This window comes from Heterodontus francisci, chromosome 17 (assembly GCF_036365525.1).
Source record: "Heterodontus francisci isolate sHetFra1 chromosome 17, sHetFra1.hap1, whole genome shotgun sequence".
Classification (NCBI taxonomy): domain Eukaryota; kingdom Metazoa; phylum Chordata; class Chondrichthyes; order Heterodontiformes; family Heterodontidae; genus Heterodontus; species Heterodontus francisci.
Window position 1 is genome coordinate 32,260,989 of NC_090387.1, and position 72,089 is coordinate 32,333,077.

Sequence of the window (72,089 nt, forward strand, 5' to 3'; positions counted from 1 at the left end):
GTACTACTCCTTTAGAAAATGCTGGACTTGAAGTGCTTCTTGCAACTAATGTATCAAAGGACGATTGCCCTCTTTTGGGCAGAGTGACATGCTCCTCACTACCCAGGAATCTATACTGCATGGAAGAAGATGACTGAAAGGGCTAATGCAGTGCTCATGCCAGGTGTACTTGTGAACAAATGAGGAAGACATTTTTAAGCCTCTGCAAGATTATCAAGGTAAATAAAACCAGTATTTGTGTATCTAAAGATTATGGACATATTACTCTTGCCATAGTTTCCTTTGAACATCAGGCTGTTTGATTGAGACTACATGCAAAACACCCAGACAACTTTACACCTCTTTCACTCATAAACATTGACTCCAGATTTCTATGGGGACAATTTTCTACTGGCACTGAAATATGGAAATATCATTGCACATAAATCTAGAAAGTTGTGTCCACTAAGCACAGCAAAATGTAAATGTATGTTGATGGACCAGAGTGGAAGTAAGTCATCCTTGCTGCCGAGGAACTGCCGAAGAAGAAGACACAAGTTGGCAAGTAGGATGGGCAGTTGAGTGTAAATGCCTGTGTTCCTCAAAGTTCCAATGTTTCAACACTTCGTATCTGTTTTCAGAAGAAGGCTATGCACAGCAAGAAAGAACTCAAGTATAGTAGAGGAGGCCCTTCAATTGCAGGCAATGAAACAGATTTGAGGAGCTCACTCTTGCAATCCTGGATCCAGATGTCAGAGATTATGAAGGTTTCACCCAAGCTCAGAGTTGGTTCCATTCTTTGCTTATTATTCTTTCTCCCATTACTCACTCAATAAGTAACATGCAGGCCTATACTGCACCACAGCAGCGTGGCACACTGTTTAGTGGTAGGTCAGATCTATTAAAAGGGAGTTCTAGCTGCCATTGTTCTAATATATATTCTTCTTCAGCTTTTATACAGTATTTAAAGCACAAAAATACACCATTGGACCCAACAAGTTTATGCAGGTATTACATCCTCCCACCTTAATTCTTAGCACCCTATCAACATATCTTTCTATTCCTTTCTCCCTCATGTACCTATCTAGTTTCCCCTTAAACTCATCAATACTATTCACCTCAACTACTTTACATATGCCACAGTCTGAGTAAAGAAGTTTCCCCTGAATTCCTTATTGGATTTACCAATCTTTTTATTTAGGACCTCTAGGTTTTGACACGCTACAAGTAGAAAGATTTTTAAAATGTTTTTTATTCATTCATGGCATGTGGGCATCACTGGCTAGGCCAGCATTTATTTCCCATCCCTAATTGCCCATGAGAAGGTGGTGGTGAACTGCCTTCTTGAACTGCGGCAGTCCATGTGGTGTAGGTACACCAACAGTGCTGTTAGGAAGGGAGTTCCAGGATTTTGACCCAGCGACAGTGAAGGAATGGCGATGCAGTTTCAAGTCAGGATGGTATGTGACTTGGAGGGGAACTTGCAGGTGGGGATGTTCCCATACATCTGCTGCCCTTGTCTTTCTAGGTGGTAAAGGTCGCGGGTTTGGAAGGTGCTGTTGAAGGAGCCTTGGTGCGTTGCTGCAGTGCATTTTGTAGATGGTACACACTGCTGCCACTGTGTATCGGTGGTGGAGGAAGTGTATGTTTGTGGATGAGGTGCAAATCAAGTGGGCTGCTTTGTCCTGGATGGTGTCGAGTTTCTTGAGTGTTCTTGGAGCTGCACCCATCCAGGCAAGTGGAGAGTATCCCATCACACTCCTGACTTGTGCCTTGTAGATGGTGGACAAGCTTTGGGGAGTCAGAAGGAAAGTTACTCGCTGCAGAATCCCCAGTCTCTGACCTGCTCTTGTAGCCACGGTATTTATATGGCTACTCCAGTTCAGTTTCGGGTCAATGGTTACCCCCAGGATGATAGTAAGGGATTCAGCGATCATAATGCCTTTGAATATCAAGGGGAGATAGTTAGATTCTCTCTTATTGAAGATGGTCATTGCCTGGCACTTGTGTGACACAAATGTTACTTGTCACTTATCAGTTCAAGCCTAGATATTGTCTGGGCCTTGTTGCATTTCAACACGGACTACTTCAGTATCTGAGGAGTCGTGAATGCTGCTGAACTTTGTGCAATTATCAGCGAACATCCCCACTTCTGACCTTATGATTGAAGGAAGGTCATTGATGAAGCACTGAAGATGGTTGGGCCTAGGACACTACCCTGAGGAACTTCTGCAGTGATGTCCTGGAGCTAAGATGATTGACCCCCAACAACCACAACCATCTTCCTTTGTGCTAGGTATGACTCCAACCAGTGGAGAGTTTTCCCTCTGATTCCCATTGATTCCAGTTTTGCTCGAGCACCTTGATGCCAGACTCAGTCGAGTGCTGCATTGATGTCAGGGGCAGTCACACTCATCTCACTGCTTGAGTTCAGCTCTTTTGTCCATGTTTAAACCAAGGCTGTAATGAGGTCAGGAACTGAGTGGCCCTGGCAGAAACCAAACTGAGCATCATTGAGCAGGTTATTGCTAAGCAAGTGCCGCTTGATAGCACTGTCGACGACACCTTCCATTACTTTACTGATGATTAAGAGTAGACTGATTGGGCAGTAATTGGTTGTGGTTGTTGGAGGTCAATCATCAGCTCCAGGACATCACTGCAGGTTGGACTTGTCCTGCTTTTTGTGTACATTTTTCCATATTGCTGGGTAGGTGCCAGTGTTGTAGCTGTACTGGAACAACATGGCTAGGGGTGCGGCAAGTTCTGGAGCACATGTCTTCAGTAGTATTGCCGGAATGTTGTCAGGGCCCATAGCCTTTGCAATCTCTTGTGCCTTCAGTCGTTTCTTGATATCATGGAGTGAATTGAATTGGCTGAAAACTGACATCTGTGATGTCAAGAGGAGGCTGAGATGGATCATCAACTCAGCACTTCTGCCTGAAGATTGTTGCAAATATCATTTGCATTGATGTGCTGGGTTCCCCCATCATTGAGGATGGGGATATTTGTGGAGCCACCTCCTCCAGTTATTTGTTTAATTGTCCACCGCCATTCATGACTGGATGTGGCAGGACTACAGAGCTTAGATCTGATCCATTGGTTATAGGATTGCTTAGCTCTGTCGATCACATGCTGCATGCACTGTTTGGCATGTAAGTAGTCCTGTGTTGTAGCTTCACTAGGTTGACATCTCATTTTGAGGTATGCCTGGTGCTGCTCCTGGCATGCCCTCCTGCACTCTTCATTGAATCAGGGTTGGTCCCCCAGCTTGATGGTAATGGTAGAATGGGGGATTTGCAGGGCCATGAGGTTACAGATTGTGGTTGAGTAAAATTCTGCTGCTGCTGAGGGCCCACAGTGCCTGATGGATGCCCGGTTTTGCATTGCTAGATCTGTTCGAAATCTATCCCATTTAGCATGGCGGTAGTGCCATACAACATGATGGATGGTATCCTCAGTGTGAAGATGAGACTTGGTCTCCACAAAGACTGTGCGGTGGCCACTCCTACCAATACTGTTAAGGACAGATGCACCTGTGGCAGACAGATTGACGAGATGAGGTCAAGTATATTTTCCCTCTTGCTGGTTCCCTTAGCACCTGTCGCAGATCCAGTCTAGCAGCTATGTCCTTTAGGACCCGGCCAGCTCGGTCAGTAGTGGTGCTACCGAGCCACTCTTGATGATGAACATTGAAGTCCTCCACCCAGAGTACATTCTGTGCCCTTGCCACCTTCAGTTTTTCCTCCAAGTGGCGTTCAACATGAAGAAGTACTGATTCATCAGCTGAAGGGGGAAATTTTCCTTGCCCATGTTTGACCAGATGCCATGAGACTTCATTGGTCTGGAGTCGATGTTGAGGACTCCCAGGCAACTCCCTCCTGACTGTATACCACTGTGCTGCCACCTCTGCTGGGTCTCTCCTCACGGTGAGACAGAACATACTCGGAGATGGTGATGGCGGGGTCTGGGACATTGTCTGTAAGGTATGATTCCATGAGTATGACTCCATCAGGCAGTTGCTTGATTAGTCTGTGGGACAACTCTCCCAACTTTTGCACAAGCCCCCAGATGTTAGCAAGGAGGACTTTGCTGGAGGAATTTCTCTACATCAACCCTATCAAATCCCTTCAGCTCACTTCTCAGCCATTTCTGTTCTGGAGAATAGCCTCATTCTGTTCCAGTCTTTCCTGATTGTTATAACCTCTCAGTTCTGGTATCATCCTTTAAATCTTTTTGCACCTTTTCCAGTGCCTGCAAAAACGAGTCACAGCTGCTAATGGCAGAAAAGAAGCTAACATCTTGCAATATCCAGTATCATTTACTCACTCTGCCGAGCAGAGGCATCAACACAGATATATTCAGCGTGGAGGATTTAGTTGGTCAGTGGTGGCAGTAGAAGAACTGAGCTTGATGATTGGAGGCCCAGTTCAAAAAACTCAGCTGCCAGATGCAGGGATTGATACCTCTCGGGGCATACATGTAGAGGAAAGCTGCTCTCAAAGGACCAAATGTTTATGCAGTCATTTGAGATTCTGTGAAGCACCCTAGATGTCTGGTAGTGATTGTAGAATTAATTTCCTACATATGTTGGTGAGCTGCAGGCACAAGGCAACACATGGGACTATGATATAGTAGCAATAACAGAGACCTAGCTCAAAGAAAGGAGAACTGGGTACTTAATATTCCTACAAGGAAAGATGTGGAAGGAAAAAAAAGGAAGGGATGGGTGGTGGAAGTGAAGATCAAAGAAAATATTATAGTACTGGAGAGGAATGATGTAATTGAGAGGTCAAAGACAGAGTTTATATGGTTAGAATTAAGGAACAATAAAGCAGCTACTACATTGCTGGGCCTGTACCATAGGTCACTAAATAGTGGAAAGGAGACAGAGGAGCAAATTTTCAGGCAAATTACGGAAAAATAATAGGGGACTTCAATTATCCTACCACACATTGAAAGAAAGACTGGCATTTAAATAGCACCTTTCACAACCATTGGACATCCCAAAGTGCTTTATTGCCAATTAAGTACTTTTTTGAAGTGTAATCCCTGTTGTAATGTAGGAAACATGGCAGCCAATTTTGCCCACTGCAAACTGTAACAAACAGCAATGCGATAATCTGTATTTTTTTGTGATGTTGATTGAGGGATAAATATTGGCCAGGGACCAGGGATAACTGTTATTCTTCAAAATAGTGCCATGGGATATTTACACCCCCCGAGAGAGCAGACAGGGCCTTGGCTTAACATCTCATCCAAAAGGCAACATGTCTGACAATGCAGCACTCTCTCAGTACTACACTGAAGTGTTAGCCTGGATTGTTCTACTCAAGTCCTGTAGAGAGCCTTGTGACTCAGAGGTGAGAGTACTATCTACTGAGCCATAGCAGGTAATAACGAGGTAAAAGATAAAGAGGGAGAGGAATTCCTGAAATACGTGCTCGAGAACTTTCTTGATCTGTATGTTTCCAACCCAATGAGGAAGGAAGCAGCACTGGATCTGGTTGTGGGGAATGAAGTTGGGCAACTGGAGCATGTTGTAGTGGGAGAGCATTTGGGGAACACTGATCATAATATCATGTTTAGAATAATTATGGAAAAGGACAAGAGAAGGGCTAACTTAAACGAGTTGAAAAGGGATTTGGCCCAAGTGGATTGGAATCAAAAATTGGTAGGTAAACAGTAATTGGACAATGGGAGGGCGGAAAAGAGGAAATGGTTTGGCTACAGAGTGGTATCAGGGGAAAGGAAGAGCATCCAAAGCTAGAGCTCACTGGATGACTAAAGATGTACAGGTTAAAATGAGACAGTAAAAGGATTATGACAAGTATAAGGTTTGTAATACAGTTGGGAATCAAGCTGAATATAGAAAGTACAGAGGAGATCTGAATAAGAGGAGCAAAGAGGGAACAAAAATAGATTAGCGGCTAACATAAAAGGGAACCCAAAGTTGTTTATAAACATGTAAATAGTAAAAGGGTCATCAAAGGAAGGATGGGGCTGATTAGGGACCAAAAAGAAGATATTCTTGTGGAGTCAGAGGGCATTGCTGAGGTACTACACGAGTACTTTGCATCTGTCTTCAATAGAAAAGTGGATGCTGTGAATGTAGCAGTAAAGGAGGAGACAGTAGCGATTTTGGATAGGATAAAAATAAAGATGAGGTACTTAAGTGGTTGGGAGTCCTCAAAGTAAGAAAGTCACTTGATCTGATAGGATGCATCCTAGGTTAATGAGTGATCTTCCTTGAATATGGGGGTGGAGGATTGCACATGTTACAACCCTGTTTAAAAAGGGAGAGGTATAAACCAGGCAACAACAGGCCAGTCAGCCTAACGTCACTGGTGAGGAAACATTTAGAGACGATAATCCAAGTCAAAATTAATTTGCATTAGACAAAGTATAATCTAATAAATGAAAGTCAGCGTGGATTTGTTCAAGAAAATCGTGTTTGACTAACATGATTGAGTCCTTTGATGCGTCAATGGAGAGGGTTGATGAGACAAGTACGGTTAATGTGTGTGAACTTTCAAAAGGCATTTGACAAAGTACCACATAATGTTAGCAATTTTAAAGCTGCCGAGATTAAAGGGACAGTGGCAGCCTGGATACATAATTGAGTAAGGACCAGAAAGCAGAGAGTAGTGGTGGATGGTTGTTTTTTAGCCAGGAGGTAGGTTTACAGTGGTGTCCCACAAGAGCTGGTGTTAGGACCATGGCTGTCTTTGATATATATTAATGCCCTGGACCTGGGTATACAGGGCATCATTTCAAAGTTTGCTGATGATACAAACTCTGAAATGTAATGAACATTAAGGATGATAGTAACAGATTTCAGGAGGACATAGACAGACTGGCGAAATGGGCAGATGCATGGCAGGTGAACTCTAAGGCAGAGAAGTGTGAAGTGATAATTTTGGTAGGAAAATGAGGAGAGGTAATATGAACTAAATGGTACAAATTTTACAGGGGTTGCAGGGACAGAGAGGTGGGAGGGTGGGGGGAGGAGTGGTATGGGGTTATGTGTACACAAATTTTTGAAGGTACAAGTAGAGATGACTGTTAACAAAATCAAGTATCCAACATGCTTTTTTAACAGAGGAATAGAATACAAAAGTGAGGAATTTATGTTAAAGCTTTATTTAACGTAGTTTAGGCCTCAGCTGGAGTTAAGAGGGGATTTGATAGAGGCATTCAAAATTACAGTGAATAAAGAGAAACTGTTTCCAGTGGCAGAAGGGTCAGTAACCAGAAAACACAGATTTAATGTGATCAGCAAAAGAACCTGAGGCAACATGACAGAACATTGTTTTACACAGTGAGTTGCTGTGATCCGGAATGCACTGCCTGAAAGGTGGGCATAGATTTAGTAGTAACATTAAGGAAAGAATTGGATAAATTCTTAAAGGGGAAAAAATACAGGGCTATGGGGAAAGAGCAGGGGAGTGGGATTAATTGGATAGCTCTACCAAAGGGTAGGCATAGGCACAGTGGGCTGAATGGCCTCCTACTGTGCTGTATCATTCTATGATTCTAGTTGCATGCTCAATTAAGGAACTTCAGTTCACTATGGAGGACATGGGTAACTCCACCCTATCTGCAGCAGAATGACATTTATACAACTATTTTAAAGCACACTTAAACATACCGCAACCCCAATATATTTCCTGTTTAAAAAAAAAGATCCTGAAATGTGACAAACTATTGTGTTTATTGTTCTGAAAAGTCACTGCATTTATCTACTAGTTTACCATAAACCCATCTGTACTTGCATAAGCCCTGAAATGGGTCAGAAGATCTAGCCATAATAAAAACAAGAAATGCTGGAAATATTCGGCAGGTCTGACAGCATCTGTGGAGAGAGAGGCAGAGTTAATGTTTCAGGTCAGTGACCGTTCATCAGAACTCCGATGATCAGAGTTGCTGAGTATTTCCAGCATGTCTTGTTTTTATTTCAGATTTCCAGCATCTGCAGTCTTTTGCTTTTATTTCAGAATGTCTAGCCATACTGTCTCGCAGCGGGTGAGTTAGTGTTAGAGCTCACTAAGAGTCTGTGAAGTTTTGGCAGAAATGGGGCAATGGGGGAGAGGGACAAAAATAGGGAAATGGGTATAGAGTCATAGAGTGATACAGCACAGAAACAGGCCCTTCGGCCCGTTGTGTCTGTGCCGGCCATCAAGCACCTAACTATTAGATTAGATATACAGCACTGAAACAGGCCCTTCGGCCCACCGAGTCTGTGCCAAACATCAACCACCCAATTATACTAATCCTACACTAATTCCCATATTCCTACCAAACATCCCCACCTGTCCCTATATTTCCCTACCACCTACCTATACTAGTGACAATTTATAATGGCCAATTTACCTATCAACCTGCAAGTCTTTTGGCTTGTGGGAGGAAACCGGAGCACCCGGAGAAAACCCACACAGACACAGGGAGAACTTGCAAACTCCACACAGGCAGTACCCGGAATCGAACCCGGGTCCCTGGAGCTGTGAGGCTGCAGTGCTAACCACTGCGCCACTGTGCCGCCCATTCTAATCCCATTTTCCAGCACTTGGCCCATAGCTTTGTATGCTGTGGCATTTCAAGTGCTCATCTAAATATTTCTTAAAAAGAGTTTGGGCTGTATGCACCAGAGAATGTTTTTGGTATGTTATGCAAATGTACACTGTAAATATAACCTGAAATGGCAAGGGTAGTGAGGCACCTCATGTCAGCAGACGTGGTCTCTTCAGACTACTAGAAAAGATCGGATGTCCACCAAAGCTACTAAGTATCATCACCTCATTCCATGACAACATGAAAGGCACAATTCAACATGGTGGCTCCTCATCAGAGCCCTTTCCTATCCTGAGTGGTGTGAAACAGGGCTGTGTTCTCGCACCCACACTTTTTGGGATTTTCTTCTCCCTGCTGCTTTCACATGCGTTCAAATCCTCTGAAGAAGGAATTTTCCTCCACACAAGATCAGGGGGCAGGTTGTTCAACCTTGCCCGTCTAAGAGCGAAGTCCAAAGTACGGAAAGTCCTCATCAGAGAACTCCTCTTTGCTGACGATGCTGCTTTAACATCTCACACTGAAGAATGCCTGCAGAGTCTCATCGACAGGTTTGCGTCTGCCTGCAATGAATTTGGCCTAACCATCAGCCTCAAGAAAACGAACATCATGGGGCAGGATGTCAGAAATGCTCCATCCATCAATATTGGCGACCACGCTCTGGAAGTGGTTCAAGAGTTCACCTACCTAGGCTCAACTATCACCAGTAACCTGTCTCTAGATGCAGAAATCAACAAGCGCATGGGTAAGGCTTCCACTGCTATGTTCAGACTGGCCAAGAGAGTGTGGGAAAATGGCGCACTGACACGGAACACAAAAGTCCGAGTGTATCAGGCCTGTGTCCTCAGTACCTTGCTCTACGGCAGCGAGGCCTGGACAACGTATGCCAGCCAAGAGCGACGTCTCAATTCATTCCATCTTCGCTGCCTTCGGAGAATACTTGGCATCAGGTGGCAGGACTATATCTCCAACACAGAAGTCCTTGAAGCGGCCAACATCCCCAGCTTATACACACTACTGAGTCAGCGGCGCTTGAGATGGCTTGGCCATGTGAGCCGCATGGAAGATGGCAGGATCCCCAAAGACACATTGTACAGCGAGCTCGCCACTGGTATCAGACCCACCGGCCGTCCATGTCTCCGTTATAAAGACGTCTGCAAACGCGACATGAAATCGTGTGACATTGATCACAAGTCGTGGGAGTCAGTTGCCAGCATTCGCCAGAGCTGGCGGGCAGCCATAAAGACAGGGCTAAATTGTGGCGAGTCGAAGAGACTTAGTAGTTGGCAGGAAAAAAGACAGAGGCGCAAGGGGAGAGCCAACTGTGCAACAGCCCCAACAAACAAATTTCTCTGCAGCACCTGTGGAAGAGCCTGTCACTCCAGAATTGGCCTTTATAGCCACTCCAGGCGCTGCTTCACAAACCACTGACCACCTCCAGGCGCGTATCCATTGTCTCTCGAGATAAGGAGGCCCAAAAGAGTGAGGCACCTCATGTAATGCATTGAAAAAAACTGATCTTTAATGCAGTTTGTGGACTGTCCCATTTGAATTGTTTTGTAACGTATTTTTACAATTTTTTATGAATAAAATATATTTTTGGAATAAAAAGGAAATGGGTAAAGAGTCTGAAAAGCATTTGAGTGGGAATCAACCCTGGGAGAGTTGGGTGCCAGATCATTAATGCTATGAATAATTTGCTATTAAATGTTTTCATCGCTCCACTTCAGGCAGATCAATGAGTTTACAACCATGGGAAAATGTACACGTTTATACGCACTATACCACTGGCTCCTTACAACGAAAAATCAGCAACCCTCCGTCCAGTTAACTACTTGCTTTAGTTAATGGTTAATTCTGACCCATTCTTTTTAACTTCCTATTTCTCTCCTCCATATATATTTTTCTACGAGTGTACAGTTAAAATACAAAACAAAACCCTCGCGAAAGAAAGTATTTTGTTCTGTAAAATAATGTTTCTGAAGCTATACACACACAAGATGACGCGCACTATCTCTCGCTCTTCAAGGTTGACGTAACCTCCCCCTTTTCAGCTTTAAGACTATAAAACTCCAGGAGGAGTGTAGTGAAGGTGTTGCATGTGTTAAAGAGTGATTACTCCCTCGGACAGTTAGTAGCGAGTGGGACTGAAGACCGAGCAGGAGAGTTCTGCAGGCTGGGCTGCCAGCTCAGAAAGTCCACAGCCAGCGACTTGGAAAAAGAACCCTTATTATTCAAAGAAATTACAACTTAGCCAGACTTCGTTAAGTTCATAATCACAAAGGACACATTTCCATTTGAAACAGGCGAGTACTGTGAAAAAGCGACAACTCCTTTTTAAAATTCAAGTCTCATTCAGTAATTCCGTTTGTCTTTTTAAAAAAATAAATTTATGATTTGCTCGATGTCGTTTAAGATCAGTGCAGCGGAATCTGATCCTATTGAATAGCTGGAAGGGAAGCAGACAGAACTGGGTTAGACTCAACGGTTATCAGGATGGTCAATGCCTGCCCAGCACTGCAAGGCTCGCATCGACTTTCCAAACAGCCAGCGATTAACTGTAGATCAGAATGTGGCAAGATTTCGTTCAAAGACTGTTTTAAGACACAGACACACTCGTTGACACAATTCCAACACTGGTTTTATTCTACCAAAAATGGGAATGGAATGAAATACTTCTGATGTTGGAAATATTGTAAGTGAACCCAGCTGAGCTTTCAAAACTTTAGGCGTTTCCTGTCATTTGAAACCGAAATGCGCCGGGGAGGGGGAGAAATTTAAAATGACGAAATGGATACTTCAGTGAATACGTTTAATCTCTATATTTGAATACACTTGGCGTTATTAAGTATTGCAAACTTTAGTTAAGCTGGTGGTATATCATTACTACATTGCAGTATTGGGTGAACATTTTAGACCTGGTCCAATTGAGACTTGTTCCCGGCACGGTAGTTTATATGTTTGGAGAAAATGCTACCATTTCTGCTCGCCATCAGTCTCAGCTAACTTAGAAGTAGGAGCTGTGCTGATAGTCACTGACAGTCAGCAGGGGGAAAATGGTGTTCCACATGCACAAATACGTAATAACTTCTTGAAATTATGAAGGGACACACTGTTCCTAAACCTTGAAAAACAACAGTCTGCTTTGATATCTTTTTTAAAAAGTAAAATTATTAGAAATGATTAGCACTAATTTTAACAATCATATTTTGATGATTTCATTTTTATTTGCAAAGGAAACGCTGATGACACTGGGGAAATTGAGCCACAGAATCTGGCAGTATGAGAGAGTGAAAGTATCTGGACAGCTGAGAATGGAGTTTCCTGGCTTAATAGCCGGATGGAATGGTGTTATAATTTAGCTTCACACAGCTGGGCTCTGTAAAAGTGTATTTATTATTCCAAAAAGCTGCTCGATTTATCTGCTAGTTTGTTGAATCAAATGCCCTTTCAGAATATAGTTTTCACCTAATAATTCAAGGTCAAATTTTGCACTACAAAATTTGAATTATCCTATAATTTGAACTAATAAATAATACAGCAGAGTAGGAATTCAGAAGTAAAGAAAATAATTATCACATCACTTGAATTAAGGAACTTTGAATTAAGAGGGGTGGCCTGGTAAATAGATTGAACTCAGGCACGGTTCCACACTTATGACTTATGTGAAACCCAACTCAATTGCTCGTTGTGAAATGCAAAGTAATTTGGAGTAGAAGTTCACTGCTTACTTTACAGACATGTGACTTACACTCCCAAATGTTCCTGCTAAAAAAACAAGACTGGCACATTCTCTCCTTTTCCCTCACGCCCATGTCTGGTTTGCCAGTTTTCTTTCCATTTGACAGCAGTGCAGGATCAGGCAAAGTGATGTGAGAATGAATAATGAACTTGTTGCTGTTTTCAAATGGAACACAATCATTTGATGCTACAGCATCCCTAGTGGTTCAACTTATATATAACTGAGGCATATCAGCTGGAAAGTCCTGGGAGTAATTCCAAGCCGCCTTTAAGATAGCTTAACATAATTGGAGTTGTGATATGGTTATTACAGTTAACTGTTCCACTTTGAACGAGGGAGTGGAAAATCAGCCTGAGTCCTTGGTACTGATCACCATTTAGAGTAAACAGTAACAACAACTACTTGTATTTATATATCACCTTTAATGTAGTAAAACATCCCAAGACGCTTCACAGGAGGATGATCAAATACAATTTGACTCCGAAACTTATAAGGAGATATTAGGACAGATGGCCAAAAACTTGGCCAAAGAAGTAGAATAAAAGACTTGTGTTTATATAGTGCCTTTCATGACCACCAGATGTCTCAAAGCACTTTACAGCCAATGAAGTACTTTTGAAGTGTAGTCACTGTTGTAATGTAGGAAACGTGGCAGTCAATTTGCATACAGCAAACCTACACAAACAGCAATGTGATAATGACCAGATAATCTGTTTTTGTGATGTCAATTGAGGGATAAATGTTGGTCAGGACACTGGGGAAAACTCCCCCACTCTTCTTCAAAATAGTGCCGTGGGATCTTTTACATCCAGGCAGATGGGGCCTCAGTTTAATGTCGCATCTGAAAGACGGTTTTAAGGAGTGCCTTAAAGGAGGAGAGAGGGGTTGGAAGACAGAGAGGTTTAAAGAGGGAATTCCCAGAATTTAGGGCCTTGGGAGCTAAAGGCACAGTCACCAATGGTGGAGCGATTAAAATCGGTTTCCAGAATTCCAGAATTGGAGTACTAAGATCGCAGAGGGTTGTACGGCTGGAGGAAGTTACAGAGATAGGGAGGGGCAAGACCATAGAGGGATTTGAAAACAAGAATGTGAATTTTAAAATCAAGGTTTTGTCAGACCGGGAGCCAATGTAAGCGAGCGAACACAAGAGTGATATGTGAACGGGACTTGGTGCAAGCTGGATATGGGCGGCAGAGTTTTGGATGAGCTCAAGTTTATTTAAGGTGGATGATGAGCAGCAGGCCAGGAGAGCATTGGAATAGTCAAGTCTAGGGGTAACAAAGGCAACGGTGAGGGTTTCAGCAGCAAATGGGATGAGGTAGGAGAAAGCTGGGCAATGTCACGGAGGTGGAAGCTGGTGGTTTTGGTGATGGCGCAGATATGTGGTCGGAAGCTCATTTGTGTTCAAATACAACACCCAAGGTTGTGAACAATCTGGTTCAGCCTCAGACAGTTACCAGGGAGCGGGATGGTGTTTGTGGTGGTGGCCAAAGACAATGGTTTTCGTCTTCACAAATATTTAGTTGGAGAAAATGTTTGTTCATCTGGACAAGCAGGGAGACAAATCAGAGACAGTGGAGGAGTTAAGGGAGGTGATGGTGGTGAGATAGAGCTGGATGTCGTCAGCATACATGTGGAACCTGACTTGTGTTTTCAAAGTTGTAAAGTCTCACATTGTAGATTTGCTATTGTAAATCTCTGGAAGAAACACATGGCACCATCTTCTGGATTGCTGCTGTAAACTGAACCTTTAATATTGACTCCCTCTAGTGGCACACTGCACATGCTACACCAAGCTTGTACAATGGCCTGAAATGAACAATACACTACATATCAAATGAACAATAAAAGAACAATATATGACAAAAGTGCACGTATAAATAAAAGCAAAATACTGCGGATGCTGGAAATCTGAAATAAAAACAAGAAATGCTGGAAATACTCAGCATTTCTGGCAGCATCTGTGGAGAGAGAAGCAGAGTTAACGTATTGTTCTAGTAAACCTTCTCTCTACTGCCTCCAACACCAATGATGAAGATATCAGGAAAGGTGACACAAAGGTTGGTCAAAAAGGTAGGTTTTAAGGAAGGTGTAAAAGAATAGAAGTAACTGGAGAGGCAGAGGGGTTCAGGGATGGAATTTCAGAGCTTAGAGCCTAGAGCATATGGCTTAAGTAACAGTTGTCAGTGGTGGAACAAAGGGAATTTTGAATGCATAAGAAGCCACAATTGGAGAACTGCAAAGTGTTTGGAGGGTTGGAAGTAAGGTTGGATGAGGCCATGGAGGGATTTAAACAATAAGATGAGAACTTTAAATTTGGGGCATTTTGGTACCAAGGACCAATGTAGGTCAGGGCTGATGGTTGAATGGAATAGGTCACGGGCAGCAGTTTTCTGGTTTGAACTGAAGCTTACTGAAGGTAAAGGATTGGAGGCTGGCCTGGAGAGCACTGGAATAGTTGAATCTGGAGGTGATAAAGGAATGGATGAGGGTTTCTGCAACAGGTGGTGGATGTGAGCGATATTACAGGGGTGGAAGTAAGCAGTCTTTGTGGTGGAGAGACTATGGGGTCAGAAGCTTAGTCATGGATCAGATAGGACTTCCAAGTTGCAAATAGTTTGGTTCAACCTAGGACAGTGGTCAGGGAGGGGGATGGAATCAATGGAAAGGAAACAGAGTTTGTAACTGGGGCCAAAGACAATGTCTCCAGCCTTCCCAATGTTAGAAACTATTTCTCGAGATGCTGTGATTACAGTTGGATAGGTACGAATGGAACTAAGTGAGGGCAGTTCTACTGACGTCAGAGAAGAGGCACTGGAAGACTGTAGTGTTGTGCTTCCAACTGGAAGGAAAGAAAGCTATAAGTGGATCGTATTTACCTTTCAGCTATCAGGACTCACCAAAATAGGATATCAAACCCCCGCCACGATCACGTCTCTTGATATATATTGCGAATCTCACACAGGCTATCCTTATTAATCAAAGAGTATCTGCAACAAATTTTTGCTGTTCCTAGTGCCACCAAGTGTCTGACTGAGAAGCAAATCTTTTACAGTATATTTTACAGTCCTGTATTTTGTGTAAAAGCTCTTACTATAGTACTTGCACCCCTAAGCACCTTTATGAGCTCTACAGTTGTAAAAGTTCAACATATCAATCTTCAGCAAGCTTTCCCTTTTCCAGTTATACCCATTCTCTCATTTTCTATGATGTTGGACTCTAATGTGGTGTTGAGCAATGTTCCCGCAATTTCCTTTCACTATGCGTGGCCTGCTTGTTGCTGTGCACAGTCCCTTTAAGATTGTGCATGCATACATCTTAAAGGGACCATTGCTTGTGGGCGGCCTGTCTTCTGTGCAGTAGATTCCCGATTGCCACACACCCGCACAGCTTAGACTAATCATTGGTGTTAAGCATGCAGTGGAAACTTAGTATGATGAAATTATAATCAAACAAAGGGTTTGGTGCTACACAACCATTGTTACTTTGCAATTAGCCAGAAGCAGGCATAAAAGTGATCAGGAATTTGACTTATTCAAGCACCATAAATCCATGGTTCTGCTAACATATTGTACATCATTTGAGTTAAAACAGCATTTCCTCTGATTCACAATGATGTACACCAGACTTCCTAGTTTGTGTAATATATGTATATAGTGTACTACTTGATTGCTCATGGCATTGCATATGTGAAGTCAAGATTAAGTGTAGCAGTCGGGTGAAGTGGAGATAGAAGGTGGAAGCTAATGGCCCAGGATGTGAAGACATAATTCAGTCCCCATTTTAACGTAATACATTTTATCCTTATTTTGATATAATGCTTGGATTTTATATTATTTATAATTAAATAGTAAAACATACTGTAATTTGGGAAGCTGAACAGTAGAGTTTGTCAGAGCTTGGGAGTTTGTCAGTAATATAGACTGAGGAGCTGGAACGCACAACACTGAGGTGCTGGTGAGAGTGTGTAATTGCAGTATAGTAAGCTTACATAGCCAGTTTCTATTATAAATATGGGCATAGGTGCTTAGAATGGAAAAATTGACACAAAAATGTGTTGAACAATTAAGGTTTCCCAGATGGGAAGTGCATGCAGATGTAAGATTTTTAATATGCTAAAGATTCACAACTTCCTGTGATAATAAAGCACAATATTATACCACCACCACCTCATCTCCCATCATCAACATCTTGCAGTGGGTCAGAGAGGGGAGATTCACCACTGACCAAAGGCTTATTGGATTAGCCATATCAACGCCCTGACTACAAGAGCAGGACAAAAATTAATGATTCTGTGTCAAGTGTCTCATCTTCAGACTCAAAGCCTCTCCACCATCTACAAGGCAAAAGGCAAGAGTACTGGTGAGTCATATGACGTACACTGCACTAGCTTGGATGGGTGCAGCTGCAAAAACATTCGAGAAGCTTGACATCATCCAAGATAGAGATGTTTACTTGAGTGGTGTCCTGCCACTGGACTCAATATCCCATCCCTTTTAGGCTGGCACACTGCGGCTGCAATGTGCATGATCTCCTGGGCGTGTTGCAGCAACTCATCAAAGTTACTTTGAAAGGCCCTTCCTCCCCTGTGACTCTTGCCACGTAGAAGGACAAGAGTAGCAAAATTGTGAGAACAGTATCACCTGCAAGTTTGCCTTCAAGTCCTACCCCATCTTGAATTGGACTTATATCTCTGTTCTTTCATTGTTGCTGAGACAATATCCTGGAATTCCCTACCTAACACCATTGTGAGAACACCATCACCACAAGGATTGCAGTGCTTCAAGGAGCAGGCACACCACCACTGTCTCAAAGCAACTAGGGACAGGGAATAAATTAGTTCTTGTTAGTGTCATAATATCCCAAGAACAAATTAAAAAAACTAAGTATATTAAAATGTTTACATTTTACATGCTCCATTGAAAAGCAATATATAAGCATTTCCTATGAAGATTTAAGTGATACAGTACCTGTACTTAACTATAATATTTCCATGTGGTGGCCTTATAGCAGGAGTTCCAATTTTAACCTTAAGACTTACCCGTCACATGTAATTTTAATCTTTCCAAATTGTTGATATTTTAATTTCAGCACAATTTGCTTTGTAATCAATTATCCAAACAATCAGGATCGACTGCAACCAATATAGTTGATATGTTGAGTTTAATCAGAGTTTAAGATAGAATATAACACAGTAGTTATACAGAGAAAACATACGACCATGACAGGTAGAGAATACCGATTCAGTTCGGATAGGACGGTTGGCCTGCACAAACAGCTCTTTTTTTCTTCTTCTTTCACTTCTTGACTTCTTGCAACACCCATGAGCGTTAGACTGGTCTTCCTCGAGAGTTATTTTCCACTGCCTAATTGCACAGAGACCTCCCAAAGTCTCTTTATACCCTTTTTCAGGGGTGTACCTGGAAGGATTATTGATAGGGCTTGATTGCCCTATAAACATTTCCTTTGTTATAAAATGCCCAATAATATATTGCGTTCTTTGTCTAAACCATGGGTTAAAAGTGGGCCCTAATGTTATCCACCTTCCATTAGTTTCTTGAGCCTTTGCACGTACCCTCTGTCCTTGATGAATCAGGCCTTTACATCATCTTTCTGTATCTCATTTCATGTGGTTCCCCTGATCAGTTCCATCCTCCCAAGAAACATTCCACTTCTAGCCTCCAAACTAACTTTTAGGAGTGCCATAGTTCCAGTTATCAGTTGTTTATGCCCAAAGCTGTTCAGAAGGCCAGTTAAAGAGCTGTTCATAATGGCTATTCAGCCCAGCCATTCTGTATTTCTTATCAGACTATTAAACCATAGTGATGCACTAAAGTAACTCCTATTTCTACATACCAATTAACCTTTACATTCCAGCAAGCATCCTAATTAAGCAAGGTTAAATGAAAATCCTAACACAGCTTTGAAAAATGGTTATTTGTTTTAAGTATCTATCCAGTCGCTCTCCCACTATTGCAGTGGGCTCATCTGACCATGGCCCCTTTCTGGGCTAGGTACAGCTTTCATCACCTAAGAATAATCATTCCACTAGCTTTGTTTCTGGAGAAATGAGTCCTTAAGCAGTTTCCAGTAAAACAAAACTTGCAGCACTAAACTATTTCTTTATCTATTTCAGGCTGACTACTAAATATATGTTTATTCTAAGAACATTTCTAATGTCTAACAGACTCCCCACCTTGAGAGAGAGAAACTTAATTTAATCTTCAACTTTTAACCTTCCATTAACTGTACTGGTTCCAGGTTACTGGTTCAACAGTTCAGTCGGCGCATCAGACACCTCAAATAACATGTCATTGCGTTGTGGGCTATCAGGACCAGGCACTGAGCAATTACCAGTACCACTGAGGCCATTCTTGCCCAGGGATGTTGGCTGGAGTCGTCAGCTACTTCCCACCACTGGTGATCTCCTAATTTGTTTATTGCTTTTTCAATTCGAGCGTTATCTTGTTGCATCTTAACTAGGAGTTTCCAGGAAGTACCACTTCTTTCATCATTGGGTTCTAAACTAAGAGATAGGGGTGGAATTGGGTGTGCAAATTCTTTGACTGCTTCAAGGGCGTCTTGTTGTAGGGAAATATTCACTTGTACTTGGGTTACATTATGAGTTCTTACGGGAATTATATGGGCATTTCCTGCTTGAGTCATTTTATAGGGACAGGTGTATAGATTCTCATAGATGTAGTTACACCAGCCTTTTGCCATTTGAATTGCTGACAGAATAAATGTCTAACATTATTATACAAACTCCCATGGGTATGTTAGTACTAAACTATTCTTGGGACCTTCAGTTATCTCAGGGCAAGATCATCTTCCCTCCTCCCTTATCTCATTGTTGTTCTTTACCACTCTTTCTTTCTCTAGCCCCTGAGTGTGGTGATCTGCACAGAACTTGTTTAACACAGTTTTCAAAGTCCACTTTCCTCTTTCCACAACACCAGATAACTGTGGGTGGTGAGAAATATGGAATTCAAGTCAAATACCCATTATCTGTGTGGTCTTCTCTATATTGGGGATACCAAACGCAGACTGGGTGACCGTGTTGCAGAACACCTCCGCTCAGTCCGAAAGCATGACCCCGAGCTTCTGGTTGCTGGCCATTTCAACACCCCCCCTGCTCTCATCTCTGTCCTGGGATTGCTGCAGTGTTCCAGTGAACATCAACGTAAGCTTGAGGAACAGCATCTCATTTACCGATTAGGCACGTTACAGCCTGCCGGACTGAACATTGAGTTCAATAATTTCAGAGCATGACGGGCCCTCCTTTTTATTTTTAGTTCTTTTTTCTTTTTAATGTGTTTTTTTAATTTTAGTTTGTTTAGTTTGTTTCTACTGTGCCTACCCACTGTTTTTTTTCATGTTTGTGCTTGGGGCCAGGCTGCTCAGTTTTCTGTCCAATAACACCCTCTCTGTACTAATGCTTTGTCTTTCAGATCACCATTAACATACTGTTTGCCTTTGCTCCACGACCTTCTGGTCAGCTATTCTGTGACCTTGTCCTATCAACACCTCTTTTGTTATCTCTTGCCCCACCCCTGCTTTACTTGCTTAAAACCTTTTACATTTCTAATATCTGCCAGTTCTGATGAAGGGTCACTGACCTGAAACGTTAACTCTGCTTCTCTCTCCACAGATGCTGCCAGACCTGCTGAGTATTTCCAGCATTTTTTGTTTGTGTTTCAGATTTCAAGCATCTGCAGCATTTTGCTTTTATTATACGCATTATCCATTGTAGTTCGGTGAAAGTTTAACCAGTAGTATGTGATCCTATGCCATTCAATCCTTTCCATACCACCCCTCTGATACCATTATCAACTTGGATTGGCACTCCCCACCTGCAGATCACCTCACTCAATAATGTTCTAAACCAATTGAGATCCGTAAAACATTTGCAGTCAAATTAGTATCTTTATTGCAACAGTACTTCCTTAAATACAGGTTTTCTAGTTATTCTTTCACCAAAGACGTTAACAGAATCAAAACTTTTCACTCTGGATAAAGCTACATAAAGCTGTCCATGCATAAAAACAGACCCAGGAATATAAATGCAAATTTTATCAAGAGTCAGATTTTGTGGCTTGTTTATAGTCAAAGAATATGAAAGTCTAAGTGGGAACTGTTTTCTCCCAAGTTCAAAAGGCAGGTTTACATCTGATGGGCTCAATATTATTCGAAGAATAAACACTGTCTATTCCCTTGAAATCTGCCTGTTATAATTTCAGCTTCTATCATCGAAGAAAACAGCTTCCTAACTATGATTCTTGTTTCATGACAAAGTTCTTGTTTCTAATTCAAGTTTGTAACAACGTTATAACTGTTCCTTTCTTCTATGTTTGTGTGGGGGTATGATCATTGGAGTTAGACTGTGTAGAAATTCTGGAGGGTGTAGACTGTTAATCATCATCTTTGTTTATGGAATCAATGCTTACGTATTCTTTTAATTCACCTGACAGCTTTTCTCAAAGCTTTTTATTCAAATCTAGTGTTACGATCAGGTGAAGAGGGATCGTAGCGCTCTCCTCTTTTCCCTCTCCTTGTTTGACCATAACAGGTTTATTTCTTTTTGAAGTAGATATACTTGCCAATTCGGTGAGTGTTTAACTGTTTACGTGCCGTGATCATAGAAAGAGTCAATCTGACAGATTGAGTTTGACAAAGAAAGAGGTTAGCTTTATTGTACTTAAACTGATCTATGTAAAATAAAATATGCTCTGACTTTCACACACACATACACTTGAAGTTTTCACGCGCACACACACACACAAATGGGGAAGGATAGATTGGTCAAATTAGAGTCCAGAGAAATAAAAGGGGTATACAGACTGTGGAGATTGGTGACTCAGCTGACTTTCCTTTGGTGGTCCTGAGGCTTCTGATTTGAAGATACGGACAGCTGATTCAGTTGTTCTCCTGGATTTTATAAGATCGTCGCTGATCTCGGCAGCGAGCTTCGAAAATGGCAGTGGGCCTGTGCGGACCACTTGTCATGGAGCAGTCGCGTTATTCAGCTCGGCGGCTCATTTAAATGGCCGGGGAAGACTGCCCTCCCCCGATGATGTTGAGGGGGTGGGCGGTCAATCCCCGGCAAAAGCGTCAGGCGGCACTGCACAGCCGCTGACGTCATTTTTAAAGGGCTTCGAGCCCTACATTACAATTTAAATTTTTAAAGATATAGGCATTTTTAATTTATTTTAAAAAATTAAATAAATGTTTCTAGCCCCATCTCCCAGACCCCAATGTAAAATAAAATAGGCTCCGACTTACACACACACACACACACACACACACACACACACACACACACACACACACACACACACACACACACATGGGGAAGGATAGATTGGTCAAATTAGAGTCCAGAGAAAATTAGAGTCCCCCCCAAAATACTTACCTTGTGTACCTGACCTTCCCCCCCCCACCCCCCAACCAAAGTTCATAAACTTTTAACTGCAACCCCTTCCCACCATCCCCTAGACCAATCATATTAGTTTGACCCTGCTCCACCCAGCCCCCCACCCACCGCACTGAAAACTTACCTGCTCCCCCCTCCTCACCAGTGTCCCAGATCAGATCTCCAAACAAGTATCTGAAGGCATGTGAGTGCCAGCCACCGGCAGCAATTTCGCTGCGGAGCGGACAGCGGGAGTGGGTACGACATTAATTCATTTATTTAAATAAATCTGTGGATGTAAATTTTGGTCCCGTCGCCGAGCGGCGTGGGGGCTGCCGCCGGCAATATTAGGCGAGGCCTTTCCGGTTTGAGGTCCATGGCAGGCCTCTCGCGGAGGCATTTTCCAACACACCCCCCCACCCATCGGCCCCGCCACGACCCCCGACGTGGGGTTGCGGGGGGTGGGCGGGATGGCGGTGTAAAATCCAGCCCATGGCTGATTTTCCTTCAAGGAGTCTCTGTCTGCAGCAGAGGTGTCCCTGGGTGGTCACAGCCGGCAGGCAGGGTTCAAAGCTTATATGGTGGTTTGGAGAGAGAGAAAGGAAGGAGGGACCCGACTCGGGTCTTCTCTCTTCAGCATCTAGCTGTTTGGCTCCCTGCTGCAGAGAAAACACCTGCTTAAGCACACGGAGGGTGGGCCTGTGACATGACAGTCACCCAGTGATTCAAACATGGTGGTTACTCGTATGTATTCCCTCTTGCAACTTAATCAGTCCATGTCTAAGAATTCCCTTCTCATAGCTAGGCTCCCATTGTTCAAGTGATTAGGATGATTGATTAGTCTCTACCAGTTGAATATTCAAGTAATAGCCTTGACGCCTCGCTAATGGTAACAGGATAGGCGGTTCACCCAGATTCCCCAGGTTATTGTCCTTGATGGGTGGGTGTAGACATGCCTTCTCCATCTCAATGCATTGGAATGTGGAAAGTACAGTGATGCAAATTGGGGTGGCCATTTTTAGCTGCTTTTAACTGTTTTATAAAAATTACATTCATCATTCAACATAGCACGTTTTCATGACACGAGTGAGTTTCATTTTTAGCATAGAGAATAGCTTTTGAATAATAAGTTGCATCAAATAATTGTCCCCACCATTCTGCCACATTTAACCAATTCCATCATCTCATCCACCCCTCCCATGTCAACCCCATCCCATGCCACTTCATCATTCCCATGCCACCCTTCCAATGCCATCCCATCCCTCCCATGCCACCCCATTGGATGCATTCCATCCTTCCCATGCTACCCTTCCCATTCCATCCCCACCTCCCATTCCACCCTTCGCATGCCATCCCTTTCCTGCCATCCTCATCCCATTCCTTCCTTCACTCCCATGCCATCCCCATCCTGCTGTTGCCATTCTTGAATAGAAACTGTTGTATTCATTTAATTCTCCTGCCATCCCTATCTCATGCCATTCCATGCTTTCCATGCCACCCCTCCCATGTCATCCCCTCCCTCCCATGCCATCCACATCTCATACCATCCCCATCCCATTCAGTCATTCCCATCCCATTCAGTCATTCCCATCCCATGCCAATCCTCCTTCCCATGCTATCCCTCTCATTCCATCCCCATCCTATCCCTTCTATCCCTCCCTTGCCATCCCCATCCTGCTCTTGCCATCCCCAATCCTCCCATAAATCCCATTCTATCTTTCATGGAATCATTCTCTCCAGTCAGGATAACTTTGTTGTTTGACTCCGCTTACCTTCTGCTGTTTGTTCTCCACCAACACCCCCTCCCACCACCAACCGTTGGCAGCCGCATGTGCGTCACAGGTTCCAGTCCACCACGTACCCCAAGGTTTGCTAGTACTATTGGAGAGGGTTTAAACTAACTTGGCAGGGGTGTAGGAACCAGGAGGAAATATCAGAGAGGAATACCAAGGTGCACAGAATACTGGGAGAGATAGATAGCACTAGAGTAGAGAATAGTAAGTTATTAGGTGTGCTCAGAATAAGGGAGAAAGAAATAAAGTCTAAATCAGGATTAATGTGCATTTCTATGAATGCATGGAGTGTGGTTAATAAGATTGGCAAATTACCGGTGCAGATTGGCATGTGGAAGTATGATGTTGTGGCTAAAACAGAGCCCTGGCTCAAAGAAGGGCAGGATTGAGTATTAAATATTCCTGGATACAGGTGTTCAGGAAAGATAGGAAAGGAATAAAAGGATGAGGAGTGGCAGTATTGATTAAGTGGAGCATTGCAATGCTGGAGAGAGAGGATGTCCCAGTGGGGTGAAGGACAGAATCTACTTGGCTCGAGCTAAGGAACAAAAAAGGTGCAATTACATTGCTAGATGCAGTCTGTAGGCCACCAACTAATGGAAAGGATGTAGAGGAACAAATTTGCAAGGAAATTACAGAGAGGTGCAAGAATTATAGAGTAGTTATAATGGGGGACTTTCTCCGCATATAGACTGGGATAGTAGTAGTGTAAAATGCAAAGAGGGGCAAGAGTTCCTAGAATGTGTTCAGGAACATTTTCTACAGCAGTATGTTTCCAGTCCAACGAGAGGGGAGGCACCGCTGGACCTTGTTCTTGGGAATGAGGTGGGCCAAGTGGATCAAATATGAGGGGGAGAACATTTAGGGGACAGTGGTCATTGTATCATAAGGTTTAGGTTGGCTATGGAAATGGACAAAGAACAACCTAGAGGAAGAATAATTAACTGGGGGAAAGCCAACTTCAATGGGGTAAGAATGATTCTGGGCCGAATAAATTGGAATCAAAGGTTGGAAGGAAAAACGATTATTAGCACATAGGTAATATAATTCAAGCAAAGATCGTGCATGGACTTAAGTTTTCCAGCTCTCTCTTCACCTGTAGCCATCTTGGGGATTGTCCCTGCTAAATATTATCCTAGATTAGCCTATCCAATCTTTCCTCATAACTAAAATTCTCCAGTCCAGACAGCATTCTCATAAATTTCCTCTGTACTCTCTCTAGTGCGATCACATTTTTCCTATAGTGCAGTGACCAGAACTGCATGCAGTACTCCAGCTGTCGCCAAACTAGTATTTTATCCAGTTACAGCAGAACCTCCCAGCTCTTATATTTTATGCCTCAACTAATAAGGGCATGTATCCCATATTCCCGTATGCCTTCTTGACCACCTTATCTGCTTGTTCAGCCACCTTCAGGGATCTGTGGACATGCACTCCAAGTTTCTCAATATCCTACTGTTTATTCCCTTGCCTTGTTAGCCTTCGCCAAGTGCATCACCTCTCCAGATTGAACTCCATTTGCCACTATTCCACCCACCTGACTGGTCTGTTGATAACTTCCTGAAGTCTACAGCTTTCTTCTTCATTATCAATCATGCAGCTAATTTTTGTATCGTCTGCAAACTTCTTAATCATAACCCTGCATTCAAGTCCAAATCATTTACATATACCGCAGAAAAGCAAAAGACCTCGTACTGAGCCCTGCGGAACCCCACTGGAAACAGCCTTCCAGTCACACATCGACCATTACACTTTGTGTCCTGCCTCTGAGCCAATTGTTCCGACCAGGTGAGAAATGTGTCAAGGGGTCTTTGGCTGTCTTATTGTAACAGGGTTTTATTTTTAAACACATGGTGTTTTGAGCTACCCCTTTATGAATCCTTGTTCACAGCTTTCCAATTATAAGGCAAAGAAATGAACACAAACAGGCTTTCTTTGGTTTAAAAGAGAAAAGTGAAATTTATTAAATCTTAAACTCTAATATGGTTCACGCCTACAGATATATGACGCGCGCACGCTAGCATGCACATGCAATATACACATACTGATAGGGACAGAAAAGAGAAGAAAGATAAAGTGGAACAGTTTGAGGCAATATCGTGTTACTGTGCTTCAAGCTCACTGTATAGTCCTTTTGTTGGTAATTCTTGCTGCTTTGTTGGGGCTCAGTATTCTGCTTAAACCTAGTTCACGTAGGAGAATATTTTCTCTTTGAGGTCACATGTTTTCACAAGATTCAGTTCCGTGGGAAGGAGATGGGAGCAGGCAGACACGAGAAGTCCTTTCAGTCCAGGAGCAAACCGCTTTCTGATTTCAAATCTGTGGCAAGTTCAAAAAACCAACAGCCATGTGACTAAAACTGATCTGACCACTTCTTCTGCGTATTGGGGAAGCAAAAGACTGGGTCCCTTTGTTCCAATACTGTCTGTTACTATGCAAATGTCTTTCCAGTCAGGGGCTGGCAATTTTAAATTTTAATGTTCATGTGGCTAAATAATGTGTACCTCAGTCTTGGCAGGTGCAAGGTTTGCCTGACACAATTTTGGATCCAACTTGCCACTTTGCCTTGGATTCCATGGGCTTTTACTTTCATGACCAGTCTGCCATATGGGACCTTATCAAAAGCCTTGCTAAAATCCATATAGACTACATCAAATGCACTACCCTCATTGACCCGCCTTGCTACCTCCTCAAAAAATTCAATCATGTTAGTCAGACACGACCTTCCCTTAACAAATCCATGCTGAATGTCTTTGATTAATCTGTGTCTTTCTAAATGATGATTTATCCTGTCCCTCAGAAATTTTTCCAATAATTTTCCCACCACTGAAGTTAGGTGGACTGGCCTGTAACTACTCAGTCTATCCCTTTTCTCCCTTTTCAAACAATGGTACAATGTTAGCTATCCTCCAGTCCTCTGGCACAGCACCTGTAGCCAGAGAGGAGTGGAAAATGATGGCAGAGCCTCTGCTATTTCCGTTAATAGCCTAGGATATATTTCATCCAGGCCTGGGGATTTATCCACTTTCAAAAATGGCGAACACTTTAATACTTCCTCTCTCACTATGTTAATTTCATCTACTATTTCACACAACTCCTCCCTGATTGCAATATCTGTAACATCCCTCTCTTTGTAAAAACAGACACAAAGTATTCATTAAGATCCATATCAACGCCCTCTGCCTCCACACACAGGTTACCCCTATGGTCCTTTAATAGGCTCTACTCTTTCTTTAGTTATCCTCTTGCTTCTTATGTATTTATAAAAAATCTTTGGGTTTTCCTTGATTTTACTTGCCAATATTTTTTCATGCCCTCTCTTTGCTTTCCTATTTCCTTTTTAATTTCACCCCTATACTTTTTATACTCTTCTAGGTTTTCTGAGTTCTCAGTATCTGTCATAAGCTTCCCTGTTTTTCTTTATCCCCTCCTTTACGCTCCTTCACGGCCAGGGGGCTCTGGATTTGTTGGTCCCACCCTTTTTGTTTAAGGGAACATACTTGCTTTGAACCCTCACTACCTTCAAGTAGCTGTTTCCAGTCCAGTTTAGCTAAATCACATCTCAGATTAGTAAAATTAGCTTTTCCCCAATTAGGAACTTTTATTCCTGGTCTATCTTTGTTCTGTTCCATATCTAGCCTAATTATGATCTCTTCCACCAAAATGCTCCCCAACTGATACCCCTTCCACCAGCCCAGCTTCATTGCTTAAATCTATGAGTAGAACCACCCCACAACCACCACCACCGCTCCCCCCCCCCTCCCCCCCCCGGCCCCCTGCAGCCACCACCCTCTTATTGGGCTTGCTACTGGCTAAAAAGTTCCCCTGAATGCATTTAAGAATTCCGCTCCCTCTGTGCCTTTCACACTAATTCTATCCCAGTTAATATTAGGGTAGATAATATTGCCCTATTTTTGCACTTCTCAGAGATTTGCCTACTTATTTGCTCTTCTATCTCCCTCTGACTGTTTGGGGGTCTATAGTACACTCACTATAATGTGATTTCCCCTTTTTTCCTTTTCAGTTCAACCCATATGGCCTCATTGATGATCCTTCTCCCATATTGTCCCTCCTTGCAGCTGTAATTGTTTCTTTAATCAATATTGCAACCGCTCTCCTTTTTTATCCCCCCTCTATCTCGTCTGAAAGCCATGTAACCAGAAATGTAGGCTGCCATTCCTGCCCTTCTTTCAGCCATTCAGTAATAGATATAATATCATACTCCCATTAGCCAATCTGTGCTCTCAGCTCATCTGCCTTCTTGCATTGAGGTGTCTACCATTTATCACTGCCAAACTCCCTTTCTATTTTCTAGCCTATGTTTCCTCTGCCTTCCAAACACGCTTACTAATTTTCTGCCTTCCATTTCCAACTTTTCTTCTCTCCCTTCTGAATCTACTCTTAATCCCCTGCCAAATTAGTTTCAACTGTTCCCAACAGCACTAGCAAAGTCTCCTGCGAGGATATTGGTCCTGGCCCTGCTGAGGTTGTACAGATCCCACCTCCCCAAGAAATATTCCCAAAGCCTCAGGAATCTAAAGCCCTCCCTCCTGTACCAACTCACCAACCATGTATTCATCAGCTCTGTCTTCCTATTTCTGTACTCACTAGCATGTGTCACTGAAAGTAATCCGGAAATTACTACCTTTGAAGTTGTGCTTTTCAATCTCTCTCCTAGCTCCCTAAACTCTGCCTTCAGGACCTCATTCCTCTTTCTGCCTATGTCATTGGTGTTGATATGGACCACACCCTCTAGCTGTTCACCCTACCCCCTTAGAAAGTCTTGCATCTGCTCAGTAACATCCTTGATCCTGGCACCTGGGAGGCAACATACCATCCTGGAGTCACATCTGTGGCCACAGAAGCACCTGTCTGTTTCCCTCACTGTTGAATCCCCTACCATTAATGCTTTTCTATTCTTCATCCTCCCTGACCTCTGCAGCTGAGCTACCCATGGTGCCGTGAACTTGGCTGTGCTTGCACTCCCCAGAGGAACCATCACTCTCACCAGTATTCAGAACGGAATACCAATTGAAGAGCAAGATGAACTCATGGGATCCCTGCCCTGCCTGCCTGGTCCTCCTTGTCCTTCTGGCAGTCACCCATTCTCTCTTTACCTGCACATTTTTAAGCTGTGGGGTGACCACCTCCAGAAATGTGCTAGCCACAAAACTCTCAACCTTGCAGATGCCCCCTACTGACTCCAGCCACCACTCAAGCTCCGAAACCTGGAGCTCTAGCTGCCGATACTTCCTGCACATGTGGTTGTCCAGGCCACGAGAAGCGTCCAGAATTTCCCACATGGCACAGGATGTGCACTCAGGGTCTGAGGTTCCCTGCCATGCCTTTACTTTTTACACTATTATCTATAAACACTTGGAGAGAGAGAGAGTAAGTTCTATTATTTACATTTACAATTTGTAAGGATTCCTTTATCTCGCTTCAGTGGGTGAGTTAGGCGCTGATTATTTGCTGTGTGGTACTTTTTTGTATATTAAGCTGTTAAGCACTTAAACCATTTTGTTATCAGCATTTTATTCAATAATATTTTAGGATTTTTATCTAAGGTAAACCATGCTTTTGGAATTGATTTTTATAAGAGTTTATAGTTGACAGTAAGATTGTCCATTCACAGATAGTGCTTTTGCAAGCTCAGACCCACCTTACCAAGAGACCCTGTTACGACCAGGTGAGAAAGGGGTCTAGGGTTCCCTCTCAGTCTTCACCTGGTCTTAGCGTAACAGGGTTTAATTTTAAACACACTGTTTTTTTAGCTCCTCCATACTGAATCCTTGTTCACTAACTTACAATTATAAGGCAAAGAAACTAGCCAAACAGGTTTTCTTAGGTTTAAAGAAAAAGGTTGAACTTTATTAAACTTAAACTCTAATTCGGTTAATGCCTACGGATACGCGACGCACCCACACTAGTATGCATATGTGATACACACATGCAGGTACAGACAGAAAAGAACAGAAGAAATAAAGTGGAAAAGTTTGAGGCAATATCTGAAGATGGTTTTGGTTACTGTTCTTCGAGCTCGCTGTAAAGTCCTTGATTGTAGGTAGGTCTTATTTTTTGTTGGGGCCCAGTATTCTTCTTAAACTTTGTTCAGTGTAGGAGACTTTTCTCTCTTGAAGTTCATGTGTCCTCAGTGGGTCCAGAGGCTTGTGAGAAAGAGATGGGAGCAGACAGGAAAGGTCTTCTCACTCCAGGAGAAAACAGTCTTTTCTCAGTTTAAACTTTTTGTACAATTCAGAAAAATCCAGATTGCCAAGCAGGTTAGTCATGTGACTAGCTGGTCTGACCACGTCTGTTTGTGGATTCTCTTGTCTTAGCCGACTCTGTAATGTCTCTTCTTACACACAATACCTGGTGCTCAAAATCCATTGTGGGTTAAATTGGAGCAGGGAGTAGCCCCTTTGCCACCTCCATGCACTATATATTAGTATGCAAATACTTTTTCCAGCCACGGCTGATCTGTTTAACAAGTCATTTCCTCGCTCCAGCAACAGTTTAAATCAATGTTCAAATGACAAAATTAATATGCCTCATTCTTGGCAGTTGGGGGGTCTGCATGACAGATGCAAAGATTGATGACTTAACTTTATCATTTGAAAGTAAAAATTAATATTTTTAAAGCAGTTTTGTGTTTATTTACTCTTCTAGCGAAGCCGAAGCAGTAACAGAAAGTGAACTCTGTATATTTATTTATGTAGCTGAGATATATATATAGGGGAAAGAATATTTACTTATTTTTCAGAAACAAATCACAAAAAATTTAATTTAATATCTGCAGAGATCTCTTACAAATTTACAAGAAAGAGCTGCCAGATCCAAGCAACGCTTCCCCAGTGATGCCAGACTGATACATGTTCCCCCGCCAACCCCCTGCCCATGTCTGCTGACAGTTCCCAGGAATCTACCAGTGAGCCAAACCTCACATTCCACTCCCAGTTCTGCCAACCTGCTATTCCTCCTACAGAGTGCTTCCAATCCACAGCACACCATTATTGTGCTGCCAAAAATCCCAGAACTATTTCTTGTGCTACCAATTCCCAGGACCATCCCCAATACTCCTGAAGTTCACAATCCCCTCCCGCACACCCATCTGTAGTACTTCAACATACCAGGGACCTACCTGCAGCTTGGTACATCTTGCAATGCCATATTTCTGTTTTTTTCTTGGCTATTTTAAGGTTATAGGATGAAAATTAAATACAGTGGTAAAGGAATGTCTCAAGCTGATGTCTCACAACACTGCTCATGATCAGTCAGAGTTTATTTAAAAATAGGATTGTTATGCCAAGTAGTAATATCAGGCACATAGATTTGTCAGTATTCAGGGTATCCTTGTGATCTGGGAGCACTTGGAAATTGGAAGAGAATCTGGAAGTACTGGGTAGATTCTCAATTTCAGCAGTAATTTGAACATGGTCCAGGGATTTAAATCTGCCATTATCATCCCCTCCTCAAAATAACATCCCTTGACCCCACTATCCTTGCAAACTATTGCCACATCTCCAGCCTCCCTTTCCTCTCCATAGTCCTTGAATGTGTTGTCACCTCCCAAATCCGTCCATCTTTACTGGGACTCCATGCTTGAATCCCTTCAATCAGGTTTCTGCCTGCGCCACAGTACCGAAACGGCTCTTATCAAAGTTATAAATAATCTTCTCTGTGACTGTGACAAAGGTGTAAAGTATCCCTCCTCATCCTTCTCAACCTGACTGCAACCTTTAACATGGTTAACTGCACCATCCTTCTCCAACACCTCTCCACTGTCATCCAGCTGGGTGAGACTGATCTCACCTGGTTCCCTTCTTATCTATCTACTCGTAGTCAGAGAATCATCTGCAATGGCATCTCTTCCCATTCCCTCATCGTTACTTCTGGTGTCCCCCAAGGATCTATCCTTGGCCCCCTCCTATTTCTTATTTACATGCTGCCCCTCAATGACATCATCCAAAAGCATAATGTTAGTTTTCACATGTACACCAACAACACCCATTCTACTTCACCTACTTCTCTTAATTCCTCCAATGTTGCTAAATTATCAGACTGGTTATCAGACATTCAGAACTGGATGAGCAGAAATTTCCTCCAAGTAAATATTGGGAAGGCTGAAGCCGTTGTCTTCGTTGCCCGCGCCAACTTCCGTTCCCTAGCTACCAACTCCATTCCTCTCCCTGGTAACTGTCTGAGACTAAACCAGACTGTTCGCAATCTTGGTGTCATACTTGATCTTGAGATGAGCTTCTAACAACATATCCATGCTATCACTAATACCACCTATTTCCACCTCCATAACATTGCCTGACTTTGCCCTGCCTCAGCTCGTCTGCTTCTGAAACCTTTATTCATGTTACCTCTTGACCTGACTATTCCAATGCGCTCCCTGGTTGGTCTCCCACATTATACTTTCTGTAAACTTGAGGTCATCCAAAACTCTGCTGCTTGTTTCTTAACTTACACCAAGTCCCGTTCACCAATCACCTCTGTGCTCACTGACTTACATTGGCTCCCAGTCAAGCAATGGCTTGATTTTAAAATTCCCATCCTTGTTTTCAAATCCTTCCATGGCCTCACTCCTCCTTATCTCTGTAATCTCCTCCAGCCCCACAACCCTCCAAGATATCTATTTTCTCTAATTCTGGCCTCTTGAGCATCCCTAATTTTAATTGCTCCACAGTTGGTGGCTGTGCCTTTAGCTGCCTGGGCCCTAAGCTTGGGAATTCCCTCCCTAAGCCTCTCTGACTCCCTATCTCATTTTTCTCTTTCTAAGACCGCCTTAAAACCTCTTTCGGCCATCTGCCCCTTATGTGGTTTGGTGTCTAATTATGCTTTATAATGCTCCTATGAAGCACCTTGAGACATATTATTACATTAAAGGCGCTATATAAATATAAGTTGCTGTTGAATGTAGGACATGAGCGTTCCTCCTGGTCCTTCAAGGATAACTGGGGCTTCCGCTGCCCCTCCCTCCTAATTGCAATCATTGCCGATCTTTCCCTTCCTCACTGACCTCGCTGCAGACTGTTCCCATGGGTCAGAACACAGGCATTCTTCTTAAAAGTTTGATTGGTAAGTTAGCACAGAGGTTAAACATCTGGTTGTTGAGTCAATTAAGGTATTTTCAATTATTGAGGGACTTGCTATATTTGCAAACTTTATAAAATGGTAAGTGAGCAGATGCACCATTTTACAAGGACTCCAGGTGAAACACAATTGGCAAAATGTCCCCAAAACCATGTGCTATTGGCTGGGCCCTGCACAAAATGGATGGCTAATTGGACAATAGATGGTGCATTGTCTGCGATTTTCCATCCATTCATGTCGAAGGATAGACAAACACTAGCAGTACACCCACTGTTTTTTGAGTAAGCTGCCCACTGCAGGCAAGTTGGTGCCAGGAAACTTCAGAAAACTTTGGCCCATGTGCTAGTCTGCTGCTGAAATAAAAGTGGCTTTTAAAGGCTGAAAGCTGTTAGAGCCCTGAGAATCTGCAGGATGATGTATTCCATTGTAAGGGTCAATATGTGTCTGTCCATATCCATCACCTCTGATTCTAGCAAGGTTTGTGAGGTCAGGGGAGTTCATGTGACTTATATGGTAGTAGTATGCCAGGCACATCTGGGATGCTCTTCACCCTCCCCAAGTAGGTAAAAATTCCAAGAAAAGACTCCAGGGATGGGGAGGAGGTATGGTGTTTTCACTTCCCCCAAAGAAAACTGAAGCTCTCTCCATGGCCTTCTCACAAAGCAATCCGCTTGAAAACATAGAGGATCCATACAACAGTCCTGGCCTGTATCCCTATGCCCACAATTGCCGACGTGTCTCGGCAGACCTACTTGCACCGACCATAGATTGGGTCCCTAAGAAATCCCTGCTTAGAGTTCTCTCCTGCCCTCTGTCGATGATCTTGTAAGGGGAGGTGGCAGAGGCTTTGCTGCCACAGATCATCCTTAATTCTAGACCAGAACCGGAATAGAAATTCATGCCAGCTGAATTTCTAGCCATTTTGTTTGACTCCTGCAGAAGTCACAGCAGGAGACCACTGACACAGCTGTTGGTTTTTGGGGCCTATTTGTTTAACTGGGTGGTGAGTTAATATTGTTACGACGTAGAAGTGCACTGTCTTTCTCTAGTTCCACTTCTCCACAGGTCACAACATATATTGAAATGTGTACCCAGTTACCGATACATCCAATTAAATACTTTATCTATTGTAGTTTGAGAATAAAAATCCGCCAACTAGGTTTGCTTAATAAACAACATGCTTATTAATTTATTATAAAACAAGACTCATTCAATAAAGATGCAAAGCTTATTAACACACAGGTTGAAATATGAAAGTATAAATATATTCCCTTCTAAATAACCCAACACACGCACACGCACACACACACCGGTTAAAGGAAAAATAAAGAAGCTTTCTCTGCAGATATCAACTTTACAAAGAAGCAAAAAAAACTTTGGACAAATACTTGTTAATTCTTGAAGAAAAAAGGATAAAATAAGAAATCTTCCAGCTGGCCCTTTTGATATGGCATCCGGGTACACGTAAACGGGAGGCACTAGATACATGGTCACTGGGATCTTTTCAGAAGCAGTTTGTTCAGGAGATGTTGAAAGAAAGTCTTGCAGAAGCTTCTCAGGAGAAATGCTGCATCAGTTTCTCGAGTTCTCACACTGGATTCACAGGGTTTCTCAGAGGTGGAACAGGTTGAGCTGGTGACCTCTCTCTTTTAACAGGCTTACACACCAACGGAACTCCAAATAAACAGTTCAAAAACAAAACCAACTCCTGACTACCATGAATCTAGTCATGTCACATCTCTGTAAACAACTCCAATAGTCAGCAAGGCTCCTGCTGTTTACTTAGCTTAAGACATATGACTTCCAGTAAGTGTTTGTTTTTAAACAGTCCCAAGTGTCCTTCCAGTGACCCTTGTTTAAAAAAAAAGCAGGTCCAACATCTCCTCAGGTATTACCACAGCCTTTTGAACCAAAAGTCCGCAAACATATTGACAATGGAGGCATGTTCATGACAATATAAACATCAGTTTAGAAGCTGTAGACCTTGTGATCTGATATCTTGCACTGCAGGAGCGTTTGTATGTTGATTTTGCTTCTGTGTACCTTTTCCTCCAGGTGTGACATGGCAAGATAGAGGAGAATTTTAACCCCCAAATATGGCTGGGTTTGGGTTGTGTGAAACATAAAAATAAAAAAAAACTCAAACCTCAATACAACCCGGCTTGAATCTGCCCATTTCTGGTTTCAATGGAGGTGGCACAGGAGTAGGAAATCTATCCACTCCCAGGAAATGGGTTGCTCATTTAAATATTTTAATGAGGCTGCACGCTTCACATTTGAGCTTCATTTTAAATTTAACTATGGCTGCTTTGCTTCCTGGGCCTCAGGATACCCGGAACTAAAGGGAGGTGAGGACTGCTATGTGGAAGAAATCAGTGCCTTTCCATCACTGTTTGTGGGCCAGTGGGAGCAGCAGTGCTTTCCCCCCCAGCCCCACAAGCTAACCTATGTGCCATTGTGTGATTGATACTCACCCACCCCTCCAACATGATCGGTCACTCCCCACAATATCTCCAACCCCCTCCCATATGATCACCGACCTTCATCTTTGCCCTCGAACTGTCTTCGAAACCCACAATATCCCCCCCACCTCGCAATCTCCACCCTAGCAGCAGGAAACCTATCTGCTCCTTGGCTGCTGCCTCTGCTGCCACGTTCCCTGCCTAACAAGAAGCCAAGCCTGTCAATCTGGCTGGCATCCAGGCAGGAATCCTGTTGAGAAAAAAGCATGTATGTTGTGAAGTTAAAACTCCACAGTTCCTGTCCAGAACATCTAGCCCTCGTCATCCTGGCTTGGAAATCCCACCCCAGCAACGATCAGGGCCATACATTCAACAATGTGGCGCCTAATACGTGATGTGTGTTTGAAGTTTGATGTACAGGAAATATGTGCATCAATGAGGGCCATTTTACAGATGCCATTACCAGTGGTCAGTCTCACTGTCAGCTGCAAATATTGGGAAATTTCAGGTGCTCAGCCCATAGAATTAATGGATGGAAAATCTTAGTTCTGTGATTTCCTTACATGCACAACTGCCAGATGGTTGTCCTGTCGGAAGGTTCTACAGGATTAAATAAAAAAATTATTACCTAAGCCAAGGGACTTGGAATGTAACTCTGCTTTTTTACTTTGTGAAACCCTTTGTTTTCCTGTCTTGTCAACTACAAATCATTGGTTAGAATGGTGACTGTAGTTTTGAAGCAATCTGTAATGTCTGTCTGTTTTATTTTACAGATCAATACCACATTAGCAGCCATCGCTATGGTGAGGCTAACCTTTGTAACTACAAGCGTTGCTGCATTTGTGGCTATTCAGACATTTGCTTTAATCATCATCTACTCCAAACAAAAGGTTCATTTATCCATATCTGAGGAACAGAATAGCAAGGTTCACATCCTCATTCTTTCATCCTGGAGATCAGGTTCATCCTTTGTGGGTCAAGTATTTAGTCAACACCCTGATGTATTTTACTTAATGGAGCCTGCCTGGCATGTGTGGGTACGTATGTATCAAAACAGTGCAAAGGTCTTGCAAATGGCTGTAAGGGATCTTATACGGTCTACATTCTTGTGTGACATGTCAGTATTTGATGCCTACATGCCTGAAAACAGACTGGTGTCTGATTTGTTCCAATGGGAGGTCAGCAGAGCTCTCTGCTCACCACCTACATGTGACTATTATGAAAGAACAGACCTCAGCAATGATATAACATGCAAGAAACATTGCAACAATTCCAAATTTTTTAAAATGGAAGAAGCATGCAAAACTTACAATCATATTGTGCTCAAAGAAGTGAGATTCTTTGAGTTAATGTCACTGTTTCCACTCCTCACTGATCCATCACTGAACCTCAAAATCATCCACCTTGTTAGAGACCCTAGGGCCGTCATTAAGTCCCGTGATAAGTCAATTCATGCACTAATGCGAGACAATCGCATTGTTTTGGATGCTAACGATAAACCCACTGAACAAAATAAAGCTGAAGCATCAAACTACGAAGTCATGAAAGAAGTTTGCAGAAGTCACATACAGATTCATGAAACAGCAACCAAACAAGCTCCAGACTTTCTCAAACAACGTTATATGATGGTGCGGTATGAAGATGTAGTAAGAGATCCACTCAATGAAATATCAGCAATGTATAAATTTGCTGATTTAACGTTGACTCCAAAACTTAAGTCTTGGATATATAACATCACACATGGAGAAGGAACTGGATCTGCTTTTAAAATAACATCCAGGAATGCTAGGAGCATATCACAGGCATGGAGGACTGAGGTACCATTTGAAAAGGTTTTAAAAATACAGGATATCTGTAGGGGAGCCATGAATGTGCTTGGATATCGATTAGTTGAGACTGAACGTGAACAGAAACTATTATCCCTGGATCTCGTCTTACCGCTGAGAAAATACAAGTTTAGCTGGTTGAGTTCTGATGAGAATCCAGTTTAAATCATGAATGTCATTTTGCGCATCTAAGAACTTCTTTCAGTTTGTGTTCGTCTGCTGTTTCTGATATAATAAAACCTTCTGAAGTGTGTATGAATTCCAGAAGGATTACTAGATCCTTACATGAACATTATTGAGCTGTCATATTGCAAAGTTGTCACTGGCTTCAAAAGTAGGCCAGATGTTTCCATGATATTTTATCTTTTGTGATAAATTACAGTTGTTTCAGACATAGCACTACAATTACAAGATATGCACATTGAAAGATGTAATTCATGCTATATTTAGCAGCTAATTTTGCAGTGGGAATATTTCATTTTTGGGATGACTATGTATCTATGATAACTTCTGTTTTAAATATGATTATTTCTCTGGTTTAGTGAAGATAAGTTGTCCCTACCAATATTGGCAGAATTTGACCTTGATGTGAAGCAGAAAGAAGTTCTAATGCTTTTGTGTGAACTTCTTAGGACTGACTTCATATAATTGCATTTCTGGCAGGAGCTCATATTTGGAAATCACTGGTATGTTCTCCAGAATATTGTATGCATAAAGTGAATGGGCAAAAAATTGTGAAAAATGCCTCAGTAGTTTCATTTTGTGCACAGCCAGGTGGCAAAGCTCCATTCAGTTAGTTACACACTTGATTTTAAAGTTTACAAGAGTTTTACTCTCAAGATCTCAAGGGTGGCACAGTGGCGCAGTGGTTAGCACTGCAGCCTCACAGCTCCAGCAACCTGGGTTCGATTCTGGGTGCTGCCTGTGTGGAGTTTGCACGTTCTCCCTGTGTCTGTGTGGGTTTCTGCCGGGTGTTCTGGTTTCCTCCCACAGCCAAAGACTTGCAGGTAAATTGGCCATTGTAAATTGCCCCTACTATAGGTAGGTGGTGGGTGGGGATGTGGTAGGAATATGGTAGTAGTGTAGGATTAATATAAATGGGTGGTTGATGGTCGGCACAGACTCGGTGGGCCGAAGGGCCTGTTTCAGTGTTTGCAGAATCATATTGGTTATACAGGGCAACAGTTCAGAAAAAAGTTCTTTAATTTATTATTTGATTCTTTTTGTTCTAATCACTGTAAAGCACTGAGTGCAGAACCGTAGGTCACCCACTGCCAATAGAATACACTCCCACATCAGCACAGCATGGCCACATACAGAATAAATCTCTTTCAACTTTGCCTAACAATGTGCCATAATCCATCTTAAGAAGAAAGTCTCATACTGCACTTATGCCATTACATTTTTATTTCTGTTTACCATACCAGTCATCATTGTTGGCTATCTGAAGTAGACAGCAACAGAAGGCTTGGTATCCTCTTCTGCAAATTAGTTCGGACCTAATTGGAGCAGATTCATGAGTCGATTGAATATATTAAACCATTTTCATTGAATTGAAGCTTGTAACTATCCGCTATGTCTTCCACCAAAGTATATGCACTCCCACACACCAGCTCACAAACTGGGCAAATTGCTGTATTCTTGATTTATGACTGTATTGTCATTTGGCACCAGGTGTTTCTACGGTGTATGCAATTGGAATTCAGTGTCTACCAATTCCTTTTGGTGTGCTATTCACACATAAATTGTGGGTTATTAAAAATTTTGGGAAAATTTATTTTTGTGCATTTGTACGTGATATTATGGTTTTCAGTCTGTGGACAAAACAGTGGACATTCTCTCCGACACAGTGAACATTATTCCTCTAAATCTGTTGTGAACTGCAATTAATTGCTTGAAATAGTGCTGAGACAATAAAGCTAGCTTACAACAATATCAGCCACAACTTGCAATTATATAGAATTTTTAACAGAAAATATCCCAAAGAGCTTCACAGAGGAGAAACAGGTGCCATACAGTAGGGAAAGAGTTAAGAGAGATAACAAAAGATGGAATGAAGTAGCAAGTGGGTCATTTTATAAAATGAGCTTCAGAGGTTATGAATAAAATGGTGAAGGCTTTTCCACTTTTGGTCGCACAGAGGAAAGCAAGGGATGCCCACAAGACCAGAGACAGAAGGCCAAAGGCACAAACTGAAATATATAGCTGGAAGAGGTTTCAGAGGTATGGTTAGGCAACACCATTGGGGTAAATGATCAGGGTAATGCTGAAAATAGAGACATGTTGTCGAAGCTTTTTGTCTTGCACTCATCAGGACAATCGCAAGAATAACCAATGTAAGGGAAAACAACAACTTATACTGCATGAGAAGAGAGTGCTGATTGGTTGGCAAGTGAACTCTGATTGGTAGAGGCGTTACCATGGCGAATGCACCAGTTTACAGTGACTGAGTGAACTGCCAAGCTTTGTTTAAAATTTAAAACAGGCAGCTTGACTCTGATTGGTCAAGGCATAGCCTTGAGAAATGAACCAGCAATGGCTGTCACTTATTTTGTTCAGCTGAAACAGGTGCAATCTTAAATTGGTTGTTAGCATAATTCTTAGCACGTTGGATTATTTCGCAAATTTGAGGAACAGGTGAAGCTAGCTGTTTCACGCTGCTACTATGCAGTAGCAACATGTGAGGTGTTCGCCACTAACAGGATGCTGCTGCCAAGCCAAAAAGACTTCCTACCTATCACACAAATGAGTAATGTGATATATGAATTTTAATGCCAGTGTGATGCTAGATATATAGGCCGTACGTCCCAAAGACTGGCGGATCGTATCAAACAACATGTCCCTTCTGCTGTTCGAAACGGGCAAGTTAAAAGCCGTACCCAAACAACCCATGCTTGCAAAACTCAAAACATAGTGTCCAACATTAGATATGATTCCGCGATTGGACAGCATTTGCTAAATAATCCACAGTGTGCTAAGAATTATGCTGACAGCCGATCTAAGATTGTCAGTCGGGCTTGCAGTGTGGCTCATTTACGCGTACTGGAAGCTACGTATGTTAATACACAGGGCCCTGTTTGCAGACAGAAAGAATATGTATGGACATTGCACCTGTTTCAGCTGAACAAAATAAGTGACAGCCATTTGCTGGTTCATTTCTCAAGGCTATGCCTTGACCAATCAGAGTCAAGCTGCCTGGTTTAAATTTTAAATAAAGCTTGGCAGTTAACTGTCAGTCATCATAAACTGGTGCATTCGCCATAGCAACCCTTCCACCAATCAGAGTTCACTTGCCAACCAATCAGCACTCTCTTCTCATGCAGTTTAAGTTGTTTTTTTCACTTACATTGGTTATTCTTGCGATTGTCCTGATGAGTGCAAGACGAATAGCTTCGACAACATGTCTCTATTTTCAGTAATACTCAAGTTCTGTACTGCTAAACGACTATTAAATGATAAGAATTAATCACCAAATTATTGGAGGTTTGGGTGCTACTGAGTGAGAAAAGGCAGTTTGGCAGCTCAAGAACTGCAAATCCTTTGCAGGTACTCAGGAAGAGAAGGCACATAATTAGTAGCCGCTGACCACATGCACCTTACAGACATACATCGGGCATGGGTAGAAGTATCTTAAAGCAAGAAACATTAGTCAACCACTAGTCATGTGATTAACTCACACGAAGGGCCCTCTGATCCCAGCAAGCTGTTAATGAAACCCTGCAGCCTGCCAGCGCACTTACTCTTTCCACGTGGAAATAGTAGATTAGATTGCACACAACTGAAGCAAAACATAAGCATGAGGGGCAGAACTGCGTCAAAACCAACGGACGTCATTCATAGATCATTTACAACAACAACTTGTATTTATATTACACCTTTAACGTAGTGAAAGGCTTCAGAGGAGCATTATCAGACAGGATTTATACCAAGGCATGTGTGATATCAGGTCAGGTGAAGGAGGTAGGCTTCAAGAAGTGTTTCAATGGAGTGGAGATCTGGAAGGGTTTAGAGAAGGGTGAAGCCATGAAGTGATTTGAACTCAAGGATGAGAATTTAATTTGAGGTGTAACTGGAATGAGAGCCACTGTACGTCACCGAGCACAGGGGTGATGCTTGAGGAGGGCTTGATGTGAGTTAGGGTACAGGCAGCAGAGTTTTGGAAGAACTCAAGTTTGTGGAAGATGGGAGGCTGGTCAGGAGAGTGTTGGAATAGTCGAGTCTGGAGGTAACGAAAGAGTGGATGAGGGTTTCAGCAACAAATAGGCTGAAGCAGGGGTGGAAACGGGTGGTATTACAGAGGTGGAAGTAGGCGGTCTTAAAAAGTTTTATACACTTGATTTCTGGATTATATGGAGAAACATTGCAGCATAAACTTGTATCCTTGTCTTGTGTCCAAGCTCACTGAGAAATTTAATGCAGAGAAGTGTGAAAGTGATACATTTTGGGAGGAAGACTGAGAGGCAATATAAACTAAATGGTACAATTTTCAAGGGAGTGCAGGAACAGGGAGTTGGCTTATACAAATCTTTGAAGGCAGCAGGGCAGGTTGATAAAGTTGTTCAAAAAGCATATAAATAGAAGCCTAGTGCTTGAAATTTGGAGGCGTCCATTTTTGCACCACCTCCTTCCGGCCCCCATGCAGGGTAAATACCCTGTGTACAAAATGGCGAGGTTCAATGAGTGCCAGATATTGGGCCTTATGCCTCATTTACATAAAGACGACACTACAGGAAGCCATGCATGTAAGTGCTGGACGTTTGGGCTGCAGCAGCCCACAGGTAAAGTGATCAGTGGCCAAGAGTGGGACTGCAGATTTTGGAGGGGGGAATTGCAGGCCTGATTCAGTGGCAATTGCCAGTAAAACCTTTTTTTTCCCCAAAATATACTTTATACATAAAAATCGGTAAAAAATACATTACAAAGCAGTTCAAAAATAGCACCAAGTCAACCATACAAAGAATGCAAAGGAGATCAGTTTCCTTCAATACAGGAGTGAGTTGCCTCACAACACTTCCATTTCATTTTACATGCCATGTACTTTTTGCAGCAAACAAATATTTTCTGGATACAGCCCGAGGGATTTTCCATGGACCCAGCCCCTCAGTTCACCTTGGTGGGGGTACCTTACACAGTGGACTTTCCCCATTGAGCCTTTGCCACGGCTGCCCCAAGCCTTAGTGCGTCCCTCAGTACATAGTCCTGGACCTTGGAATGTGCCAGTCTGCAACATTTGGTCGTGGACAACTCTTTGCGCTGGAAGACCAGCAAGTTTCGGGCAGACCAAAGGGCATCTTTCACTGAATTGATAGTCCTCCAGCAGCAGTTGATGTTTGTCTCGGTGTGTGTCCTCGGGAACAGCTCGTAGAGCACAGACTCCTGTGTTACAGAGCTGCTTGGGATGAACCTTGACAAAAACCACTGCATCTCTTTCCACACCTGCTTTGCAAAGACACATTCCAGAAGGAGGTGGGCAACCGTCTCTTCCCCACCACAGCCACCTCGAGGGCATTGTGCGGAGGGGGCGAGACTCCGGCCATGCAGGAAGGATCTGATGGGGAGGGCTCTTCTCACCACCAGCCAAGCTACATCTTGGTGCTTGTTTGAAAGTTCTGGTGATGAGGCATTCCGCCAAATGACTTTGGCAGTCTGCTCGGGGAACCATCCGACAGGATCCACCATCTCCTTTTCCCGTAGGGCCTTGAGGACATTCCGTGCAGACCACTGCCTGATGGATTGGTGGTCAAAGGTGTTTTTCCGCAGAAACTTTTCCACAAAGGATAGGTGGTACGGCACGGTCCAACTGGATGGAGCATTCTGCGGCAATGTGACCAGGCCCATCCTTCGCAACACTGGGGACAGATAGAACCTCAGTACATAGTGGCACTTGGTGTTTGCGTACTGGGGTTCTACGCACAGCTTGATGTAGCTGCACATGAAGGTGGTCATCAGGATGAGGGCGGCGTTGGGTACATTTTTCCTGCCCTTATCAAGAGGTTTGAACATCGTGTCCCTCCGGACCATCCATTTTGGATCCCCAGATGAAGCGGAAAATGGCTTGGGTGACCGCCACAGCGCTGGAGTGGGGTATGGGCCAGACCTGCGCCACGTACAGCAACAATGTGAGTGCCTCGCATCTGATGACCAGGTTCTTACCCACAATGGAGAGAGGTCGCTGCTCCCACATGCTCAGTTTGTGTTGTACCCTGGCTACTCGCTCCTTCCAGGTTTTGATGCACGTCCCGGCCCTTCTGAACCATATCCCCAGCACCTTCAGGTAGTCTGACCTAACGGTGAAGGGGACAAAGGATCAGTCAGCCCAGTTCCCAAAGAACATGGCCTTACTCTTGCCCTGGTTAACTTTGGCTCCTGAGGCCAGTTCGAACTGGTCGCAGATGCTCATCAGTCTGCGAATGGACAGCGGATCCGAGCAGAAGACAGCGACGTCATTCATGTACAGGGAGGTTTTAACCTGAGTGCCTCCACTGCCTGGGATTGTCACCCCTCTTATGCTCGCATCCTTCCTAATAGACTCAGCAAAGGGTTCAATACAGCAAACAAACAAGAAGGGGGAGAGAGGACAGCCCTGTCTGACTCCAGATTGGATCGTGAAACTTTCCGATTCCCACCTATTGAATTGCCAGTAAAACCACTTGGTGGCTGCTTACCTTGCTCATGGGTAATGTTCTGTTACTCTTGGGAGTCTGCAGAATCCCTTAAAAGAGATACTCCCTTGTTCAGCAAAAGTTTCCCTGTAGGTTAAACAGGCTCAACAACGTACAAAGTTTCTGCACTCAAGTCACACAAAGTTTCACAATTAATATTTAAATCAACTTACCCCAAGGAATTTGCATGTAACTCCCTTGGTTAATGAACTTTCCAGGCTCAAATAAAGTGTAACTACAGCATAACAGATGCCAAGGAAATTCAGTGCCTGGATATGGCTCTAGAGAGCCTTCTATAAGAGCTTTTTGATTGTCTAGTGTTTAGTGCATTTTATAGGTGATTAGTATATGTCAGTCTTGGAGCTCTGACTGCAATAGAAATCCTTCCAATCTGAGGTTCACCAGGAACATTGAGGGACTTAGAGGGACACAACACTCAGTCATGGAGTTGTGGATAACTTGGTACATCCGTTAATTTCCATTGCAGTGTGTGGCGTTCCAGTGAAACTTTGAGTCACTGGGCAGCGATATTCTTCATTAAGAGGGTATCTCTTTGGCGTCCTGTGTGAAAGGCTGCACTCACAATAAAAGGTGGCTATCAAATCAGAGTGGATGATGGCATCAGTGCTAGCAATGATCATCCCATGACTTAGCCAGAAGTATACTGTCAACCATGAAGCCATAAGCCCATGTGACTATTAACAAAGTAGATTTGACAGCAGATTATGTTGCGAGTGATTTCCTTACCTCTGTAGCTGAAGTCACAAACAGCCTGAAGTTTGAGCCTGGTAGCTGCTCATCCACTAAGCTGCACTTGTTAAGATAACTGCAAAGGGAAGAAAAGCTGCTATGTGAAAGCAAAGGGTATGTGAAGCCTCTTCATTGCAATCAAGAGCTGCTGCAGAAGATCAGGAGGGTCATTAGGGAAATGAAATAAGATCAGTAAGTCCATCTTCTGGGTGTGTAGTTTAACAAAAGTGATCCTAATTTTTTTTCTGTTGTCAATCATGCTCATACAGCTTTCTCTGCACATGCTGATAACTGACATATTTCGTGCCTTCCATCAATCCCATGACAGCATTCTAACTGACTCAACCAGCCACAGCAAGGAAACGCCTGCATGCAGGTTAGAAAGTTGTGGTGGAGTGTGCTGCGCAGATAGAAGACCTTAATGAACTAGTTCAAAGGCAGCAAATGGACTCTACAGCTTTACCTACCAACAATGGACAATGGGAGAGCAGGCCATTCATGCCAAATTCCTAAAAAAAATGTTCCAGACAAAGGAGGATGAACAGTGTCAGAAAGCACCAACTCACATTGAAGCTGCCCTAATTGAGGCTGATGAATAGGATTTTAATCCGGGTAGTCAGGGGTGTGAGTGTCCTGTGTAATTGGGACCCTGCTTTAAACTAGCTACTACTGGCCAAGATTCCCAAGGCATAGGAAAGCAAGCAGCAAAATACAGGCATGAACTGCCGGCTCCAGAACGTAAGTGCTTTTTATAGCAGTCCTTGCGGGCTGGGAGGAGCAGGAGTGCTCCCGCCAGCCCCCTCAAGGAAACTTTCTGCCATTTGCAACCTCTCTCTAGCCCCTGCTGTGATCACGGCCAACTTCCCCTCACAAGCCCCATTCTGCATTCTGCTCCCCTCCTACTCACTGGGGACCATCCCCAAGGGGCCCCAGCGACAGCCTCCTGCTGCTGATTTTCCTGCCCAGTGCCTGCTAGACTGTCAATTTTGTTGACTGCTGGGATGGAAAAGGAAGAGAAAAATTACAATGAGCCCCACCATTACTTTGAACAGGACCTTCACATCCCTGGCCTTGCTGTGTTTTCCCAATGCTACCACCCTCCCCCATACCCTCCCTCCCCATAAATATCGGGATCTAGGAGGTACTTCCTTTCACAGAATTTTTTTTTAAATCTCTGGTGTATGTTCATGCTACATACATATGAATGTGGATTCACTACTAGCCTTTATTGGGAGTTAGATGAATTCCCAAGAGTGGTTTTGATCTCTACATATAGAAGATAAGTGGGCCACTGGTAGCTAATATCACGAGTCATCGTGATTTACTGGAGCTTACTTGATCACCTTTAAGGTTTAGAGAAGAGTTTTTTTTTATCAAATTGGCCTCAGGAGTTTTCTTTGCCTCTCCCAGGACATTGCATGACTGCATAGTGACTTTCTTTGGGAGCAGGGAGAAAGTAAAGCAGCGTCTTTGTGATCAATGTTATCATGCTTTTGGCAATAGCAATTTGGAGCTCTCTGTGACAGACTCTGTAATCTAATCCCTGAACTAGACAGGTTCATAATAATCAGGGCACTGTTGCCAACTGCCCTGCCAGTCTGGCTTATGAATGTAACCTGGAGGGCTGAGATTCTTCACACTAAGCTTCAGGTGGCCTTACAAGTTAATTCTTTAACATTGGAATAGCTAGCTAGATAAACAGTAAGAAATTTACCAGTACTATACATCGGTAAAATGTATAATTTTAGCTAGTCAGAACTGACAAAAGGTCATCAAACTCATCTGCTTATTCTGCTGAATATTTCCAGCATTTTCTCTACTTACACTGAAGCTCTGCTTTTCCTTTGGGATGTAAATCTGTAACCATAAGTTTTTCTTTGACTTTCCTGTAGTGTGGTGTATAAGCTATGTGTAGCAATTGGTTTTGGATTTGCATTCTGTCATGACAGCTTGTATATGATGGAATGGAAGCTGAAAAGTATTCTTTTAAAAAAAAAAAGAAGCTAAGGCTTTTCAGTCAGGAAAATAATCTTTTTAAAACAATTTTCCTCCAAATTGCATCAGTAAAGAACTTTACATTGAAAATATTCCTGTTCATTTTCCTTCACTTTTAATATAACTCAATCAGCATAAAGTATCTTTGGGACCCACCGTTAAGGCAACAGCCTTCATTTCAGTGTTTCCAACAATGCTGCAGACCCAGAATTTCCTCATTGTGATTTACACTGCTGATGAACCTATAAGAAAAGTGTTATATATTCACTGCTGATTTCCAGATGGAAATATACGGGTGTTTCCGGAGTCTTCTTATTTGCATAGCTAGTATTGCAAGGACCCATATAAACTGACGCAACAGCAGAAATAGCAGGAAAGATCTGTGAAACCTTTTAAATACATTGTTCGGCTTTCGTCATTCAGCAGAATACTGGGTAACAAGAAAGTGAGGCAGGAATGCTGCTCCGCTCTTTTGTTTTTCTCTCAAATTACTTCCCTGCATGCCTGACCAACATTTTTGTTACATTTGGACAGCAATATGAATATTCAAGTGTCATCTGTGTCAGAGGGCAGCAAAGTGTGGCACCAAGCCAGAGGGAAGGAAAGCACAAATTCACCTTCTCAGATCTTCATGCCTTCCTGAAGGCAGTGAAAGCAGGATAAACAGATTCCTTGGTGTGAGTGTTACCCAGAATTATCACTGGTGTTAAGTGGAGGGAGTTGCCACTGAGATTGACTTCCAACTTCCTCATCCCGCGCAACAGTGTTACAAGAAGCTCCACATCCAAAGCAGGGCACGAAAGGTCAGAACACTGCTCCCTGTTCTTTCTTGCCCATCCTGGGCAGCAGCAGACTCTTCACCATCTTAAAGGAACATTTCAGCATTTTCTCCTATCTCCCCCTGGACTATGAGCTCAACACTGAACATCAAGCCTTCGTTTCCCAGACGGACCTCATCTCCACAGATGGCCTCCAAACAATGAACAACTTCTCCTTTAACTCCTCTCAGTTCCTCCAAATAAAAAGTGTTGCTATGGGAACCCGTAGGGGTCATAGTTAGGCCTGCCTTTTCGTGAAATGCATGGAACATTCTTTGTTCCAGTATTACTCAGGTCCCCGCCTCACCTCTTATTCTGGTACATTGATGACTGTGTCGGTGCTGCTTCCTGCTCTCGCCCCGAACTGGAAAATTTCATCAACTTTGCTTCAAATTTTCATCTCTCCCTCGACTTCACATGGTCCATCTCAAACTCTTCCCTTCCCTTCCTCGACTTCTCAGTCTCCATTTTTGGGGATAGGTTATTAACCAATATCTACTGTAAGTCCATGGACACCGGAAGCTGCCTTAATTACACATCCTCCCGTCCTGCTTCCTGTAAGGACTCCTCCCAGTTTTTCCATACCATTGCATCTGCTCTGATGATGCCATCTTCCATACAAGTGTCTTTTTTCCTCAACTGAGGATACCCCTCTCCTATGGTTGACGGGGCCATTGACTGTGTCTGATCCCATTTCCTGCACTTCTGCTCTCACCCCTTTCCCTCTCTCCCAGCACCATGATAAGGTTCCCCACCCCGCCAACCTCCACATTCATTGGATCATCTTCATCCTATTCTGCCACCGCTTGTGATGCCACTATCAAACTCATCTTCCCCTCCCTTCCCCTTTTAGCATTCCGAAGGGATCATTCCCTCTGTGACATTCAGGTCCACTCCTCTATCACCCCAATACCCACTCCACTTCCCACCCAAGCACAGGAAATGAAATAGCTGCCCTTTCACCTTCTCCCTCCCACCCAGGGCCCCAAACACTCCTTCCAGATAAACAGCAATTTACTCGTAATTCTATTAATTTAGTTTCCTGCATTCACTGCTTATGCTACATTGGAGAGATAAACGCAGATTGGGTGATTGCTTTGCTTGAACATCTCCATTCAATCTGCAATCATGACTCTGAGCACCTGTCATTTTAATTCTCTGCCTCACTCGGGCTGTGACCCCTCTTCCTACACTGTTCCAATGGAGCTCAATGTAAGCTTGAGAAACAGCACCTCACCTTCAGATTACAGTTTTCCAGACACAACACCAAATTCAAATCTCAAATCATAACCATTACTCCCATTTTTTCAGCCAGCAGGTGCTGGTAATGATTCTGCTGTTGTCATTTACAGTTCCTTTCAACTCATCTTTTGTTTCTTTACTTGTTCCATTACTATCCCACTTTGGCCTTGTCCCATCATCCCGTTTGCAGTTTAAATCACTCCTGCCTTTCAGCCAATCACAGACCTCCCCTCTTATTGTTTTCTCCTCCCCTCCACCCCTTTCCCTGCCTCTGTACTTGCTTAAAATCTGTTACATCTGTGACATTTCCCTGCTCTGATGAAAGGTCACAGACCTGAAACGTTGGGCTGGAATTTCAGAACGGGGTTGGGAACTTGACGCCCAGATAATTTTCAGGTCTCGACACTGCACCTCAAATGTGTTGCTCACCCGACGCTATTTTGAAATATAAGTGCCCTAATTGGGCAGGAGGTGAGCTCAGCGCCCAGTTAGCGGCGCTGAGTGTCTCCAGGAAGCGGGAGCTGCCTGCAGAGCGTGAGTGGCAAAGGCAGATGGTAGCCATGAAGGGGGACTTCTGCTGCCACGCTGAAGAGAGCAGGCAGTTCCTTAGAGGGCCAGCAGCATAAAACAATCAGACACAGTTCAACCATCCATAACTGAGGTAATGCGCATGATCCAGTGCAAGATCCCTGAGGGCCCAATAAATTTCATACTCAAATAAAAATTTACCTCACCCTGCTCTGAACCCGACTGCTGTTCACAAATGCGCACCAGACTGTTTGGCTTCGCTGGAATCTGAATTGTAAATGGCAGGCCCTACCTCCCCGGCCCTTTAACAAGCCCCTCTGGGAGTTTAATGGGCTGTTAATTGGAGGTGAGTGGGTTCCCCATTCCCTCCCCCTGCCCTCACTTTAAAAATTGAAGTCTGTCCCGGAGGCGTTGGGATCCAGAGACGCCCTCCAGGACCGCGATTTTTAAACACGTCCGTACCCGGTCTCAACCCTGCTGGCATTTGAAAATCTGGCCTGTTAACTCTGTTTCTCACTCCACAGATGCAGATTGACCTGCTCTGCATTTCCAGCATTTTCTGCTTATGTTTCAGATTTCTTGCATACGCAGTATTTTATTTTGTCAACCAACAACCCTCTTCACAATCCTCTCTGCAACTCCTTATCCTCTTTATGGCTACACAGCTCTCCAAACACACAACAACTGCCTTGCACAAGTCCACAATCCGTTGCTCCACTTTAATAAAAACAGAAAATGCTGAAAATACTCACCAGGTCTGGCAGCATCTATGCAGAGAGAAACAGAGTTAAGGGGCAGGATTTTCACGACAGGGACAGGAAATAGAAGTCAGGGCCATTTCTGGGTCCTGAACCCACGCCCAGAAGGAAACAGTCTGGCTTGGAGTTTCATGGGGCACCCCCTTAATTGGCATGGAGACTGGTTTGGCAGCCAATTAGTGGCTGTGGGGACAGAAATGGAGGCAGGGCTGATTAAGTACAGGCCTAATCTAAACAGACCATGGCAGCCATTACTGTAGGTGCTGTTTGTATTTTTTAATATTCATTCATGGGATGTGGGCGTCGCTGGCTAGGCCAGCATTTATTGCCCATCCCTAATTGCCCTTCAGAAGGTGGTGGTGAGCTGCCTTCTTGAACCGCTGCAGTCCATTTGGGGTAGGTACACCCACAGTGCTGTTAGGAAGGGACTTCCAGGATTTTGACCCTACGACAGTGAAGGGACGGTGATATAGTTCCAAGTCAGGATGGTGTGTGACTTGGAGGGGAACTTGCAGGTGGTGGTGTTCCCATGCATTTGCTGCCCTTGTCCTTCTAGGTGGTAGAGGTCGTGGGTTTGGAAGGTGCTGTTTTGTGAGCCTGGGTGCATTGCTGCAGTGCATCTTGTCGATGGTACACACTGCTGCCACTGTGCTTCAGTGGTGGAGGGAGTGAATGTTCGTGGATGGGGTGCCAATCAAGTGGGCTGCTTTGTCCTGGATGGTGTTGAGCTTCTTGAGTGTTGTTGGAGCTGCACCCATCCAGGCAAGTGGAGAGTATTCCAGCACACTCCTGACTTGTGCCTTGTAGATGGTGGATAGGCACTGGGGAGTCAGGAGATAAGTTATTTGCCACAGGAATCCTAGCCTCTGACCTGCTCTTGTAGCCACAGTATTTATATGGCTACTCCGGTTCAGTTTCTGGTCAATCGTAACCCCTAGGATGGTAATGCCATTGAATGTCAAGGGGAGATGGTTAGATTCTGTCTTGTTGGAGATCGTCATTGCCTGGCACATTGTGTGGCGCGAATGTTACTTGCCACTTATCAGCCCAAGCCTGGATATTGTCCAGGTGTTGCTGCATTTCTACACGGACTACTTCAAGGGGAGATGGTTAGATTCTGTCTTGTTGGAGATCGTCATTGCCTGGCACATTGTGTGGCGCGAATGTTACTTGCCACTTATCAGCCCAAGCCTGGATATTGTCCAGGTGTTGCTGCATTTCTACACGGACTACTTCAGTATCTGAGGAGTTGTGAATGGTGCTGTACATTGTGCAATCATCAGCAACCATCCCCACTTCTGACCTTATAGAGTCATACAGCACTGAAACAGGCCCTTCAGCCCACCGAGTCTGTGCTGACCAACAACCACCCATTTATACTTCTTTTGGGCCTCCTTATCTCGAGAGACAATGGATATGCGCCTGGAGGTGGTCAGTGGTTTGTGAAGCAGCGCCTGGAGTGGCTATAAAGGCCAATTCTGGAGTGACAGGCTCTTCCACAGGTGCTGCAGAGAAATTTGTTTGTTGGGGCTGTTGCACAGTTGGCTCTCCCCTTGCGCCTCTGTCTTTTTTCCTGCCAACTACTAAGTCTCTTCGACTCGCCACAATTTAGCCCTGTCTTTATGGCTGCCCGCCAGCTCTGGCGAATGCTGGCAACTGACTCCCACGACTTGTGATCAATGTCACACGATTTCATGTCGCGTTTGCAGACGTCTTTATAACGGAGACATGGACAGCCGGTGGGTCTGATACCAGTGGCGAGCTCGCTGTACAATGTGTCTTTGGGGATCCTGCCATCTTCCATGCGGCTCACATGGCCAAGCCATCTCAAGCGCCGCTGACTCAGTAGTGTGTATAAGCTGGGGGTGTTGGCCGCTTCGAGGACTTCTGTGTTGGAGATATAGTCCTGCCACCTGATGCCAAGTATTCTCCGAAGGCAGCGAAGATGGAATGAATTGAGACGTCGCTCTTGGCTGGCATACGTTGTCCAGGCCTCGCTGCCGTAGAGCAAGGTACTGAGGACACAGGCCTGATACACTCGGACTTTTGTGTTCCGTGTCAGTGCGCCATTTTCCCACACTCTCTTGGCCAGTCTGAACATAGCAGTGGAAGCCTTACCCATGCGCTTGTTGATTTCTGCATCTAGAGACAGGTTACTGGTGATAGTTGAGCCTAGGTAGGTGAACTCTTGAACCACTTCCAGAGCGTGGTCGCCAATATTGATGGATGGAGCATTTCTGACATCCTGCCCCATGATGTTCGTTTTCTTGAGGCTGATGGTTAAGCCAAATTCATTGCAGGCAGACGCAAACCTGTCGATGAGACTCTGCAGGCATTCTTCAGTGTGAGATGTTAAAGCAGCATCGTCAGCAAAGAGGAGTTCTCTGATGAGGACTTTCCGTACTTTGGACTTCGCTCTTAGACGGGCAAGGTTGAACAACCTGCCCCCTGATCTTGTGTGGAGGAAAATTCCTTCTTCAGAGGATTTGAACGCATGTGAAAGCAGCAGGGAGAAGAAAATCCCAAAAAGTGTGGGTGCGAGAACACAGCCCTGTTTCACACCACTCAGGATAGGAAAGGGCTCTGATGAGGAGCCACCATGTTGAATTGTGCCTTTCATATTGTCATGGAATGAGGTGATGATACTTAGTAGCTTTGGTGGACATCCGATCTTTTCTAGTAGTCTGAAGAGACCACGTCTGCTGACGAGGTCAAAGGCTTTGGTGAGATCAATGAAAGCAATGTAGAGGGGCATCTGTTGTTCACGGCATTTCTCCTGTATCTGACGAAGGGAGAACAGCATGTCAATAGTCGATCTCTCTGCACGAAAGCCACACTGTGCCTCAGGGTAGACGCGCTCGGCCAGCTTCTGGAGCCTGTTCAGAGCGACTCGAGCAAAGACTTCAGTATCTGAGGAGTTGTGAATGGTGCTGTACATTGTGCAATCATCAGCAAACATCCCCACTTCTGACCTTATAGAGTCATACAGCACTGAAACAGGCCCTTCAGCCCACCGAGTCTGTGCTGACCAACAACCACCCATTTATACTAATCCTACATTAATCCCATATTCCCTACCACATCCCCACCATTTTCATTCCACCTACCTACACTAGGGGCAATTTACAATGGCCAAGATTGAAGGAAGTTCATTAATGAAGCATTTGAAGATGGTTGGGCCTAGGACACTACCCTGAGGAACTCCTGGAGCTCAGATGATTGACCTCCATCAACCACAACCATCTTCCTTTGCGCTAGGTATGACTCCAACCAGCGGAGAGTTTTCCCCGATTCCCATTGACTCGTTTTGCCAGGACTCCTTGATGCCATACTCGGTCAAATGCTGCCTTGATGTCAAGGGCAGTCACGCTCACCTCACCTCTGGAGTTCAGCTCTTTTGTCCATGTTTGAACCAAGGCTGTAATGAGGACAGGAGCTGAGTGGCCACAGCAGAACCCAAACCGAGCGTCAGTGAGCAGGTTATTGCTCAGCAAATGCCGCTTGATGGCACTGTTGATGACACCTTCCATCACTTTACTGATGATTGAGAGTAGGCTGATGGGGTGGTAATTGGCCGGGTTGGACCTGTCCTGCCTTTTGTGTACAGGACATACCTGGGCAATTTTCCACATTGCAGGGTAGATGCCAGTGCTGTAGCTGTACTGGAACAGCTTGGCTTGGGGTGCGGCAAGTTCTGGAGCACAGGTCTTCAGTACTATTGCCGGAATATTGTCAGGGCCCATAGCCTTTGCAGTATCCAGTGCCTTTAGTCATTTCTTGATATCATGCGGAGTGAATCGAATTGGCTGAAGTCTGGCATCTGTGATTCTGGGGACTTCGGTGGGGGGACCGAGATGGATCATCAATTCGGCACTTCTGGCTGAAGATTGTTGCAAATGCTTCAGCCTTATCTTTCGCACTGATGTGCTGGCTCTCCCATCATTGAGGATGGGGATATTTGTGGAGCCACTTCCTCCAGTTAGTTGTTTAATTGTCCGCCACCATTCACGGCTGGATGTGTTAGGACAATCAATTAATGATAGTTTCTTGGCACCTTTACTGAGAATAGTTTTCAATTCCAGATTTTTATTAATTGAATATAAATTCCACCAGCTGCTATGGTGGGATTTGAACACATGCCCCCAGGACATTAGCTTGGGTTTCTGCATAAGTAGTTCAGTGACATTACCACTACGCCACCATCTCCCCATATATGTGTGACCTGATTCCAGAGGAAAATGGAATGACATTCCCAGAAGGAGGGTCAACCTGGAAAACTAGCAACCGTTGACCAACAGATTTTTACAAAAATTATACAAATCTCCCCAAAAACAAAAGGCAGCTGAAAAATAACCCTAAAATTAGGCCTTTTATAAATTCATTCATGGAATGTGGGCATTGCTGATTAGGCCAGTATTTATTGCCCTTCCTTAATTGCCCTTGAGAAGGTGGTGGTGAGCTGCCTTCTTGAACCGCTGCAGTCCATGTGGTGTAGCTACACCCACGGTGCTGTTAGGAAGGGAGTTCCAAGATTTTGACCCAGTGACAGTGAAGGAACGGTGATATAGTTCCAAGTCAGGATGGTTTGTGGCTTGGAGGGGAACTTGCAGGTGTTGGTGTTCCCATGCATGTGCTGCGCTTGGCATTCTAGGTGTTAGAAGTCGCGGGTTTGGAAGGAGTTTTGGTGAGTCGCTGCATTGCATCTTTTATATGGTACACATTGCTGCCGCTGTGTGCCAGTGGTAAATGGAGTGAATGTTGAAAGTGGTGGATGGGATGCGCTGCTTTGTCCTGGATGGTGTCGAGCTTCTTGAGTGTTGTTGGAGCTGCAGCCATCCAAGCAAGTGGAGGGTAATCCATCACACTCCTGACTTGTGCCTTGTAGATGGTGGACAGGCTTTGGGGAGTCAGGAGGTGAGTTACTCGCCTCAGGAGTCCCAGTCTCTGACTTGCTCTTGTAGCCACAGTATTTATGTGGGTGGTGCAGTTCAGTTTCTGGTCAATGGTATCCCCAGGATGTTGATAGTGGGGGATTCTTGCCACTTATCAGCTCAAGCCTGGATGTTGTCCAGGTCTTCCTGCATCTGGACATGGGCTGCTTCATTATCTGAGGAGTGGCAAATGGTGTTGAACATTGTGCAATCATCAGCAAAAATCGCCACTTCTGACCTTATGATGGAGGGAACGTCATTGATGAAGCAGCTGAAGATGGTTGGGCCTAGGACACTATCCTGAGGAACTCCTGCAGTGATGTCCTGGGACTGAGATGACAGACTTCCAACAACCACAGCCTTTGTGCTAGGTATGATTCCAACCAACGAAAGTATTCCCCCTGAATTCCCATTGACTCCAGTTTTGCTAGGGCCCCTTGATGCCATACTCGGTCAAATGATGCCTTGATGTCAAGGGCAGTTACTCTCACCTCACTTCTGGAGTTCAGCTCTTTTGTCCATGTTTGGACCAAGGCTGTAATGAAGTCAGGAGCTGCGTGGCCCTGGCGGAACCCAAACTGAGCGTCAGTGAGCAGGTTATTGCTGAGCAAGTGCTGCTTGACTGTCCCCTTCCATCACTTTACTGATGATTGAGAGTAGACTGATGGGGTGGTAATTGACCAGGTCAGATTTGTCCTGCTTTTTGTGTACAGGACATACTTGGGCAATTTTTCACATTGTCGGGTAGATGCCAGTGTTGTAGCTGTACTGGAACAGCTTGGCTAGGGGCACGGCGAGTTCTGGAGCACAAGTGTTCAGTACTATTGCCGGAATATTGTCAGGGCCCAAAGCCTTTGCAGCATCCAGTATCTGCAACGATTTCTTGCTATCACATGGAGTGAATCAGATTGGCTGAAGATTGGCACCTGTGATTCTGGGGACCTCAGGAGGAGGCCGAGATGGATCATTCACTTGGCACTTCTGGCTGAAGATGGATGCAAATGTTTCAGCCTTGTCTTTTGCACTGATGTGCTGAGCTTTCCCATCGTTGAGGAGGGAATATTTGTGGTGCCTCCTCCTCCTGTTAGTTGTTTAATTGTACACTACCATTCACAACTGGATTCGGCAAGATTGCAGAGCTTAGATCCGATTGTTGGTTGTGGGACTGCTTAACTCTGTCTATTGCATGCTGCCTCTGTTGTTTGGAATGTAAGTTTTGAGTTGCTAGATCTGTTCAAAATCTATCCTATTTAGCACGGTGGTAGTGCCACACAACACGATGGTGGGCACCCTCAATGTGAAGACACACATGCTAGCAAAGAGAAAGTAAAACAGAATAAAAGAACACTCCATTGTTTGAACAGAAAGCAGTCTCAGCCTCATATCTCTTATACTAAACTCAGCTAAACCTCACTCAAGTCTCGAGGACATCACAATGGCAATGAGTAAAAGGAAAAATGAGTAGCAAAACCCAGAAACGTTGCTTTCAGGTATGAAAATTTTGAAAGGCTTTTGTCCACTTTTACAGATAGCATTTTAACTTGGAGACTGTGACCATCCAATTAAAAAAAATATAATCTCAGATCATTGCAGAGATGTTTCCTCTGAAAAGGAGTGTGATCCTGGATCCTTTATCACTGCATTGCTGATCAATATGGCGTTGTCTGTGCTCAACCTACCACCTTTTGATGTGCATTCAGAGTTATCATCTGTATCCCCACATTGGCAAAAATGGCTGCGACCTTTCAAAGGCACAATGGCAGATTTTGCAATCACAGATGACACAAGGAAAAAGGCCTTACTTCTATGCTATGGAGGTGAAGAATTAGAAAATATCTTTGAGACACTTACGCCTGAGCAAAATGACTACGACTCAGCAAAAAATGCGCTGATGACCTACTTTACGCCCAAGAAAAATACTATTTATGAAACTATTATCTTTCAACACACTATGCAAGAAGCAAATGAGACAATTGACCAATATTGCATGTGATTGAGGCAACTAGAAACCAAATGTGACTTTGGTGATGTTGAATATTTTGAACGGGAAATCAAAACACAAATAGTCAAAGGCTGCCTCTCCAGTCAACAAAACCGAAAAGCACTCGAGAAAGAAAGTTGTCAGAGCGGTTGGAGTTAGCAAGATCACTATCGCTTTCAGAGTCCAGAGCTACTGAAGTTAAGGCTGCTAACAGTAACTACCACATTCCAAGGTCAATTCCTGTAGACACTATTCATTGCTTATGTGCCAGGAAACCACCTGCAAAACAACAACAGCCCTCTCACAAACAGAGTTGTGACTTATCCAAAGAATGCTTCCATTGTAGTGGTACTTACCCCCACTGGACAGTGTCCTGCTGCTGGTAAACAATGCAAAGCCTGTGGAAAACCCAACCACTTTGCTTGTGTTTGTCGCTCATCAGCAAAATCAACTACTAGAACCCATACCAACAATGTCCTGTATGCATGCCACAGCAAAAAGGTGAGAGAATGTAGCTAATGTTGAGGCAGATGACCCTGAACATACTTTTGCCCTCCCTCTCAGACACAGCAAACAGCCACATGTGACAGTGATCATTGACTGCTCAGATGTAGATACTGTCATAGAAAGTGGAGGCTCTGTCAATGTCATGGGAGCCAAAACATTTAACAAACTTCAGGATTTCCCCACTCTCTGTAAACAAGGGAATACGAAAATTTTCCCTTACAACAGAGACAAACTGCTGAAAATCCTCAGAACTTTTGAAATACCAGTCTCATTCAGAGACTAGGACGAAAGCTCTACTCTATGTCATACCTGGAGAATGTGATGCTCTTATCAATTTCCACACAGCAACAGACTGCACGTGATTGCAGTCACATACATGATTCCTTCAAATAACAAAAACTTTCTGGTGCTGTATGCTGATTGCTTCGCTGGTATCAGCAAGCTGAAATGTGTTCCATGCAACCTGCAGGTCAAACCTAATGTGCCCCCAGTTGAGCATTAATGGCGATGAATACCATTTCACATCTGGAAACAGACAGGGAAGGAACATCAACACCTACTTGACCTTGACATTATTGAGAAAGTTGGGGATAAGCCTATCCCTTGGGTCTCACCCATACAACTCGTCAAGAAACCCAAGAGCAAGAACCAGATTAGAATCTGTGTTGATATACAATCAACAAACCAAGCCATACAACGGGAAAGAGACTTGACACCGACAATCGATTATATTTTAAGAGAAAGTGAATGGTGCTAAACACTTTGCTAAACTTGACCTCAATGCAGGCTACCATCAAATCGAGCTTGCAGAAGAATCAAGATATCTTATTGTATTCTCTACTCACATTCCGATACAAGAGGTTCAACTTTGGAGTCAGCTCAACAGCTGAGGTATTTCAGCACAAGATTCAATCTGCATTTTAAGGACTTGAAGGCACACTGAATGAACATCAGTGATGACATTCTTATCGATGGCCACACCGAAAAGGAACTCGAGGCACGCCTACATGCATGCCTACAACGTCTCAGAGAATGCCACCTCACCTTGAACAAAGGCAAGTGCTAGTTCAGTGAAAACAGAATTGAATTCTTCAGTCATGTGTTCAGTGGTGAAGGAGTATCACCTGATCCATGGAAAGTTGAAGCCATTGCAAACGCTGCAGATGCAACAAACGTGCAAGAATTTCAGAGACTGCTAGGATTCGTCACTTACTGCAGTCATTTCATTCCTGACCTCGCTAAGCTATCTGCCCTCCCACACAATCTGATAAAAGGGACAACCAAGTGGGAGTGGACTAAATCACATAAACAGGAAGTAGACCAGATCAAACAAAGTTTAACAGCAATTTGCACAAATGCCTATTTCGACCTTGAGAAAACCACACAGCTAGTTGTGGATGCAAGGCGGCTTAGGCTCAGTTCTCATACAGAAAGACAAGAGAGGTAACCCATCAATCGTTGCCATGGCAAGCAGATCGTTAATGCCCGCAGAACAACGTTATTCACAAACAGAGAGAGAGCACTCTCAATCACATGAGGTATCTTACACTTTCATCTCTACCAATATGGAAGCAAGTTTAAAGTAATAACTGATCATAGACCACTAGTGAGCTTGTTCAACATAGCAAACCACCCATTCGCATAGAATGTTGGATACTCAAATTACACGAGTACAAGTTCCATGTTGAGTATTAGCCAGGGAAGCTCAACCTAGCGGACTATCTTTCACGACATCTGCTGCCAAAAGTAGGTCCTACTAGTCGTGAGAAAAAGTTTGCTGAACAACATCTTAACAACATAAGCCTAAATGCGGTGCCAGAGTTGCTAAAGCTAGCTGACATCAAAGCAGCAACTGAACAAGATGAGACTTTGCGAGTATGTCTGATGACTATGGAATCATGAAACTGGAAAGATGTGATCGAGAAAGAATCTACAAACAAAATAGCTCAGACACTACAAGGTCTTCACAATGTTTGAAAATGAGCTAACTGATCTCATCTGATCTCGCATTATGCAACAACTGTATTGCCATTCCACGCTCATTGAGGGAATGTATTAAATATGAACATACAAATTAGGAGCAGTAGGCCACTCGGCGCTTCAAGGCTGCTCTGCCATTTAATAAGTTCATGGCTGAACTGATTACTCCACATTTCCACCTACCCCAGATAACCTTCCACCCCCTTGTTGTCAATATAGCACATGAAGGACACCAGGGAATATTCAAGACCAAAGAACTCATTAGGGAAAAGGTATGGTTCCCAGGAACTGACCGCATAGTAGCGCACAAAATCAATCAGTGTTTGACATGTCAAGCAACCACATTGTCAAATCATCATGATCCTCTCAAGATGTCTGAACTACCTCCAGGACCATGGATTGAAGTTATTGTTGACTTTACAGATTTTCCCACAGGTGAACAATTACTTGTTGTCACTAATGACTCCAGCAGATTCCCAATTGTGGAATTAGTTATGTCAATTTCAAAAAAAAAGTTAATCCCAAAGCTTGGCCAGATCTTTGCCTTGTGATACAGTCAGGTGAGGAAGGGGTCTCAGGCTCCTCTTTCGCCCCTTCTCTGATTTGACCTCAACAGGATTTATCTTTTTTAAACACAGTGGATGAATTTACCACCTCAGTGAGCGCTTGCCCCTGTTCCTCTAACGTAATTACAAAAGAACCGATCAGACAGGTTTTCCTGAGTTTAAACAAGAAAGATGTGTTTATTATTCTTAACATTCTAAACTGGTTAAAATTACTAAAAATATGCTACGCATTCACGCACACATTCACACTAGAGTCTCACACAAACACAAATAGATAACAAAGGGAAAACAGATTTGTTTGGAGTAGAGTCCAGAATAAATGGAATTTAAATACAGTTTTAAATCTCAAGTCCTCAGCTGAAGCTATATTCCTGAAGTCCTCGTTGGGCCATGTGCACGGTGGTGGGCTCCAATTTTCTCAGGACTCCTGATGGCAGAAGAGGAGTTCAATCCTTGTCCCCTAGTTGCTGGCTGTGGCGATCTGTAGGCTTGAGGGGCTTTACCAGTTGCAGCTGGGTCTTGTCTTGATCTTTACTGGGGAGGGAGAGAGAGCAAGAGACCTGCTTAATTGATGGCTTTTCAGTTACTCCTGTCTGTGTGGCAAAGCTTACAGTCTCTCCAGAGCTGCGCAGGCAGTCACATGACATTATCAAGCCCCTTTGTTGTTTTAATGAGGTCTTTCTGGAATCTTCTCTGAGATTCAAGGCGCTACACCTCAAGTTGTCCAGTCACACTTGGAGGGGGTTGGCTCTTTCAAAGTCAATGGGTGTAGATGGCCCCTGATGACCATGTTGATAAGGCTATTCCAGGTAATTTAATCAGAGAGCACACCATTGTTCTGGCTGGGTTGAGTCAGTCATGTCATCTTCAGTCTGATCTTTCGGTGTTTCAAATGTAAATTGCAGTGGCCATCTTGGCTGCCAGGTTACTTTTTTAAAAAAGTTACCTGTAAGAATTTCCAGTAAAAGTCTATGCAAGGTTCCAACCGATGAAATGAATATTTCCCATTTGGCATATAGGGTTTTCATGACACTTGTTTGGAATCCCTCAAATGGTAAGAGGTGACAATGGACCCCCATTCAACAGTGATGAGTTCAGCAAATTCTCGAACTGCCAAGGGTTCACTCATCAAATCACACCCATTGGCCAAGAGCTAATGGAAAGCTGAAATATTTATGTGAACCTTGAAAAAAATGATACGTACTGCTACAGCTGAGAACATGTCATGGAAGCAAGAGCTATACCATTTACTTCATAATTATAGAGTGGCACCTCACTCAACTACTGGAAAACCTCCAGCTACACTCTTCTTTGCATATCTTATACGCACATGTCTATCTGAGCTACCCTGCGGAGCTAATGATCAACGTGTACATGAACACGATTGAGAACAGAAGGATCAAATTAAAGAAAATGCAAAGCAAAACATGAAATTTAGAGCTACAACACTAAAGCCAGGAGATAAAGTACTTGTGAAACATGATGGTCATGTTGGAAAGCAAACAACTCCTTATGACATCCAACCATTTATTGTGACCAACACAAAAGGATCAATGATCATTGCGAAGCGCAATTCGCAAATCATTACAAGAAATGTGTCATTCTTCAAAGCACTAAAAACACCTCTCACAAGCATTGAATCTGATTCCGATATCGACATCTCAGATGAACATGCGCCAAATGAGACTACATCTGATATCAAACAATATCCTACTCGCGAGAAAAAGCATTCACAATTCTTAAGTGACTATGTTACAAAGTGAAACTATGTTTAAGTTTATTGTTTACAGTTTTGGAAACAAACCATTGAAACATGCTATTCTCTCATTTACTAAGAAGGGGAGGGATGTAGTATTGTAGTATTTTGAAATTGCAATTGCATTATGCATTATGTACTCTAGAGGCTGCTGTAGAACACACACATGCTAGCAAAGTGAAAGTAGAACAGAATAAAAGAATACTCCATTGTTTGAACAGCAAGCAGTCTCAGCCTCATATCTCTTATACTAAACTAGGCTAAACCTCATTCAAGTCCTGAGTACATTACAAATTCCAAAGATTAACAACCCTCTGAGAAAAGAAATTACTCCTCATCACCGTCTTAAAAGGGAGACCTCTTATTTTGAAACTGTGCCGCCTAGTTCTAGATTCCCCATGAGGGGAAACATCCTCTCAGCATCTACCCTGTCAAGCCCCGAAGAATCTTATATGTTTCAATAAGATCATATCTCTATCTACTAAACTCCAATGAGTATAGGCCCAACCTGCTCAACCTTTCCTCATAAGACAACCCCTTCATCCCTGGAATCAGCCTAGTGAACCTCCTTTGAACTGCTTCCAATGCAAGTATATCGCTCCTTAAGTAAGGAGACCAAATCTGTAAGCAGAATTCGAGGTGTGGTTTCACCAATATCCCGTACAGTTGTAGCAAGATGTCACTACTTTTATACTCTATCCCCCTTGCAATGAAGGCCAACATCCATTTGCCTTCCTAATCATTTGCTGCACCTGCATGCTAACTTTTTTGTTATTCATGTACAAGGACACCCAGGTTTCTCTGTACCGCAACATTCTTCAGTCTCTCTCCATGTAAGTAATATGCTGCTTTTCTATTCTTCCTGCCAAAATGGGCAACCTCACATTTTCCCACATTGTAATCCATCTGCCAAATTTTTGCCCACTCACTTATCCTATCTATATCTCTTTGGAGACACTTTGCAGACACTACTGGTATGACATCATCATGTTGCCCGTGCTCCACCACCAGAGACCATCTTAAAAGTGTATAGGCCTTTTGGTTAGAGTTCACACTGAGCAATTTTTCTCCATTCTGGCACTGTATAACTTTTTTTTCAGTAAATGTTTCATTTGTTTAGTTTGTTTTGGAGTGGAGCTGCAGTCATGTGCCTCTTTTCCCCCTCATCTTTACGGGATATTCCTGGGCTGATGCTTACTGTAGGTGGAGTGAGTGATGCTGTGTGATGTGAAGTGAATGGCCCCTCTGCCTGTATTCTTATAAGCTACTGCTTCTCATGAGGCCCTGTGGAAATAAAATGAGAGAGAGCATTTTTTTGGAATCTGCAGCAAGCTTCATGGTGTAGCGGTGCCATTCATGTTAGTTTTTGGCAGAATACGGAAGTAGGGAAGCAAAAAATTGGCAAAATGGGGATTGGCCTGCATATTCAGGTTTGCCAACTGCATGACCCTCTCCAGTGAGGAGCACAGAGTGGCTACCTACTTAATACAGGCTCAGTTCATCAAAGCATTCCATTTGGAGGTTCCCCTCCAGTTTTCAACCCCTCCCTTCTATTGTGGACTTCCTTTGCCTGCAATCGTCAAAACAACAACACAATGCTGTCTGTCCCCTGCCTTGGGTATGCTCCCTCAACAAGAGTTCAAGTGGGTATTGGAGAATGTGCCTGTATTCCACCCTCCATCAGTAAAAGCAGTGAGAGATTTTCAGGAAAGAAGAAAGGTGTGTGAAATGTTAACTTGAGTTGGGCTTAGACAGAGCAAAGGGCTGTTTAAGCATAAGGATGCATACCACGTAAATACGCAGCTGGCTGATTCTTAGAAATGCTTGATGTTTAACTTCAGGAAGGATAATGTTTCCGATACTATCATAACAAATTGGGAAATTTTAACTGGGAATGGGATCTGCAGAGGCAGGAGGTGGGGCGAAGGGAAACGATGGCAGCACAAGGCCTGACTGATTTTAACTCTCAGGCCTCATCTATATGCAGACAGGAGGAGAAGTTAAGGTGGCAGGAGGCTGCCAGTCATCACCAAAGAGAGGCTCATTGACAAGAAGGTAAGTCACTGGGAAAGGGTTTCGTGAAGGTTTCTGCTCCCCCTGACCGCAGAAAGAAAGTAAAAAAAAATTACCATAAATGGTTTCTTCTGGTCAGGAGCCTGTTCTGCTTCCTGTTCGGTTTACCTGTTGGAAAAGCTGCAGAGGCTGCCCTGCTCAGGCCAGTGTTAAAATTGCAGCTGGGGTTCAATGATCTCACTGGAATCTGATCTGCAAATTTAAAGAAGGACCCATAGGCTTCAAATAGATGTGTTTGCTCCCTGCTTAGAAGAGCAAGTAAAAATGAAAGATGGTGGATTTGAAGCGAGATTTGGCAGGTATGTCATTTGGCCAATTTTAACTGTCCATTTGCCTGATTTCCATTGGGTGGGTAGAGTGAAAATTATCCCTAAAATCTTGGAACAGAATTCTGATGAAGGGTTGCACCAAAACCTTAATTTTACTTTCCACTTTTAGAAGCTGATCAACCTGCTCCGCATTTCAAACATTTTATGTCTTTAAAACTTTGCAATACATGGTGCTAGATTTACTCTTGGCGACTTAAAATAAAATGGTTAATGTCTCCATTAAAATAGCAGACAGAGGAATGCCATAAAGTATATGTATTTATATTGGATACAATTACCAACAGCTGTTTCTTGCTTTTGACTGTCCAAAAGGGTTTATGTTTTGCATTGGAAATAAAAATCATTACACATTGCAACTAGCCTATGTAGCTACTTTTAAAAAATCTTGAAGTACATGAAACAGACATAGGCAGCTGCATTTTGTGTTCTCCAATGGACTCGACTATCTCCAATCTGGGGGTTTGCAGTGTGTCATATTCTAAATAATTTGTTTTGCCACTGCTCATATTTCTTCATGGATGTGGTGGATTGGCATTGGGGGATCAGGAGCCAAAGTAGATCAGCAAGGACAGGGGTGATGGATGATTAGGACTTGATGTGGGGTAGGAGAGGAGCAGCAGGGGTTAGATGAGCTGCAGTTTATGGAGATTGGAGCATTAGAGGCTGGCTAGGAGAGCACTCGAATAGTTGTATCTGTGCATGGGTGAGGTTACGTCAGTCTTCTATTTACATCAGCAGTGAGGAAATGATAAGGAATATAAAGTTAAATTTAACCTTGTTTTACAAGTATTACTCCATTGATCATCATTGCGTGTTGAATAGAACATGATATATATTTAGATGTGCTGAAGTATAATATGCAGTGTTGGAATATCAAAAGATATTTTGGTCATTCTGAAAGTATTATGCAACATCAAATGTCTAAGCCTCACATTATTTACTTAACATATTCTTGGCAAATGAAAGTTAGAAATAATTCAAAGTGCATGACGTCATTCAAGAGCTTTGGCATTTCAATGTCAAGCCACCCAGTCCAGATGGGATGCATCCTGGTGCTGAGGGAAGCTCAGGTGAAGATTGCAGAAGCTCTAACCATAATCTGTCAATTCCCCCTGGATATGGGAGTGGTGCCAGAGGACTGGAGGATTGTAAATTTCACACCTCTGTTCAAAAATTGGGAGAAGAATAACTACAAACCAATCAGTCTAATGTCAGTGGTGGATAATTACTAGAGACCATTGTCAAGGACAAATTAATTTTCACTTGGGTTAATAAGGGACAGCCAGCACAGATTTGTTAAAGGAAAATCGTGTCTGACTAACCTGATTGAGTTCTTTGATAGGTTACAGAGAAGGATGATGAAGGTAGTGCAGTAGATAGAAAATATATGGACGCTTAAAAGACATTAGGTAAAGTACCACAGAGCAGTCTTATTCAGAAAATAGAAGCACATGGTATTAAAGGGATGGTGGTAACTTGGGTATGAAATTGGCTATGCATTAGAAGGAAGAGAACAGTGGTAAATGGGTGTTTCACTCTACATTGCTTTCATTGATCTCACCAAAGCCTTTGACCTCGTCAGCAGACGTGATCTCTTCAGACTACTAGAAAAGATTGGATGCCCACCAAAGCTACTAAGTATCATCACCTCATTCCATGACAATATGAAAGGCACAATTCAACTTGGTGGCTCCTCATCAGAGCCCTTTCCTATCCTGAGTGGCGTGAAACAGGGCTGTGTTCTCGCACCCACACATTTTGGGATTTTCTTCTCCCTGCTGCTTTCACATGCGTTCAAGTCCTCTGAAGAAGGAATTTTCCTCCACACAAGATCAGGGGGCAGGTTGGTCAACCTTGCCCGTCTAAGAGCAAAGTCCAAAGTACGGAAAGTCCTCATCAGGGAACTCCTCTTTGCTGACGATGCTGCTTTAACATCTCACACTGAAGAGTGCCTGCAGAGTCTCATCGACAGGTTTGCGGCTGCCTGCAATGAATTTGGCCTAACCATCAGCCTCAAGAAAATGAACATCATGGGGCAGGACGTCAGAAATGCTCCATCCATCAATATTGGCGACCACGCTCTGGAAGTGGTTCAAGAGTTCACCTACCTAGGCTCAACTATCACCAGTAACCTGTCTCTAGATGCAGAAATCAACAAGCGCATGGATAAGGCTTCCACTGCTATGTCCAGACTGGCCAAGAGAATGTGGGAAAATGGCGCACTGACACGGAACACAAAAGTCCGAATGTATCAGGCTTGTGTCCTCAGTACCTTGCTCTATGGCAGCGAGGCCTGGACAACGTATGCCAGCCAAGAGCGACATCTCAATTCATTCCATCCGCTGCCTCCAGAGAATACTTGGCATCAGGTGGCAGGACCGTATCTCCAACACAGAAGTCCTCGAGGCAGCCAACATCCCCAGCTTATACACACTACTGAGTCAGCGGCGTTTGAGAAGGCTTGGCCATGTGAGCCGCATGGAAGATGGCAGGATCCCTAAAGACACATTGTACAGTGAGCTCGCCACTGGTAGCAGACCCACCGGCCGTCCATGTCTCCGCTTTAAAGATGTCTGCAAACGCGACATGAAATCCTGTGACATTGATCACAAGTCGTGGGAGTCAGTTGCCAGCGTTCGCCAGAGCTGGCGGGCAGCCATAAAGACGGGGCTAAAGTGTGGCGAGTCGAAGAGACTTAGTAGTTGGCAGGAAAAAAGACAGAGGCGCAAGGGGAGAGCCAACTGTGTAACAGCCCCGACAAACAAATTTCTCTGCAGCACCTGGGGAAGAGCCTGTCACTCTAGAATTTGCCTTTATAGCCACTCCAGGCGCTGCTTCACAAACCACTGACCACCTCCAGGCGCTTATCCATTGTCTCTCGAGATAAGGAGGCCAAAGAAGACTGACTGAAAGTAGTATGCAATGAGGTCCCCTAGGGGTCAATATTAGGACCATTGCTTTTCTTGTTTTAATGTGGGTAGAAGTAATACAAGTTCAAAGTTTGCAGATGATACAAAACTTGATAACATAGCAATTAGTGAACAGGATAGTTGCAGATGTCAGGAGGACATAGACAGACTGATGAAATGGGAAAACATATGGCAAATGCAATTTAATGCATGTGAAGTGATGCACTTTGGGAGAAACAACATGAAGAGGCTGAATAACCCAAATGGCACTATTTTGAGGAGGGTGCAGCAGCAGAGGGATCTCGGGATGCATATTCACATATTCCTTGAAGAGGGCAGGGCAGGTTGATAAGGCAGTTAAGAAAGCATATAGGATAATTGGCTTTATAATAAGGGCATTGATTACAAAAACAAGGAAGTCATGCTTTATCCTTACAGATCTCTGGTTAAACCTCAGGTGGAATATTGTGTACAATTCTGGGCACCACCCTTTAGGAAGGATGTCAAGGCCCTAGAGCAGGTACAGAGAAGGTTTACCAGGATGATACCAAGGATGAGGGAGTTCAATTATGTGGAGAGATTGGAGAAGCTGAGATTGTTCCCATTGGAGCAGAGAAATTTAGGGCAGACTTAATAGAGGTATTCAAAATTATGATGGGTGTTGATAGAGCAAGTAGAAAGAAACTATTTCCTCTGGCAAGTGGATTGGTAACCAAAGGTCATAGAATGAAAATAATTTTCCAAAGAACTACAGGAGAAATTTCTTCTCATAGATTCCATAATAACTTTCAATGGATGACTGGACATGCACTTGAAGACAATAATTTGCAGGGTTATGGGGAAAAAACTGGGAAGTGGGACTAAATGGATAGCTCATTAAAAGCTCTTTCAAAGAGCTAGCACAGGCATGACTGGCTGAATGGCTTCCTTATGTGCTGTAAGGTGCTATAGCTGCAAAATTGGACAGGGCCCAAAAATGGGCGTGGTGATTACAATGGGGGATTACCTCGCGCCTGTTGCTTCTGATGCAGGCCACATGCAAACTTCGTGCTGACTGCTTATTTAAATGATTGTAGCTTTCAGCCAGCACGCTGTTCATTGACTGCACAACTGAGCAGGGGGTGCAAAATTGTGTGACGCTAGCACCAGTTAAAGCTAACATGCACTACTTAAAGGCAGCCTGTATCTCTTAAAGGGGAGGTGCATTCTGGCTGGAGTAGGTGCTGATGCAACAGAAATGATGCTTGGAGTCCAGTTTGCTGAAGATCTCAAACAGGTTTATTAACAGCTAAACTATTAGATACAGTACAGAGCAAACTATTTCCAGAACCTTCATCTGGGCGTTACAATTGCAGAGTGACTCTGGCTGGTAGTCACATGACTGCAGCCTGGTACTTAGCTCATTTGCATACTGAGATCTTAAAGGGACAACACTCTTAAGGCAATCATACCAATATCATAAAAGCAAAATACTGCAGATGCTGGTAATCTGAAATAAAAACAGAAAGTGCTGGAAAAACTCAGCAGGTCTGTCAGCATCTGTGGAGAGAGAAGCAGAGTTAACGTTTCAGGTCAGTGACCCTTCAGGTTTCAGGTCCGGCCCATTTCCTGCACCTCTACCCTCACCCCTTCCCCTCCCTTCCAGAACCGTGACAGGGTTCCCCTTGTCCTCACTTTCCACCCCATCAGCCTCCATATCCAAAGGATCATCCTCCACCATTTCTGCCACCTCCAGCGTGATGCCACTACCAAATGCATCTTCCCCTCCCTTGCCCTGTCAGCATTCCGAAGGGATCGTTCCCTCCGTGACACCCTGGTCCACTCCTCCATTACCCCCACCACCTCGTCCCCTTCCCACGGCACCTTCCGCTGCAAGCGCAGGAGGTGTAATACCTGCCCATTTACCTCCTCTCTCCTCAATATCCAAGGTCCCAAACACTCCTTTCAGGTGAAGCAGCGATTTACTTGTACTTCTTTCAATGTAGTATACTGTATTCGCTGCTCACAATGTGGTCTCCTCTACATTGGGGAGACCAAACGGAGACTGGGTGACCGCTTTGCGGAACACCTCCGCTCAGTCCGAAAGCATAACCCCGAGCTTCCGGTTGCTGGCCATTTCAACACACCCCCCTGCTCTCATGCTCAAATCTCTGTCCTAGGATTGCTGCAGTGTTCCAGTGAACATCAACGCAAGCTCGAGGAACAGCAACTCATTTACCAATTAGGCACACTACAGCCTGCCGGACTGAACATTGAGTTCAGTAACTTCAGAGCATGACAGCCCCCATTTTACTTTTATCTTTAGTTATTTTTAATTTTTCAAATTTTTACTTTTGTTTTATTTTAGTTTGTTTCTACTGTGCCCACCCACTGTTTTTTCATGTTTGTGGTTGTTCAGTTTTCAGTCCATTAACACTCTATCTGTACTAATGCTTTGTCTTTCAGCACACCATTAACATATTGTTTGCCTTTGCTCCATGACCTTCTGGTCAGCTATTCTGTGACCTTATCCTATAAGATTTAGATTTAGAGATACAGCACTGAAACAGGCCCTTCGGCCTACCGAGTCTGTGCCGACCATTAACCACCCATTTATACTAATCCTACACTAATCCCATATTGCTACCACATACTCACCTGTCCCTATATTCCTCTACCACCTACCTATACTCGTGCCAATTTTATACGGCCAATTCACCTATCAACCTGCAAGTCTTTTGGCTGTGGGAGGAAACCGGAGCACCCGCAGGAAACCCACGCAGACACAGGGAGAACTTGCAAACTCCACACAGTGCAGTACCCAGAATTGAACCCGGGTCGCTGGTACTGTGAGGCTGCGGTGCTAACCACTGCGCCACTGTGCCGCCCAAATAAATACCTTCTCTTTTGTTATCTCTTGCCCCACCCCCGTTTTACTTGCTTAAAATCTTTTACATTTCATATATTTGCCAGTTCTGAAGAAGGGTCACTGACCTAAAATGTTAACTCTGTTTCTCTCTCCACAGCTGCTGCCAGACCTGCTGAGTTTTTCCAGCACTTTCTGTTTTTAGATCATACAATATCCCCTTTCTTTCCAAAGATAAGTCTCATATGCTAAAAGTAAAAACACACAAAATTAGATAACCTCAAAATTAGTTATATGGGGTAGAGACTATAAAATTTACAAGTATAGAAGCTTGAAAGTCCATATATCATTTCGGTGGTTTGACAACTCTTTCAGATCTGGTGATGGTATAACCTTCTGGGGATGTGGATTTCATCCTTTGCTGTTTTTGGTTTGCAGGCATATTGTCAAAGCGTTGATGTTGTCCTGTTGTTCCATCACATCCTCATTGTCGGAGTGTGTTCTTTCGAGTCTGCTGTACACATTTGGAGTATTGCACAATTCTCTTAGTTGGCTTCAGTTCCTTCTCAACACTGCTCCCCTAGACGTTGTAATCTCTTAAGACATTAGCTCACTGCATACTTTGGATACCTCAGGAGGTAACCATGTTCTCATTGTGCTGTGTATGACACAGACCTTTTGTCCTATGTGTCGCTGAGGTAGTTCCACCCCTGAGTGTCGGTTGTGCACCATTCTCATTGTTCCTTGTTTTTTGAGCAGTGTCTCCTGCATCTCGGAGAATTTGGACATATGAAGTCTTGGCAGTGTCGTTTGCACATGTTTGCCAAACATGATCTCTGCTGGTGATAGTAAGCCGTATCCATTGTTCTGAGGTGGAGCATGGCAACACGAAAGTCTTGTTTTGTTGTCGTACACTTCAGGATAAGTGATTTGACTGTGCAAGCCATTCTCTCGGCAACACCATTAGACCTAGGGTAATGTGGTGAGGACGTCACATGGTTTACGCCCCATTTAGCACACATATCCCTGAAAGGTTTGCTCGTATACTGTGGCCCATTGTCAGAAATGATTTCGTCAGGTGCACCGAGTAGACTGAATATAGCTCTCAACGTATCTGCGATGACAGTGCTTGAAGTGTCTTTTACCTGTCTGATAATTGGAAATTTGGAGAAATAATCAGTGACTAAGATAAAGTCATCTCCATTAATGGAAAATAGATCAGTGGCGATTTTGGACCAAGGGACTGACGGAATCTCGTGAGGGTGTAGAGGTTCTTTGCGTTGTTGTGGCTGGCGGCTCTGGTATGCCTCGTACATTCTCACTAACCTTTCGATGTCATTCTTGGTCCCTGGAAAATAAACAGTGTCTCGTGCCAGTCGTCTTGTTTGCTCTATGCCCATATGGCCTTAATGAAGTTGTGACAAGATGTCCTGTTGGAGATCGTTGGGCACAATCACTTGTTTTCCCTTGAAGGTGATGCCTCTCGAGATACCGAGTTCCACTCTATCAGGCCAAAAGCATCTGAGGGTTTCTGGCACCTCTTTTATCGTATCAGGCCATCTTTCAATGAATACTCTCCACAATGCCTTCAGTTGTGGGTCATTGGCTGTTTCTGATTGTAGTTTGTCACATTTGTGATTACCAAAATGCAATAAATCTATTTTGAGTACATCTTGCACCTCAATGTCCATGCCGTCTACTTGTAGATCCAGTGGAACCTCTTCATTTTTGCTCGGGTTCGGCAATCTGCTCAGCATATCCGAGGTGACCATTTTGGTACCCAGATTGTAGCAGACAATGAAATCGTACCCCTGTACTGTCACTATGAGTTGCTGTAGTCGAGGTGGTGTGCTTGTCAATAGTTTGTGCCAGAATATCTCCAAATTTTGTGGTCGGTTTCCAGTGAACTGCTAACCAAACAAGCAGGTGTGGAATTCTTTGATCCCAAACTCCACAGCAAGTGTTTCATGCTCTATGTTTGAGTAATTGGATTGGGCTAAGGATAAACATTTGGACCTGAATGCAGTTGGTTTGCCATCCTGTAGGATACATGATCCTAGCCCTTTCTGTGAGGCGTCAGCTTCCAGGATTGTCTTCTTCCTTGGATCATACTACTGCAGGGTACAGGTTTCCGCCGACAATGCTTGTTTGAGAGACTCAAACATATGCTGATGGTCCTCCTGCCGTACAATTGGTACGTCTTTTTTTAAGAGCTCTCTCAGTGATGATGCTTTGTCAGAAAAATTTGGAATGTATGGTGCCAAGAAGTTGAAAAATCCAAGACATCTCTGTAAATCTTGTCTTGTGGGTTAGGCATATGCCTTAAATCTTCGAATTTGCCTGGGTCAGGACAGATTCTGCAACCTGAATAGATGGAGCCAAAGAAATTGATCTGACCTACATTCACTTGGCACTTCTTTCTGTTACAAATGAGCCTTTTGTGTTGAGCTACTGCTATCAGTGAATGAAGATTTCGATCATGTTCTTCTTTGGTTTTGCCCATTACTGGAATGTCATCGACAATGCATATGCAGCCAGGCACGTTTTCTACAATTCTGTCCATTTGCTGCTGAAACATATC

The 72,089-nt window shown here is 43.6% G+C and overlaps 1 protein-coding gene across 1 annotated transcript; it reads left to right on the forward strand.

Annotated features, from left to right (window-relative positions):
* Window positions 1-10,696: 10,696 nt before the first annotated feature.
* chst6 (carbohydrate sulfotransferase 6) lies at window positions 10,697-38,612 on the forward strand. Its single transcript, XM_068049877.1, has 2 exons — window positions 10,697-10,850; window positions 35,826-38,612. Exon 2 carries the CDS (start codon window positions 35,853-35,855, stop codon window positions 37,041-37,043), a length of 1,191 nt encoding a protein of 396 aa, XP_067905978.1. The 5' UTR covers window positions 10,697-10,850; window positions 35,826-35,852; the 3' UTR covers window positions 37,044-38,612.
* The last annotated feature ends 33,477 nt before the right edge of the window (window positions 38,613-72,089 follow it).

Excerpts from the sequence above, each read along its gene's own strand:
- chst6 (XM_068049877.1), top strand. The coding sequence starts at position 35,853 with ATGGTGAGGCTAACCTTTGTAACTACAAGCGTTGCTGCATTTGTGGCT.